The following is a 71,757-nucleotide window of genomic DNA, read 5'->3' as shown; positions in this document are numbered from 1 at the left end:
TCCCTGGAAGACTCAGACGAGGATTCAGGGTTCAGGCAAAAGTACAGGATGAGTACTACACTGCAGCGCGCCCTACACAGCCGCCCATAGCTGGTCACAGACCATGCTGAAAGAGAAGCAGACTCCAGATGAAAAGGTGAAGACTTGGAACCGGTAACATGTTGAAGATTCAGGAGAGGCCTGCACCAAGGCGCGCCCTACACAGCCATGGTTGGTCACGGACCATGCTGAAGTGGAGCAGGTTCTGACTTGAGTCTTGGGTATGGACGAGAGCAGGCCCAAGGTACTCCAAAGACCAGGAACAGGATTCAAGACTCAGAATTCGGATTCAGGAACAGACCTCAGAATTAAACAAGGGGCCTTCTGGAGACTTGCGTTGCAGACATGAAGACAGGCCTTGTGCCAAGAAGTGCCTTACACAGCCCCACCATGACGGTGGCATGCCAGGAAAGGTGGACAAGCAGGGAACCTGGAAGCAGGATGAAGAGTCGGAGACGAGGACATCAGTACCAGGACTGGAACACGAAACATCAGGAACTTCAGGACTTGGAACATCGGAACTTCAGAACATCAGCACACCGAAGAGACAACGAAGGAGCTCCAACGAAGAACAGGACCAGGAACAACAGGATGTGAAGGAGAGCAGGAACATCTAGGGCATCCAATGAAGAGCCATCTAGACAAGAGAAGACCACGGAGAACCTTGACTAGAACAAGAGCACAGACAACTGTGAGACCCAATTCGAAGGCCCCGAGGAAGTGGAAGAGAGCCCTTTTATAGAGCTGGTGAAGGAGCAGGCTGATGATGTCATTGTTGGGACCATGGGGCTTTTTCCACCGCTGGCCCTTTAAATAATGTGGAGAGGCGCACGTCTGTGCCTGGAGGAGCCCGGGAGGTGGAAGCGTCGGCTGCATTCCTGCCACATAAAGGACAGTGGCGGCAGCATCAGGGCTGCGAAGAAAGGACCGATGGCGGTGGCTTCCATGCTGCAAAGATGAGGCATCCCGGTGGCAGCACTAGGGTTGCGAGGAATGGCGGCGACACTAGGGTCGTGAGGAATGGCGGCGGCCCCTCCTGCCGCATACAGTGGCATCGGGTCGCACAGGAGCAGCAACGGTGGCCTGGGCTGCAAGAAGGCAGCGGTGCAGGCCAAGGTTGAGAGGCTGCTCATGGGATGGGCTCTGCGAGCAGCCTCGTAACAGCAGTCCTGTGGTTTTTTTTTGTCTGTGCATCAATATCCTTATACTGTAAAAAAAAGTCATGGCTCGTGTCCCTGAATCCAAACTCCTCTTTCCTTCCACTTCCCACCCTCCTTTGAAACAGAGAGCGATGTTGCAGTTGCATCAAAAGCATCAAGGCTTATTGGTTAATGATAATAATGCCATGCTTTCTGTTAAGGGTATTAACTGCTGCTTTATGCAGGTTACCCCCATGCTTATCAGTTACCCATACCGTAAAAGTCAGTGCCCTCGTTGGTTGCTATCTGAATCCAAAAGAATGGACTGAATGTGGTCCTTTGTGTCTGGCTCCTAGGATATTCCTATATTCAGAAATTACTCATCCTTTGAAGATTTATTTGCATATTTTGTTGAGATTTCTGTAATTTACTTAGGTATGTGTTTAAATTTAAATACATTTTTTTATTGAATTTAAATTGTTACATTAGTGCTTCATGGGTATATTTGCTTATGATTTTTATTTATTTATTTATTTGATTTAAGCCTTTTATATACCGTCGTTCCAAAAGTAGAACAGAATGGTTTACAAAGATAGCACTGAAATACAATGTAGAAAGATAATAAATTTCAAATTGCAATAATATAAAAGTAGGAACAAGATATAAGATTAAGTAAGTTATTAATTATTACAACAATGGAAAATAATTCAAGGAATTATTAATGTAGAAGATTTAAAATTAAAGCAATATAAAGAAAATAATCTTCTACATTATATATATATCACATACACACATTTCTCTTGGCATACAGCTGCAGTGAAAAGGTTGCTGAACTTTCCAAAAATTGGATACTCTTGCCTTTCAGATGTTTGCTTTTATCTTAACTTAGTTTAAACCTGTCTGTAAGACATAAGATATTTTTCCTCCAAAGAGGAATTGGAACTTCAGGATCAAGCAAGGCACAGGAACACTAGAACTGGAACCTGGCAGGGAGCTGAAGTAAGGCAAGGCACTGGAATTTGGAACTCAAAGCCAGGTTTCAGGATAATACATTGCAATCAAAGTTCTGAGTCAAGGCAAGGGGGTTTACTAGCGTTCAAGACAGGTAATCAGCAAATATATCCCGCTGCAAAGCCTTCTCATTAGAGCTGCCATTTGATTGTTCTGAACCTCCTAATTGGACCTTGCCTGCCTGTTGCTGTGACACTCTCAATGGAATTTATAACAACTATGACAACTCCTGAACTTGTGTTGCCAAATACTAAGTCCATCTGATTACCTGAATAAGATAAAAATGTGCGCACGATTCAGTATTATAATTTATTTTAATTAGGGCGGCGGTAAAAAGAGGCGCTAGGGACACTAGCACGTCCCTAGTGCCTCTTTTTTGACAGGAGCGGCGGCTGTCAGCGGGTTTGACAGCCAACGCTCAATTTTGACGGCATCGGTTCTCGAGCCCGCTGCCAGCCATAGGCTCGGAAACCGGACGCCAGCTAAATTGAGCGTCCGGTTTTCAACCAAACAGCCGTGGGCCCATTAAAAAAATTTTTTTTTAATTTTTTACTTTTTTAAACTGACCTCCGACTTAATATCGCCATCATATAAAGTCGGAGAGTGCACAGAAAAGCAGTTTTTACTGTGCTGTGGAAGCACCAAGTTTACCCACATGAAAGATATTGCCCTAACAATTGGCCTTTACCTGTGAATCATTTAAAAAGGTCAACGTTTGTTGCGGTTCTGGCTGCGAGCGCCGCGACCAGACCCTTACCTCCGTGTTCCTGGACCCGTTCCCGCTTTCGTTGGCCTAGTTCCTGGCCTGTTCGGCGGCATCCCTGCGAGGGCCGCGCCGCCGGAAAGCCTTCCATGGACACCCTGTCTCTAGGAGCGTGCGCGCGCCACTTGGGCGCTTTTCTAGGCCATTTCCCGCCACTGCTGACTCCGCCCCGTTCCTGATATCAGACACCGCGGCCTTGATAAGCAGGCCGCGGCCACCTAGTCTTTGCCTTGCAACGGGCTTACCTACCAGATCCCTGTTGCGCTGTGCCCCGGAGCGACCTGCCTTGCTACTCGCTCCGTTCCTGCTTGCCTGCTACAGTACCTGCTTGGTTCCTGCTTGCCTGCTACAGTACCTGCCTGGTTCCTGTTTACCTCCTACAGTTCCTGCCTTGCTGCAGTACCTGCCTGGTTCCTGTTTACCTGCTACAGTTCCTGCCTTGCTGCAGTACCTGCCTGGTTCCTGTTACCCTGCTACAGTTCCTGCCTTGCTGTAGTACCTGCCTGGTTCCTGTTACCCTGCTACAGTTCCTGTCCTGCTACAGTTTCTGCCTGGTTCCAGTTCCCGAGTCTTGCTACAGTTCCTGTCGGGTTCCAGAACCCGAGCCCCATTACAGTATTGACCTACTGTTCTAGTCTGGTTCCAGTTCCCGTTCCTGATCCACTACTGCCTAAGTCCCAGCGGCCGGGCCCCTACGGGCTCCTCCCGGGGGGGCTTCGGCTTCCAAGGGTGAAGCCACCTAAGTCCCAGCAGTTGGGCTCCTCGGGCTCCTCCCGGGGGAGTACCAGCTTCCAGGGTGAAGAGCACCTCTACGTCCAGCCTGAACATTTGCCTCCCGGCCTGCCATTTATCAGAGACATTGACCATCTTCTCCCAGTCTCCTGCAGGTCGGCCCAAGGGTCCACTAAACTGAGACTCCCATAACAGATTGCAAGGCCATGGACTCGGCAGATGTGTCCGCTCCCTCGGATCTGCCCGGGATGGCCTGACAGATGCTTCAGCACCAGAGCTGCATTGATACACTGGCAGCCACGGTGGAACGGCTATCCTCGCGCCTGGAGTCCCTGCCTCCTGCTGGCGGGGTCCCCGAGGGACACAGCTCTTCTGTGACTCAGCTACCGGTACCCTCCCGCTACGCTGGAGATTTAAGGACCTGCCATGGCTTTCTGAACCAACGTTTTATACGGTTCTCTCTGTTGCCTCGGCAGTTCCCCTCGGATGCGGTAAAAGTGGCGTACATCCTGTCCCTGCTTGATGGGAAAGCCTTAATATGGGCTTCTCCCCTTTGGGAAAACAATGATCCTTCACTAACGAACTTACAACAGTTCATCTCGAACTTTCATCAGGCCTTTGATGAGCCCGCCCGAGTAGCCACGTCTGATCTGCTGCAACTCCGACAGGGGGCTCGCTCCTTGGCGGATTATGCTATGGAGTTTCGGACTTTAGCCCAAGAAGTGGGTTGGCAGGATGGTAGTCTTAAGGCCATCTTCTTGGAAGGTCTTTCTGGACGCATAAAGGATGAGATTGCCACTCGAAATCTGCCAGAGGACCTCAATGCCAGGATAGAGATGGCTGCTCGCATTGACCGCCGCCTACAACAACGGGCCAAGGGGCACCGCTACTCTCGCCATAGTCCTGCCCATGGACCAGTGAGACCTGTATCTTCTCCAAAGATTTCTCGTCCAGATGCTCCCACCTGCGAACCTATGCAGCTGGGACGGGCCCCGCTTTCTGCTGAAGAAAGGCAATGTCGCCGTACGTTGAACTTGTGTTTATATTGTGGTCAGAAGGGCCACCTCTTGGCACACTGCCAGGAGCGTGCGGAAAATGCCAAAGCCTAGGAGGTCGGGAGGAGCTCCTCCTAGGCTGTGCTACAGCTCCTCAATGTACTGTCCCTGTTACCCTGGAATATCCTGGAGGTTCGTTTGAGACGATGGCGTTCCTGGATTCTGGAGCCAGAAGTAATTTCATCCTGCAGGACCTAGTCTCCTAATTGCGTATCCCTATGCAAAGACGGGAGGTCCCATTACGAATTACCTCTATCCAGGGGACGCTCCTTCCAGGCCCTGTCCTGATATCCACAGCACCCATTACTGTCCGCACCGGGGCGATCCATTCGGAGGAGATAGCCTTCCTAGTGTTGGATAAGGCTGTCCACCCTGTGGTGCTAGGGTTGCCGTGGTTACAGAAGCACTCACCCACGATTCAGTGGGATACGTTACAGATTGTTAAGTGGAGTCCTTTCTGCTTAGCTAATTGCATGAAAGTGCCCAGGAGTCCCGCACTTCCATTGATGCACTCTGCCTTAGGTCCTCCTGCACCTTATGAGGACTTTACGGACGTATTCTCCAAGACCAAGGCGGAGATCCTTCCGCAGCATCGTCTGTATGACTGTGCTATGGACTTGTTACCTGATACTATGCCTCCCCGAGGAAGGGTTTATCCCTTATCACTACCTGAGACCCGGGCTATGTCAGAGTACGTTTCAGAGAATTTGGCCAAGGGCTTCATCCGCCCGTCCAAGTCGCCTGCAGGGGCAGGCTTCTTCTTTGTCAGCAAGAAGGACGGCTCGCTGAGACCATGCATAGACCATCGAGGCCTAAATTCCATTACTAAGCGAGACTGTTACCCGCTCCTGCTAATTCCAGAGCTCCTCGATCGGCTCCAAGGAGCGAAGATTTTCACAAAGTTGGATTTACGAGGAGCGTACAACTTAGTCAGAATCCGTCCCGGAGACGAGTGGAAGACCGCGTTTAATACCAGAGACGGGCATTACGAGTATCTCGTGATGCCTTTTGGGTTATGTAATGCCCCGGCAGTGTTCCAGCACCTTATGAATGAGGTGTTACGGGACCTTCTGAACACCTGCGTAATCATTTACCTCGACGATGTGTGACTACTCCCAGGCAGGTCCTGGGAGTAGTCCCAGGACCTGCCTTCACACCAGCAGCATGTCCGTCAAGTGCTCCAAATACTTAGGGAGCATGGTCTGTACGCGAAATTGGAAAAATGCAGCTTTGAGAAGACATCCCTGCCGATCCTAGGCTACATAGGCTCTGCAACAGGCTTTCAACTACTCCCGCATCGTGGCCCCGTTGACTGCTCTCACCTGAAAGGGGGCCAATGCGGTGGATTGGCCTGTTCCCGCCTGTCAAGCTTTTGAGGCCCTTAAGGAAGTCTTCTTGTTAGACACCTGCCTTCGTCATCTGGATCCCAGCCGGCCCTTTGTGGTGGAAGTTGATGCCTCCAATGTGGCCGTGGGGGCCGTGCTGAGCCAGTACTCAGATTCTGGACAATTGCTACCCTGTTCATATTTCTCGAAGAAATTCTCTCCGGCAGAGAGCAACTACTGTGTTGGAGATAAAGAGTTGCTAGCCGTGAAACTTGCCCTGGAGGAATGGAGACAGTGGTTGGAAGGAGCCAACCATCCGGTTACGATTTACACCGATCACAAAAACCTAGCATTCTTGAAGCAAGCCCAACGCCTGAACCCAAGGCAAGCTCGGTGGTCGCTGTTTTTTGACCGGTTCGACTTTACCTTACGAATGTTCGAGCCGATGCGCTCTCGCGCACTTCTGAGGTCAAAGAGACCCCTGACACGCCTCAGTTTATTTTGGATCCTATGAAAGTCAGTCTGGCAACAACCTTGGTGTCCTCCCAAGGGAAGACCATCGTTCCACGTCGCTCTCGGAGAGCAGTTCTCACTTGGGCCCATGACTCCCTCACAGGGGGTCATGCTGGCTGTAAAGGGACCTTAGACTTATTGAACAGATTCTACTGGTGGCCGACGGTGAGACAAGACGTCCAAGCTTTTGTGAGCTCGTGCCCGACCTGTGCCGTGCAAAAGCCGCACATCGGGAAGCCCAGGGGCCTGTTGCAACCATTGCCCATCCCGGTGGAGCCTTGTACACACATCTCCACCAACTTCGTCGTGGACCTCCCCGTCTCAGGAGGTAATTCGGTCGTTTGGGTAACCGTAGACCGATTCTCCAAGATGGCACATTTTGTCCCCCTGCCAAAGCTGCCTTCTGCACCTGACCTAGCTAACCTTTTCGCCCAGCATATCTTTAGACTTCACGGTCTCCCGCAGGATATCGTCTCCGATCGAGGACCACAGTTTACTGCTCGTTATTGGAAGGCACTTTGCAAATGCTTCAATATACAACTTAGTCTTTTGTCTGCGTTCCATCCTCAAAGTAATGGGCAAACGGAACAAACTAACCGAACCTTGAAGACTTTCCTCCGTTCCTTCGTGAACGAACACCAAGATAATTGGGCCAAGCTACTCCCGTGGGCGGAATTCTCGTATAATAATCACATGCATGCTGCTACTGGAAGTTCGCCTTTCCTGGTCGTCTATGGGAAGCAACTTCGACTGCCCTTGCCTTCACCTGAACCTAGTGCACTCCCAGCAGTGCAACTTTCAGCCCGCCAGCTTCTTTCCTTGTGGATGTCTATCCAGGGAAAGATCTGTAAAGCCGCCCAGTCCGCCAAGAAATGGGCGGATAGCCATCGTCAGCCAGCACCTATCTTCCTCCCAGTAGACCGTGTCTGGCTCAGTACCAAAAATCTACAGCTACGTATTCCCTCTCGAAGACTAGCTCCAAGATTCTGTGGGCCTTTCCGAGTCTCTGAACGAGTGGGAGCAGTCTCGTATTGACTACACCTACCCTCCTCCATGCGCATATATGATGTGTTCCATGTGTCATTGCTGAAGCCTCTTGTCCTGTCTAGATACCACTCCCGAGCTCCTGAACTATCGGACCCTTCAGTACCAGACGAGGTCACGTATCAAGTACGTGAGGTCTTGGATGTCCGGTTTCACCAACGCCGATGGGAGTACCTGCTTGCCTGGGAGGGTTACGGACCTGAGGATAATTCTTGGGAACCAGCCCGTAACATCCTTGACAAAGACTTATTACGGCAGTTCCATCTGGACCACCTGAGTAAACCCGGACCCGCTAAGAGGGGGCGTAAGAGGGGAGGTACTGTTGCGGTTCTGGCCGTGAGCACTGCGACCAGACCCTTACCTCCATGTTCCTGGACCCGTTCCCGCTTTCGTTGGCCTAGTTCCTGGCCTGTTCGGCGGCGTCCCTGCGAGGGCCGGGCCGGGCCGCAGGGAAGCCTTCCATGGATGCCCTGTCTCTAGGCACGCATGCCACCAGCCCCTGCGACCCGGGCGACCTTCCAGGAAACATCGCAGATTGATGACATCACCTATCCGAAGGGAGGGGGACGCCGAGATGAGGACTCTGCGATGTTACCGCGACTTTCCTCCAGACTTTAGGGCGCTGGAAGTTTTGGAACCATCATTATCCCCAGTCGACCCAGAAGAGGAAGAATGAAGGATCCTGGAGGTTCAAGCAGCGGAGATTCCAGGGTTGTCGTCATCCAGGAAGGGGATGAGTCTTTCCAATTACCCCCTAAACCGGCTATTGTTGCCTTGGACACTTTATGGGACCTTGTGGCTAGCTTAGGAGGGCTAGTCAAGGACTGTGAAAATAAATGCAAAAAAGTTGATAAGGAATTACAAGCCCTGGATTTAAAGCTGGAAGGACAAATTAAAGAGTTAGGAAATAAAATGACTGAGATGGAGCATAAAACTGCTCAAGTATATATGGTGAATGTTAATTTAATAAAGGATATAGGGGTACAGTCCAAATGACTGGAATCACTGGAGAATTTTTCCAGACACTTAAATTTGAGACTCCTTAATTTTCCACGTGCTTGGGAGAGGATACCCAAACCACTTTACAAAAATATATGATAAGAGTGTCTGAAATTTGATGAGTCCTGCTTGCCCTTAATAAATAAAGCTTATTTTCTAACGAAATCAATGAAGAAAAATATGGGAAATCAAATGGAAGCATTAAAAAATCTAACACAGTTTATTGAGAGTTCTGCTGTAGAGGTCTTGGATAGAGGAACTCTTTTGATGTCATTAGTGACAGAAATAGATGTTAGTAATATAATGAGATGTTACTTCCAAAACAACACAGTAGAATTTTATGGTCAAGTTGTTAAGATCTTCCCGGATTTGGCCAGACCCACCCAAAATAGGAGGAGGGAGTTTATTAATCTAAGACCACAAGTGTTAGCCTTGGGGTATACATTTTTATTAAGATACCGTGTAGGTGTCGGATAAGAAATAAAGATGAAAGCTTTGTATTTACTTTGGTAGAACAACTGAAGTCCTTTTCTGAATGCCAGAAGTATTAATACTGTGCCTGGGCAAGGAAACCCATGACAATCATGAAAATATACTCCAACTTCATCGTTAAGCCAGTTCTATAATATGTTATTTCTTTTTTCTTAATATGTAACTCCCTTTATTTCGGGCCTGTATCTTTGTTTACTTAGTAATATGATTCTTCACTGAAAAGTACTTATAAAAATATATTGATCCTGAAATATTAAGATGTATAATTGCTTTATAAACCTTTTCTTTTGCCTGTCAATGTATGATGTGTAAATACTTTGTGAAAAATCAATAAATATGAAATGAAAAAAATAAATTGAAGGGTGGATGGAGCAACATACAGAGAGATACTGCAAGGTAACCAACTTCAGTCTGCTGAAAAAACTAAAACTTGGGAGAAAGTTCACCTTTCAGCAGGACAATGATCTCAAACACAAGGCAAAGCAACACAGGAATAGTTAAACAATAAAAAAGTGAATGTTCTACAATGACCAAGTCAAAGTCTAGATCTCAATCCAATTGAGAATCTGTGGCAATATTTGAAAATGGTAGTCTATAATTATCATTTAAGCAACCTGGAGCAAATCTGTCACAAACATGGGCAAAAGTTATTCCAAAACAGTGTGCAAAGCTGGTAGAAACTTATCCCAACAGACTTAAAGCTGTTATTGCAGCAAAAGGTGCTTTGTCTGAATGGGTTGAATACTTATGCAAGCAACATTTTTAATGCAGAGAAATAATGAATTGTGACTTTGAAAATTTACCTTAAGAGCATTCTGGTTTGTAATAAACATGATCTCTGGAATAAACTGTCAGGCCGATTCAGTACGGTGCGCTCAGGTCAAGCGCACTGTTAGCCCCCGTTTGGACGCGCGTTTTCCATGCGCTATTATTAACCCTTATACAGTAAGCATGTTGATGAGCCTATTAGTTAATCCCGCGCAATACAGAAAGTAAAATGTGCAGCCAAGCCACACATTTTACTCTCAGAAATTAATGCCTGCTCAAAGGCAGGAGTTAATTTCGGCCAGCACCGGGCAAGTGTACAGAAAAGCAGAAAAAACTGCTTTTCTGTACACCCTCCGACTTAATATCATAGCGATATTAAGTTGGAGGCCCCAAAAAGTAAAAAAAATAAAAATAAAAATCTTATTAAAAAAAAAAAATCTGCCCGCGGGTTGGAAGACGGACACTCAATTTTGCCGGTATCCATTTTCCGAACCCGTGGTTGTCAGCAGGTTCGACAACCGATGCTGGTAAAATTAAGCGTCGACTGTCAAACCCGCTGACAGCCGCCACTTCTGCCAATAAGGAGGTGCTAGGGACGCACTAGTGTCCCTAACGCCTCCTTTTTACCGCGGGCCCTCATTTGCATACAGAATCGCGTGCCCTGGAGAGTGGCCTGGGCGCGTGTCGGGAAAGCCGGCTCTCCCACACATTTTACTGAATTGGCCCATGTGTAAATGTCATTTGTAACCCACATGAATTTGCTGACTTTTAGGGGGTTGAAAACTTTTGCAAGCCACTGTGCATATGTTTTTATCCTACACTGAGAATTTTAGATCACGCAGTATATATTTATAAATAAAATAATCAAGTTACCTAGTACTTTACTTAAAATATTCGAGGCATTGTGCCTTAAGAGAAATGACAAGAAATTAATATTACTAGCCTGCTTAGTTTATGTAATGATTTAAGTGCAGACTTTCTAAAGTTAAAATACCAATTTCCCCTACTCTTTCAATCTGTTCTCATTTTTAGAAAGGGTACATCATCAGAAATTGTGTGTAAGTTACACTTTTACTTACATAGACAAAAAATATAATCAGTTGAATTTTTTATACAAATATAATTTACACATTTGTAAAAACGACAGAGAAGCTGTTGGATGTCGGCACATTTGTAAGGATAAAACCAGGCTAAAGTGAGTATACACCATATTTATGTAGGCCAAATCTACACTTAAAAAGCAGTTTAGGATTTTGAATATCTAATAATTATAACTATTTAATCTTTGGTACCTCCAAAGTGTTGACCGTTATTAACAGACACCAAATATTCAAAGCCTGACTACAGAAAAGTCTTTCTTCCTTGCCTCTCAAGTCAATAAACCTTTTCCCACACTTTTCTCCTCTTTAGTTCGACTGCTCCCTCCTACCTAAAGTCTCCTTTTCTGCTGCTTTTTTTCACTCGCTCTTTTCTCTCCTCGCCCCCTCCCTCCTAAATGTTCTCTCAGGCGCAGGTGTTCACGTCGCGCAGTGATGGCGTCACTTCCGCAGCGGCTTGGACGCCGCGGGTGTGATGCGAGTACTCGGCGCGGCCCAGGGAGCCGCCATGGGAGCTAACAGGGAACCGGAGAAGCAGCAGCTGCAAGGCGGCCGAGAGGCGGAGGACGACGAGGAGGAAGAAGAAGGAGGCGCCGGAAGATCCGGGGAGGTCGAGCAATTGGTGCCCACGGTGAGAGGAAGAGGCAGGCAGATAGACAGACAACACCTACACCCAGCCACACACGCCCAGGCCGAATAGCTGGTGCCCAGTGAGAGACGGGTAGGCAGGTACACCTATGCTCGGTCGCACACAGGTTGAACAGCTGGTGAAAGAGAGAGATGCATCTACACCCGGAGGCACACACAAGCAGAGCCGCTCTTTAACATCCAAGAAGAGGGAGACGGGCAGATACACCTGCTCCTAGACACACACACATATAGGCCAAATAGCTGATGTCCACTGTGAGGGTGAGTGACAGACAGACAGGTACACCTACATCCAGATCCACACACAGGCCAAACAGCAGGTGCCAATGCTGAGGGAGAGAGGCAGGCAGATACACTTAACCACACAGGCCGAATAGCTGGTGCCCACAGTGAGTGATTAGATGGGTAGGCAGGTACACCTATGCTCGGTTGCACACAGGTTGAACAGCTGGTGAGGGAGAGATATAGGGAGGTACATCTAATCCATAAGAAAGACACAAGCAGAGCAGCTCTCTAACATCCAAGATAAGTGAGACAGGTAAGTATACATACACACATAGGCCAACACCTGGTGCTCACTGTGAGGTCAAGGTAGTGAGACAGGTAGGCAGATACACCTATATCCAGACCCACACGCACAGGCCGAATAACTGGTGCCACTGGTGAGCGAGCAAAATAGGCAGGGAGATACACCTAGCTACAATTAGGCCGAACAGTTGATGCTCACTCTGAAAGTAATGCCAAGTACTAGGTAGGCAGGTACACCTATGTCCAGAGAAATACACTGGCCAACTAGGGCTTATGGTGAGGGAGAGGTAAGGCAGGTACATATACACCTACCTAGATTTATTTATTTATAAAATATTACCCATTTACATAGGCATGCTGAGTGAGTCAAAGCAATGCAACAAAACAGCCATAAAATAAAGCAACAAATAAAACAGATGGAAAGTATGTAAAGAAACAACAGAATAAAATACTAATAAATGAGAATTAAGGTAAAGCCTATTGAAAAAGTTTGTGACAAGCTTTTGGAATGCCAGATAGTCAGTAATAATATGGTCCACAGTAGGTAGCTGGTTCTAGAGATAAGAATTGATACAACTGAAAGTCCTTCATGCAGTGCTAAGCAGTTCTGTGGTTCTCAAAGTTGGAATAAACTGCTTTTTTAAATACTTGGTACTGCTTTTCTCAAAGACTTTAACAAATTTTTGAACAAGACCATTTTATTATTTCCCTTTTTGCTATGGTTTGTTTAATGATTGTGCTATTCTATAATGCATAATAGTTTAATTTGAAACACATTAAAAATAACATGTTTTGTCTGATCATGTTTTCTTAAAATGCTGCACATCTTACAAATTCTGCTGGGGGTATGTAAACTTATGAGCACAACTGTATCTGGCTAACTTTAAGATAGCTGGTTTAGTGGTTTATTGGGTTTTATATACCGATACATCAGACAAGCCTTCACATCGGTTTACAAAAATTAGACCAGAATCAGAAATACAATATTCATAAAATAGTAACAGCTAAAAACTACACAGAGTAAAAGAATAAATTAGCTGTTAAGAAAAGATAAAGCTCATAAAAAACATAAGTCAAAACATAAGTCAAATAAGTAAAATAGGCATAATTATAAAACACTAAGGTTAAAACATATAATAAAATGATGACATATATAAATAAGAGAAAAGGTTGCTCATCAGGATGGTTAAGAACAAAATGCATACTCATTATGTGCTGCTCATTTCTAACATTGCTGATTTATAGTTTCGTGCTCTGCAAAGGCACATTTAAAGTGACAAAGTCAGAATACTGCTGAGGTGACATTTGTGCTCAAGAAGCAAAATTTCTGTTTTATTCGTATTTAAAATGAGACGTAAATGAAGTAATTTTTTTAATGATGAAATATAGATTTTGATTAACGCCAACGTATCTTCTATGGAGGTTTCTATAGGTACTAAAAATTGAATATCATCTGTGGATATTCAGCGGTGCGGCTGCACCATTGAATATATATAACACAAATTAGCCAGATAAATAGTTTATCTGACTAATTAGCAGAGCTGCACAGCTGCTTAAGCAGATTTTTTAATACAGTACTAATACTGGCTGTACATGTACAGCCAATAACCAAGCGGACAGCTGTGTTCTGCATGCACAGATAGATGAAACAACTGGTACCCATAGTGAAGGAAAATGCATCAGCAAGCCAGGAAAGGGAAACACAGTGAGGGGGGAGCTTCAGTAACTGGGGAGGGAGAAGGAGCGAAAGAGACTTAAACTCAGACATGCTGAATATCTGATACACTCAATATATGAGAGCATTAACATTTGGAAGGGTGAACAGATAAACTCATGAGAAAGATGCACACCCCCAGGCACAAACTTATACAGGCTGAACAGCTAGTGTCCATGGTGTGTGAGAGAGAAAGAATTAGCAGTTGGGGGTAGGCTTAAAAAGATGCCAACTGCTACACTCAAGCACCCAGGGGCAGATGCAATAAGCATTTATCCAAAAGGCACAAAAATGGGAGAAACCCTTAGTAAATCTGGCCCACAGAGAGAGAGAGAGGAAAAGACATACAGGCCAAACAGGTGCTTACAGGGAGTAGAAATATCAACTGAAGAGAATGAGAGAGGCCACATGTAGACCATGACTGCAAATGCCCATCCAGTAGGACAGAATGGAAGAATTGCACACAGGCTGCTAGTAATCCACTACCCAGGGCAGCAAGAGCAGGTGAAGGCTGGGCTGCTGATCTCAAACCGCAGAAGGAGGAGGAGAAGACTGGGCCATTAGTTTTCACTCTTGAGCAGACTGTTTGGAAACAGGAATGAGGGCGCACAGGATTGTGATGCCCAACTGGTAAGCTGAGAGAACCCTTCTCCCTTGCTGATTCCTGTTTCCTTTTTGGATTTTTAACATAAAATATGATCTTCCTGTGCGCTCTCATCTCTCATACATATCAGTTTACTCATCCTTTAGTCTTTTGCCTACGTAAACTTGTCACTATTAAAATTGAAATTTCGGATTAGAAAATATGTAGGAAGGTGTGAGTGTGGGAAACTGCTGATAGCTTTGCTGCCCTTTCTCTATGCAGAATCCTTGGAACATCATGATCAAACACCGTCAGGTTCAGCGAAGAGGGCGGCGATCCCAGATGGCAGTGAGGTAAGGCCTACATAATATAGCACAACATTGTCAGGCAGTTTGGCTGCTCTTGTAGATCTGGCTCCTGTAAATGCAGCATTGTCATTGTAGCTCACCAAAAATCATCCAGAATGAAATGCGTATGCAAATGTATTTAGCAATGTTCTATCATGATATCCATTCCTTGCAAGTAAACAGAGTTTGTAAGTTAAGTTGCTGGTCCCCCATGTTAGTAGGCTTTCCTGTAGATGCTGCACTGTTGGAGGTCACCCCTTGACCTCGGATCACATGGACCACATATGTCAATCATGCTTTTTCATCTCCTGGCACCAAGTATCCTGAATGTTTTCCAGTATGAAAAATCTTGAAACAGGAACTGCAAAAAACAAGTAGGACTTTCCCCATTCTTTATACCTCAAAGCCAATTGGTCACCTTTATTTTTTTAACAACTTTTTCCTGAGCTTGTTAGATAGCTGCTCAAGAAGTTTGAAGTTCTTGACAAGAATGAACAGGTGAATAGAGAGCTACAAGGTGGGAACAAAAGAGCTCCTGGTGTGTGCTGGACCCAAAACATGGGGAGAAATTAGGCTTTATATCTGTGATGGATCATTTCAGCAGTCAGCTTTGAAACTGTGTGTGTGTATCTCTCTCTCTCCATCTATCTATAGTTCTAAAATATCTCATCATTGATTTTTCTCATGCTCTTCTAGCAGAATCGTTCAAAGCATGTTACAGTATGTGGAGGTCTGTAATAGATGTAGTGTGTATTAAAACTGAAAACAAATACAAGAATGTAGAGAGAGGATCTTGTTGAGCAAAGAGTACAATCATGAAGCAGAGATAGACAGGTCAGAGTAGGTGAAGGGTGTGTTAATAATATAGGAGTCTACTATGATCCTAATAGGTTGGTTAAAAACTAAAATAGGGTTAAGTGAGGCAATCTGGACTTACGTAAATAAAGTGGCTGAGTGCTTAATTGATAGTGCAGTGAGGTAGATTACCACTGCAGTATGGTGGAGCTCCTGTAGCAAAGAGTTAATCTGAGTTGGGAAAAACTTGGAGCAGCAATAGGATGGAGCTGAAGTGGTAAGCTGTAAGGCTTCAGTTGAGGAAGGTGCGAAGGGTTTCAGCTATGGGCCAAATGCTTCAAGAAATAGCCAGCCAGGCAGGTGAGGAGATGGAGTGCAAGCCTGTGCTCCAGAGGGTGGGGGCCGAACCTGAGGAGGACCTCTCTTGTTCTAAAGAGTCGCATTTCCTGGGGGTGCTGATGCTATAAAACATGAGAGATGCTATGCTGGGTCAGACCAATGGTCCATTGAGCCCAGCATCTTGTCTGTGCAAGTGGCCAGTAAAGCCAGAGGTAGCATCTGGCAAATCCCAGTATGAAGGTCTTTCATTTAAAAGGTGGAAAAAACAGTTTGTCTAGCTAGTAATTATTTATGGAACTGTCCTCCGGAAACTTGTCCAGAGATCTATTTTAAATTCCATTATACTACTCGCATTAACTGCATTTTCTGACAAGTTCCATAGCTTAATTGTGCTTTGATTGAAAAAAATTCTTTCTTAAAATTTTGTTTTAAATCCTGCTATCTGTTAGTTTCAGGGCATGTCCCCTAGTCCTAGTACTATTTGGTAATGTAAGTAACTATTAGTTACTACACACAATGTGTTAAATCTCTGTCACATCCTTCTAAATCATCTCTTCTTCCAGCTGAAGATTCCTAACTCGTAAGCCTTTTTTCATAAGGAAGCTGAGCCATCCCCCTGATCATTTTTGTTTACCTTTATCATTTTTGTAGTCCTATATCTTTTATTTTAGATGTGTTGACCAGAATTGCATACAGTACTCAAGGTACAGCCACACCATGGATCAATATGGAGGCGTTATTATTGTCCCAGTTTTGTCTTCTGTTCCTTTCCCAATATTTCCCTCTGCACACAGAACTGAAAATTTTAATGTGTTGTCCACAATGATTCCAAGGGCCTTTTCCTGGGTGGTGACTCCTAGTATGGAATCCAGCAATGTGTTTATATAGTTAAGATTGTGTTTTTTACCAAGTCTACCCTTCTTTCCCCTACTGTCACCAGCATTGACTTTAGTGCACTGCACGTGTGTGCTATAGCCAATACACCACATAACTGTCAACCTTGTCATATGTAATTTGTACTGGACTACATTATAAATTGTACTAGCAAAAAATGCCTGGTGGTGTTCAGGTAGTCTGATCTATAACAGATTGTTTGTGTGTATGCCTGTGGGCCTGTGCCTGTGTGTGTACATATCTCTGCCTGTGCCAGACTCTGTGCATGTGTGCGAGCCAATACGTGCACCTGTGCGAGCTTGTGTGTGCCTATACCTGCCTTTCACTGTGTGTGGGAGCTTGAGAGACAGGGCTTCGCAGACAGAGCATATTAGCGAACAGTACCTGGCATTGCTTGGGTTGTCTGGTCAATCAATAACAGCCTGAGTGTGTGTGTGCCTGGGAGGTTGGGGGATTCTGCCCGTGTGCGTGCCTGTGTGTATTTTTGTGTGCATGTGCATGGGAGCCTGATAGACAGGGCTTTCCAGAAGGAGCAGATTCTTTGCATCATGCACTGTTCCGAGCACCACTTGGTGGCCAAACAGACACAACAGTGAGACTGGCATGATACAAGCCTTTTATTGGTGGGGAGGGGGGTGGGGCAATTTTGATCTTTTTAGAAGGATGGTATATAAAATTTGTAAATAAATTCTGGGAAATTTCCGCAGGTGTCAGCTAGTCTATATACATATATTTTATTTATTATTTTTTTTTATATACCGACATTCAGTCTCAATCGAGATATCACATCAGTTTACATTCAGGTACTGTAGGTATTTCCCTATCCCCAGAGGGCTTACAATCTAAGTTTTTTGTACCTGAGGCAATGGAGGGTAAAGTGACTTGCCCAAGGTCACAAGAAGCGACAGCAGGACTCGATAAAATATATACATGTGTGTGTGTGTGTGTGTGTGTGTGTGTGTGTGTATATATATATTAGAGATGTGAATCGGAACTGAAATCCGAACCGATTCTGGTTCCGATTCACATCTCTAATATATATGTGTGTGTGTATGTATAGCCTGCCCTCACCTCCCAGCAGCCTCAGCACAGCCAGCCCTTCCCAGGGTGAGTCCCTCCCCCCAGCCATAATGCAGCCTGCCCCACCCTCCACTAGCCTGAGGGTGGGGGGGTAAGGCTTGTTGTCTGAGGACTAGGTACTTGTTACACCGAGTGCACTCATACAACTTCACCGACTGATAGATAATCATACATGTGGCACTCTGTACAAAAGCCTGGATAAACCCCTTCGCACTGTCTGACTACTGTTTGCATCTTAATTTTCTTTAGTTGTTAATGTTTTAACATTTATAAGGGAGTTGGTATATTCAAACTACTTTTAATCAATTGGTTATTTTGTATTTATCTGTCAGTGATCCTCCAGAGATTAGAATTCATTTACTTATAACCACCCAGTTACACATCTTATTAACCCTTGTTTTGAATTAATTCCTTGTTTTATCAAATAAATCTGCTGAAAATGTATAGGAAAGTAGTGTTTTGGAACATGCCTCCTGAATTTCTGCTGCTGAAAAGAAGGGATGATATGGAAGCTGAAACCTGGACAGCTCACAGTGTCCTCTGTAAGACTCTGCTAGGGCTACTGAGACAAGTGTGGAAATGAGCCTTCTAGTTCTCTGCTGTTGGAGTGTAGGGGCTGTGAAAGCTGAAATCTGGAGAGCTTGCAGTGTCCTCTTGAGTCCACTGCTGGGGCTGCTGTTAAAAGTTTTCAAATGAGCCTTTAGTTCTCTGCTGCTGAAAACAGTGTGGGGGCCATAAAAGCTGGAACCTAGATAGCTCACAGTAGTCTCTGCTGTGGCTGCTGGGAAAAATATGCAAATGGACCTTCTGGTTCTCTGCTGAGGCTGTGAAAAGCCAAAACCTAGATAGCTCACAGTGTTCTCTGGAGCAGTGGTTCTCAACAGGTGTGTCGGGACACACTAGTGTGTCACAAGGTCCCAGGAGGTGTCAGAACCAGCAGAAAACTGATCTTTCCTCATCAGTCTGGGCAGGAGTTGGCTGACTTCTCTTTTATAGGGTATGACTGGAAGCTGCTCTTGCTTCCTTCTTCTCTTCCTGGCCAGTGGGAGGTTGTTCCCTCCTCCTTCACCCAGATCAGAGCAGGATATCGCCAATTCCTGTTCATATGGGCCTGGCAAGACACCAACTTTATCTTCCTCTGCCTGGCCTGGCAGTGAGGCTGCTGATGCTCTCTTCACCCCATGGGGCCTGCATGTGAAAGCAGGAGCATAAGGGAGAAAGGTGCGTACTCTATAGATCCGCTGCTGCTGCCTCCTTATCTTCCTCTCCTCCTCAGTGCTTCTTGCCCTCATCTACTTCTGATAAAGAGAGGAGGCTCTGGATTGGTCTGAAGGCTTTTCTGCTGGCTGAGTGCCAGGAGGAGGGGGAAATGTGGTAAGATAGTTTCAGTCTGGGCAGGAAAGCATGGGGAGATAAGGGGTGGGGGAAAGGAGGTTGGGTTGCTGGGTAGGGAGAGGTGAGGAGGTGTGCGACTGCTGGGTTGGAGAGTGGGGGATGCTGAGCAGGAAGGGGTAGGGAAGAGGTGGTCAGAGGTATTTTGGATAGGGAAGGGCAGAAAGAGTTGAGTTGGGGAGAGAGGGGGCACTGGGAGGAGGATGTGGGGGTGGGGATGTCGAATGTTGGACAGGGATATGAGCATGTGAAAAGATGATTGAATAGTTGTGAGGGGTGATGGGGCATGGAGGGGAGTGACTGGGTACAAGGGCCATACTATGTCAATTTTGAAAATATGCATTTCTTCTCTATTTGCTTAGTGGAGGAGGAAATATATTTTTGTTTCTAGTTCTCCTGTTTTGCACTGCATGCAGAAGGTGGTTTTGGCATTTCTATTCCAGTTTTTGTTGCCAGGAGGCAATTGGTTCAGGAACTGACGAGAGAGGGAGCAATTTTAGATCTAATTCTCAGTGGAGCACAGGATTTGGTGAGAGAGGTAATGGTGGTGGGGCCGCTTGGTAATAGTGATCATAATATGATCAAATTTGAATTAATGACTGGAAGAGGAACAGTATGCAAATCCATGGCTCTCATACTAAACTTTCAAAAGGGAAACTTTGATAAAATGAGAAAAATTGTTAGAAAAAAATTGAAAGGAGCAGCTACAAAAGTAAAAAGTGTGCAAGAGGCATGGTCATTGTTAAAAAAATACCATTCTAGAAGCACAGTCCAGATGTATTCCACACATTAGGAAAGGTGGAAAGAAGGCAAAATGATTACCGGCATGGTTAAAAGGGGAGGTGAAAGAAGCTATTTTAGCCAAAAGATTTTCATTCAAAAATTGGAAGAAGGATCCAACAGAAGAAAATAGGATAATGCATAAACGTTGGCAAGTTAAATGTAAGACATTGATAAGACAGGCTAAGAGAGAATTTGAAAAGAAGTTGGCCGTAGAGACAAAAACTCACAGTAAAAACTTTTTTAAATATATCCGAAGCAGAAAGCCTGTGAGGGAGTCAGTTGGACCATTAGATGATCGAGGGGTTAAAGGGGCACTTAGAGAAGGTAAGGTCATCGCGGAAAGATTAAATGATTTCTTTGCTTCGGTGTTTACTGAAGAGGATGTTGGGGAGGTACCCGTACTGGAGAAGGTTTTCATGGGTAATGATTCAGATGGACTGAATCAAATCACGGTGAACCTAGAAGATGTGGAAGACCTGATTGACAAACTGAAGAGTAGTAAATCTTCTGGACCGGATGGTATACACCCCAGAGTTCTGAAGGAACTAAAAAAAATGAAATTTCAGACCTATTGGTAAAAATTTGTAACCTATCATTAAAATCATCCATTGTACCTGAAGACTGGAGGATAGCAAATGTAACCCCAATATTTAAAAAGGGCTCCAGGGGCGATCCGGGAAACTATAGACCGGTTAGCCTGACTTCAGTGCCAGGAAAAATAGTGGAAAGTGTTCTAAACATCAAAATCACAGAACATATAGAAAGACATGGTTTAATGGAACAAAGTCAGCATGGCTTTACCCAAGGCAAGTCTTGCCTCACAAATCTGCTTCACTTTTTTGAAGGAGTTAATAAACATGTGGATAAAGGTGAACCGGTAGATGTAGTATACTTGGATTTTCAGAAGGCGTTTGACAAAGTTCCTCATGAGAGGCTTCTAGGAAAAGTAAAAAGTCATGGGATAGGTGGTGATGTCCTTTCGTGGATTGCAAACTGGCTAAAAGACAGGAAACAGAGAGTAGGATTAAATGGACAATTTTCTCAGTGGAAGGGAGTGGGCAGTGGAGTGCCTCAGGGATCTGTATTGGGACCCTTACTTTTCAATATATTTATAAATGATTTGGAAAAAAAATACGAGTGAGATAATCAAATTTGCAGATGACACAAAATTGTTCAGAGTAGTTAAATTACAAGCAGATTGTGATAAATTGCAGGAAGACCTTGTGAGACTGGAAAATTGGGCATCAAAATGGCAGATGAAATTTAATGTGGATAAGTGCAAGGTGATGCATATAGGGAAAAATAACCCATGCTATAGTTACACAATGTTAGGTTCCATATTAGGTGCTACAACCCAAGAAAGAGATCTAGGCGTCATAGTGGATAACACATTGAAATCGTCGGCTCAGTGTGCTGCGGCAGTCAAAAAAGCAAACAGAATGTTGGGAATTATTAGAAAGAGAATGGTGAATAAAACAGAAAATGTCATAATGCCTCTGTATCGCTCCATGGTGAGACCGCACCTTGAATACTGTGTACAATTCGATCTTCTTAGTGTTTCGGTAATTGCCAGGTCCTTGTGGCCTGGTTTTGGCCTCTGTTGGAAACAGGATGCTGGGCTTGATGGACCCTTGGTCTGACCCAGCATGGCAATTTGTTATGTTCTTAATTCTGGTCGCCGCATCTCAAAAAAATATAATTGCGATGGAGAAGGTACAGAGAAGGGCTACCAAAATAAGGGGAATGGAACAGCTCCCCTATGAGGAAAGACTAAAGAGGTTAGGACTTTTCAGCTTGGAGAAGAGACGGCTGAGGGGGGATATGATAGAGGTGTTTAAAAATCATGAGAGGTCTAGAATGGTTAGATGTGAATCGGTTATTTACTCTTTCGGATAGTAGACTAGGGAGCACTCCATGAAGTTAGCATGTGGCACATTTAAAACTAATCGGAGAAAGTTCTTTTTTACTCAACGCACAATTAAACTCTGGAATTTGTTGCCAGAGGATGTGGTTAGTGCAGTTAGTATAGCTGTGTTTAAAAAAGGATTGGATATGTTCTTGGAGGAGAATTCCATTACCTGCTATTAATTAAGTTGACTTAGAAAATAGCCACTGCTATTACTAGCAACGGAAACATGGAATAGACTTAGTTTTTGGGTACTTGCCAGGTTCTTATGGCCTGGATTGGCCACTGTTGGAAACAGGATGCTGGGCTTGATGGAACCTTGGTCTGACTCAGTATGGCATGTTCTTATGTTCACAAGCTGATTGTAAGGATCTCTGAGGGAGAAGGAAAGGAAATGTGATTGGGAAGACTGGGTGGGCCATATGGTCTTTATCTGCCATCATGTTCTATATTACTTGGAATTGCAGGCAGACCTTACAAGATTGGGGAACTGTTCATCTAAATGGTAAATGAAATTGAACATGGAGAAGTGTAAAGCGATGAACTAGGAAAAGTCAGGTTTTAACTTTGCAATGGAATATTAGTTTCCTTATCCTGCCACACCAGTCCAGATGCATAGTTTACCAGTATTAGCAGATGGAGATAGAGAACACATTTTTTCAGTGACATCACCAGTTAGTATGTATTTATTTATTTGATATACTGCATTTCAGTAAAAACTGTCAAATCGATTCACATCAGCCGGTGCTGCACCAGCTATTACTAGTATGTGCTGGACTGGAGCAGTAGGATTCTTTGGCTCTTAGGCCCATGGCCTTCAGGCTGGTCCCTCGTGGAGCTTGCTCCCAAGGCAACAGCTTGCATGCTGTTTTCCCCTGAAAGAGCAGGTTCTTGCTGCTAAGTCAACTATTTTTGTGATTGTTTACCTAGTGGAGCATACCCAGGCTCGCAACTTCCAGGCTCCTTTGGGTTCTGGTTGAGCAGGGCTTGGTAAGTGGCTCCTGGGTTTTCTTTTGGAGCCTGGTTGCGCAGCTCCCAGGCTTTCTTTCGAGGCCTCATTGAGCAGCATCTGGTAAGTGGCTCCTGGGTTCTCTTTGAGGCATAGTTGAACCGGCCCTGATAGATGGTTCCCAGGATTCCAGCAGAGCCTGGTTGAGATCTGAGAGGTCCAGTAAGCATAAGATGGGGATCTTTTGGCAAGTCCCTCTCTACCTGAAGCTGGCGGGTGTGGACCCTTTCCCCACTCCTCTTCTTATCCTCCCTTCTTTGAGTCCTAACCACCCTCCTCCCCACTCACGCTTGAGTTTTATTCCCTTACCCTGAACTGACAGGGCTAGGCAGCAACAGTAATGCTGCTTTATCGAAAAAAAAAATAGTATAGCCAGCTGTGGTCCTAGAGCGGCTGCTGTGGCAGAGGGTTTACCGAGTGCAAGCAGCACGGAAGGGGTTGGGGATCCTCTGAGCAGATACAAGTATTGTGGTGGGATCGTGGCCTTGTATGGTCAGACACCTCTGGCATTTCCCTTCCCAGAGGTATGTTTCGGTGGAGGCTGCTGTTATTGAGGAAACCACCAGCCCATATGTGTGTGTGTGTGGGGGGGGGGGGGGGGGGGTCGGGTCCTCAGTCTGCCAGGAGCAAACTTTGCTGCCATTCAAAGGAAATCAGCACTTTTCAGTTATTGTTTTCCATCAATAACCAAGCTGAACCAGCTATTAGATGTGGGGTTACATCATCTGGTGGCTTCGAATAGACTTGTCTCTCTTTGAGCGTGTGTGGGAATTGCCTCATGAGCCTTCTCAGTCTTTTTTTTTTTTTTTTTGTCCAGGCTGAAGCATGGATATGTTCTTGGTCTCCACGAGGTGAAGGGATGCAGACGGCCCCCTTTATATTAGCAGTCCATGTATGATGGCAATTCTAACCACCAGTTTGGGATGTTCCATGTGGCCACATATTTGCCACTTGTACTGATACTAGATGAAGACCCTTGGGGCTGAGCAGAAAAGCTCGTTTATGTTTGTATGTGCCCTGGTGAGACTGTGTGTTCAACAGGGGGCTCATTTTCAGAGGGCATCATGTTAATGGTATTATGAAGGCCTGCAGTTTAAGGCATGCATGGAGGGCCTATTTTCCTTCACATTCCTCTATGTGCTTATGGGAAAGTTCCTGTTCCTAAGTAAAAAGTGCCACTTTGCTCCTTCCTTGGACTCCCTTCAGTCCTGGTCCTTCTCGGTCTGGAATCTTAAAACACTTTGTGGTGGGGTGGAAAAGCTAGAGAGTCCTGAGAGTGACAGTCCAGAAGCTTAGTTGGGACCCTTATTCCCTCTCCCTGGGGACCTTCTGCTCTCTGCTGAAACCTGGATGGGGAGGGGGGCTGGGGAGCTTCTTGGCTGGGTCCTTCCTAACCCTTTTTCCACATCGGGGTTTAGTGCTCTTCTGCCCTAGGCTGGCTAGTGGAACTTCTAAGAGGCCTTCTCCACCAAATTCCCCTTGGAGCCAACAGGGGGGAGATAAGCAGGCTTCTTGATAGTCTCTTGGAAAGGGGGGGGCTCCTCCAGTCTTTGGATTACTCTGGAAAGAAGGGCTTATTCTCGCTTGGCCTCCTGGTAGATGCCCAGGCATTTGCTGTAAGCCTGTAAGACAATGTGGCAGATACTAAGATGGGCTTTAGACTTTGTAAGTATTCCTTTCCTAGCGTGTAGCAGATGGACTCAGGACCAATGGGTATAGTGTACTTCTGTTAGCAGTTGGAGATGGATCAGATTTCAATCTGATGTCAGCCCCCAGTACATATACCCCTGCAGAAAGTGCAGCTCTTCAGTATTTTCCGTCTCCATAGCAGTTAGGGACTATCTGCACGCTCTCGCAGCGTTTGAACCAAATTACAAGAAGAAAACCGAAATTTAAGAAGAAAATTTACCTGAAGAAGAGCCCCGCTCTCCTGCGGTGATACCCTCGGGTCCCTCCCCCAGTTGAGATTCCCGAGGTGATTTTCGTGGTCCCTCAGAGGTGAGCCTCGGTCCAGCGGCCGAATTGCGGCAAGGACTTAGCCCCCGATCTCGGGCGCGGCTGAGAGGCAGCGGGTGCATTCCTTGAGCATGGCGGTGAAGGTATTTGCCCTCTCCCCCCGCAGCCGGAGACCACCCGGGACGAAACCGGGAAGCGCCGAAGACAAGGTAAGGTGGAAATCTTCTATTTGAATCCGGTCTCCGAGGATAGAGGAAGAGCACAGGCCGCCGATCGGAGCCAGTACCGCCGGGTTGATCCGCCCTAGCAGGGCTAGGCCCCGGCTGTTCCCGAGGGTCTACCTACATGGAGACCCTCTGAGGAGGTCGCCATATTACATGCTCGCCGTCACCATCTTGGCCCTATTTGCTGCGCCGCCCACCGTTCGATCCGAGCGCACAAATTGAGCTAAGCGCCCAAATTTCCTTGTGTGCATAAACTTAGGCGCACATAAAACCTTATGCGCAAAGTTGCGCGCACAGAGCAAGGCGCATATCTACGGCTAGGCGCACATCTGCGCGCACATCTCAGGTGCACTGGAGCGCACAAGAGCTCACGCGTCCACAGTCATGGCACCTCCAGAGGCAGGAATAAAAGCTCAAGGCCTCTGCCCAGCATGCCACATCAGAGCCGCACAGATAAAGGAGGCCAACGCCCTGTGCGCACACTGTGAGGAGGCCCTGGGAGATCCAGGTCAGGGCCAGTCCCACTCAGGGCCCAATGCCAGCTCCTCAGGGGGCACCCCGGACCTTGCAGGCCCCAGTGAGCCCAACCCACAATCGGGGACCCCCAGAGAACCGGCGCCCCTCAACTTAGACCCAGCATCGATATCTTGGGTGGAACTCTTCAAGGGGATTCACACCTTTGTCAAGATGCAAACTGAACCCCGGGCGATCCAGCCACATGCGCCACCGGAGGACCCTCATGCCCCAGGACCCTTGAGGCCTAGGCACAGCTTCACACCGTCCAGAAGCCCCACCTACGGGGACATGGATCTCTCCGAAGAAGTCGTCGAGCCCCTGGAGAAGGGGGAACTCCCCCCCCCCCCCCCCCCCCCCCGGGGACAGAGCCACACCGAACCATGAGACGCTTCTTCAAAAAGGATGAGCTCCCGGACCTGGTATCCCAAATTCTAACGGAGCTCGCTATCCCGGGCCAAGGCCCCTTGGGGGAACCTAGAAAACCTCCAGCTGGAGGGCCTTCGTCGGATGTCTCGCCATTTTCCTCTCTTACAGGCGGCACAACAGCTAATTGACCTAGAGTGGAATGCTCCGGAGTCCTCATTCAAAGGGGGTCGAGCCTTGTCAGCCATGTACCCCCTGGACCCAGAGACCAAGGAGCTCCTGGCATGCCCTAGAGTGGACGCCATAGTCTGCGCGGTCGCTAAGCGCACTACCATCCCAGTGGAGGGAGGATCAGCGCTCAAAGACGCACATGACGGCGCCTGGAAGCCATACTAAAGCAGGCATTCGAGGTTGCAGCCCTGCCCCTGCAGATTGCGACCTGCTGCACCGTGGTGACACGTACCTGCTTATCACAAGCCAGGAACAACACCCCGGGAGAAGACATGGAATCAGCACTATCTTTTCTCACCGATGCAGTTTCCGATCTAGTGCACACAACAGCCAGAGGAGTCTTGTCCACAGTGGCAGCCAGAAGACAGCTCTGGCTTTGAAATTGGTCGGCTGACGCCTCTTCCAAGACTACCCTCACGAGGATGCCCTTCAAAGGATCCCTCCTGTTCGGCAGCGAACTAGAGAAACTGGCCAACAAATGGGGCGACTCCCCATTACCACACCTGCCAGAAGACAAGACGAAGAGAAACCAGCATCCCTTCCCCAGATCCGCCAGGGGCAGAAGCTCACAGCGCTTCAACCCTTACAAGAGCAACTATCAAGCATCCCGCCCTACGGGCAGGAACCAGTCCTTTCGGAACAGGCACACCAAGAGGCGAACCAGCTCGGGTAAAGGCCCCGGCCGCATCCCACAATGAGAATCAGCCGATCCAAGGGAAGATGCCATAGGGGGCAGATTAGCCCTATTCTACCACAGATGGATTGAGATAACTTCGGACAAATGGGTCCTAGCCATCATCCGAGAGGGGTACTACCTGCACTTCTTTCGAACTCCCCCGGACAAGTTCGTGGAATCTCCCTGCCACGACCCCCTCAAGAGGGCGGCAGTGGAAGCTACTCTGAACAGGCTTCTGGCTTCGAGGCCATAACCCTGGTACCTATACGGGAAATGAATACTGGGCATTACTCCATTTACTTCATCGTACCCAAAAAAGGGTACATTCAGGCCCATCCTAGACCTCAAGTCAGTCCACCACCACCTAAGGATCCCCCGCTTCCACATGGAAACCCTACGATCCCTCATACGGGCAAAACAACCAGGAGAGTTCCTCACATCCCTGGATCTGTCTGAGGCCTATTTACACATCCCAATTCACCAGGAACACCAGCGGTTCCTACGCTTCAAGGTCCTGAATCGTCACTATCCGTTCCGGGCACTGCCCTTCGGGTTAGCCACTGCACCCCAGAAGTTCACCAAGGTAATAGTAGTGGTGGCGGCAACACTCAGGAAGGAAGGAATTCTCATTCATCCCTACCTGGACGATTGGCTCATCAGGGCAAAGTCACCGGAGGAAAGCCACCAATCAACCAGCAGAGTCATAACACTACTGGAAAGCCTAGGATGGGTGGTTAACACAAACAAAAGCTCCCTACAGCCCTCACAGTCACTGGAATATTTAGGAGTCCGATTCGACACCAAGGAAGACAAGGTCAGCCTGACCCCCGCGAGGAGATCAAAGCTGCAGAACCGCCTTCAGACGTTACTGAGCGTTCCTCGTCCCACAGCATGGGATTACCTGCAAGTCCTCGGGCTGATGGCATCCACGCTGGAAGTGGTGCCATGGGCGCGAGCCCACATGAGACCTCTACAACGCTCACTTCTATTGCGGGGGAGTCCACGGTCCCAGAACTACACCATACGTCTACCACTTCCGGGCAGAGTCCGGACCCAGCTACGGTGGTGGCTGCAGAACAGCCACATGAGCCGGGGATCAAGCCTATCCTCCCCAACCTGGACCCTGCTCACCACAGATGCCAGTCTACAAGGGTGGGGAGCACACTGCGAAGAGATAACCGCCCAAGGGCAGTGGAACTCAGAAGAGGCAGGATGGAACATCAACCGCCTAGAAGCGCGGGCAGTCAGATTAGCCTGCCTACGGTTCGCCCACAGACTTCGAGACAAAGCGGTCAGAGTGATGTCGGACAACGCCACGACGGTGGCCTACATCAACCGACAGGGCGGAACTAGAAGCCAACAGGTGACCCTAGAAATAGATCTCCTGATGTCGTGGGCGGAAGCAAATCTCCAAGAGATCTCCGCCGTCCACATTGCCAGGAAAGACAACATCACGGCAGACTTCCTCAGCAGGGAAAGTCTAAACCCAGGAGAATGGAAGCAGTCACCCACAGCCTTCAAGATGATAGTGAATCGGTGGGGGACCCCAGACATGGACCTTCTAGCAAGCAGATCCAACACTCAAGTATCCAAATACTTCAGCCGCAGGCGGGATCTGCAGTCCCAGGAGATCGATGCCCTGGTACAGACCTGGCCACCGGGAACCCTGCTATATGCCTTCCCGCCGTGGCCCTTGCTGGGCGCAATCATTCACAAGATACAGCGACACAGGGGACTAGGTCTTCTGGTGGCCCCGTATTGGCCAAGAAGACCCTGGTACGCAGACATGAGAAGACTACTGGCAGGGAATCCACTTCCCCTGCCTCCACAAAGAGACCTGCTCCAACAGGGCCCGATCCTTCACGAGGATCCAGGTCAATTCTCTCTTACGGTCTGGCCCTTGAGAGGGCTCGACTGAGGGAAGAGCGGATACTCAGGGGCAGTAATAGATACTCTCCTCCGGGCACGCACGTTCTCCTCATCTCTAACGTATATAATGATCTGGAGAGTTTTTGAGGCCTGGTGAGAAGACCACCACGTCAAACCACGCCCCTCTAAAGTTCCCGTGATCCTGGAATTCTTACAGAATGGACTACAGAAGGGTCTGTCCCTCAACTCATCAAGGTACAGGTGGCAGCATTGTCATGCTATGGCTCCAGGAGTGAGGGCGACAGCATAGCCTTGCACCCAGATGTATCACGCTTCCTGAAAGGAGTCAAACACATTCGACCACCACTAAAGTGGCCAGTGCCTCTGTGGAACCTCAACCTCGTCTTGGAGTTCCTAGCGGGATCCGCCTTCAGGCCCCTCTGAGGCTTGTCCCTCCATCTGTTAACCTTAAAGACGGTGTTCTTGCTGGCCGTGTGTTCGGCCCGCCGCGTCTCGGAACTACAAGTGCTGTCCTGCCATGAGCCGTTCTTCAGACTCACCCCGGGATCCATCCAACTACGCACGGTCCCCTCCTTCCTCCCCAAAGTGGTCTCACACTTCCACCTCAACCAAACCATCGCACTACCAACGATGGACGGTGTGAAGATTTCGGAAGAAGCCCATAGTTTACACCACCTCGACATCGGCAGACTCCTATCCAGATACCTGGAAAGGTCGGAACCAGTACGAAAGACGGACCACCTTTTCATCCTTCACAGCGGAAAGAGGCAAGGGGAAGCGGCTTTGCGGGCAAACATTGCCAGCTGGATCAAGGAAGTCATCAAGGCGGCCTACGTAGAAGCGGGAAAGCTACCACCTCTGCAGGTCAAGGCCCATTCAACCAGAGCCCTGGCGGTGTCCTGGGCAGAAACTAGAATGCTGTCACCCGCAGACATCTGCAGGGCGGCAATGTGGTCCTCCATCCATACCTTGTCCAGATTCTACCGTCTGGATGTGCAGGCTCAGGAGGACACGGCATTTGCTAGGGCAATTCTAAGTGGGCCACAGGCAGCCTCCCAACCGGTTCGGGAGTAGCTTTTATACATTCCATTGGTCCTGAGTCCATCTGCTACACGCTAGGAAATGGAGAAATTACTTATCTGATAATTTCGTTTTCCTTAGTGTAGACAGATGGACTCAGCATCCCACCCTTGACTGCCGTTATGCATGGTGCCAATGAGTTACGGGTAAGCCATGTTTTCATTTACCTAGGACGTCCACCCAGCCGGGTATCTATGCTTTCCGGTTGAGTACTCTGGCGGTCTCCAGCTATAGTCAACCAACCAGTTCAAGTTAATCAAGTTTAATCAAGTTTTAAACGTTCTAACAAGTTAGTTAAGTTAATCATATTATGAAGTTAATCAATAAGTCAGTCACACATATATCCACAATGCTTTTCAAGGAGAATACTGAAGAGCTGCACTTCCTGCAGGGGTATATGTACTGCAGGCTGACGTCAGATTGAAATCTGATCCGTCTCCAACTGCTAACAGGAGTACACTATACCCATTGGTCCTGAGTCCATCTGTCTACACTAAGGAAAACGAAATTATCAGGTAAGTAATTTCTCCATTTTTAGGGTTCAGACAGGGTCTGGGAGGGCTGAGTCCCAGTGACTCCTTGACTCTCAGAGGATAATGTCTGCTGGCCTTGGGAATGTCAGAAGGGTCAGTCCAGGAGAAACATACTCCTGTTCAGGTATTGATTAGCCAAAAAAAACCAACCTCAGAGTAGAAAAAAATCAAAATACCCATCTGAAATTTCACTCTCAAAGCGCTGACAAAATATATCTGATGTTGTTTCTGGTGACCTTCATGAAAAGATGTACACAGCACTGTGTATTTAAAGCTTGTATGTTGTTGATCACATCTATAATACAATCATCTGACATGGACACCTATTATGTTGAGGAAATACAAAAAAATAACTTCAGTCACTTATCTTCATCTACATGAAGATCCAATTCAACAACTGATATCTTAAAATCACTTTTCTTAACATGGATTCCTTGACCTAGATGGGTCAAGGAACCCATATTCTTGGCCTACTTTCTGTCTGGCAGCGCACTGTGTGCACCCCACAAGAGCAGAACCATGATCCTCCCTGAAGGAAATCTGTAAAGCAACCAACTGGTTATGCCTACACTCTTATGCAATGTGTTTAGGCTGTAGGTCAGTGCATGCAAGGCCTTTGGGGCAGGAAGACAGCCCTGGCATCCTCCCACCCAGGTGATGTACAACTTAAGTAACTCCCATATATAAGGACTGATCTAGCAAGAAGATGAGGAAGGTGAAATTATAATTGCCTGATTTTCTTGTGTCCTGCTAGAGCAGTCTAAGACCCACCCAGGAGCAGGACTGGTAGACAATGTCTCTATAACATGTCCTCTCTCACTCTCTCTCCTCCTCTTCTCTCCCTCTCTCTCCTCTCATCTCTTCCATCACTTAGAATATGGCCTTGTGGACTTTGGACCAAATTGTTCATTGTAGAGGGTGTTTTGTCTTTTTACAGTGCTCTGGCAGAAGGCTACTAGCAATTGCCTAGGGCCACACCACCTTATAGCCCAGGATAAGGTCATAAAAGAGATGTCTTCTGTCTCCATCAACTGAGGAGAAGGGAGATCCTATATGAAAGGACTGGTCTAGTAGGACTCGAGGAGAAAATTATCATGTAATTGTAATCCTACATGTGATCTTGGGCCTCCATTGCCACATAAACAAACTTGGGGCATGATTTACTAATCCATTTTTCCCATAGACAGAGTGGGAGAAAAGCCTTAGTAAACCAGGCCCTTCGAGTGCAAGCTCTTTGGGGCCGGGAAATTTCTGCACCTGAAATGTAACTTGCCATGAGCTCGGGTCTGTAAAGCTGTGTAATCAAATCCAACATTGAAATCCTAATGTGTTTAACAACGATTCTAAACTATAGCTGGTACATAAACAAAACAAACGCTGGAGAGTCAGAATTACATTTTTATTATTCGTGGGTTTTTTGGTTTTTTTGTTTCTCTTATCAGTAGTATCTTTAGTCATCCTTTATAATATCCAATATTTTCAAAAGAGTGAAACAAATGTGGGTGAAAGCTGGTCATGGAATACTGACAGAGGAATAACTTGTGAGATGTCTGTCCCAGCTGCTTATTCATTGTATCATCAATGACGGGGATCTTGGAATTCCTTGCTGGATAAAAGTTGGCATGATGTGTATGGAATCGGTGTCTTGTGGGTGATTTCTTTCTGGTCTCTGTCTGGGTACTGAGAACTTCTTTCATTTAGCTTCACAGATCCTGTCATCTCAATGGATTTACTTCGAACTGTCCTGCAGCCCAGCATTAATGAAGATATCCAGTCCGTGTTCAACAAATACATGAAAGTAAGAACCTGTGATGTGTGTGGCAGAGAAGTATCTTTAAGAGAATGCTACACCCTTGACGATGATACGCAAAACCTTTTGTGTTCGTGAGTTTTTCCTTGCTACTGTGCTGAAATGTTTGTCATAATGCACCATTCAGCAAATAATTTTTTCTAATTTCATTAGAAATTCTAACAGTCTGCAATATCAGCACGCATTAAAGGGGCGCTCATGATTGAGTGCTCACTCCCTTAATGTTTGCTGATCCACTTCTCCCAGGTGCCCGATTTTAATATTTAAATCTGGTGCTGCAGTAAAAAGGAAGTGCTAGGGGAAATTGCATGCCCCTAGCACCTCCTCAGCAGTGGGCACCCAGGAGAGGTGGCTGTCAGCTAGTTAGGAAAAGAAACGCTCAATTTTAGAGCGTCCCTTTTCCTAACCTGACTGCCGGCACCCTTTTAAATTTTTTTTTTTTTTTTTAGGACATTTCTAATTTTTTAGTTCCTCCGACTTAATATCGCCACAATATTAAGTCAAAGGAAGTACAGAAAAGCAGTATTTTCTGCTTTTCTATACGCTTTTTGGGCTCCAAAATTAATGCCTGCTCGGGGCAGGCATTAATTTTGGCGAGTAAAAATGTGCGCATTGGGCGCACTTTTTTTTTTTTTTTTGCATTGGGGGAATAGATAATAGCCTTATCAACATGAGCGCTATTACCTATGTGCACGATTGGATGCGCTAACCCCCATTTCCCCGTACGTACCCGGATCAGTCCAGACCATGGGCTGAGTCTCCTTTCCAGCAGGTGGAGACAGACTAAAACTGAAAGGGTATCCTATATGAGGACAGAGCCTACCCTGCAGCCCTTCAGTATTTGTCTGTCTCCAGCAGGTGGAACAGCTCACCCTGTGGTTCCCTGGTTTCCTTATTATCTGTCCCTTTGGGGATTCTTTATATCTTTTCTTCTCACGGTGACTGGAACAAGCAAGTATTTCCTCTTCATTCTGTTAAAAAAAAAAAAAATAATAATAATAATAATAATAATTTCAACTCTTTGAACTTTGTGTTCTGTTGTACAGGAGACAGTTCCTGTCTCCTCGCTCTTGCGGGGGCTTAGGGGGGCTTTGACCCTTGTGTTCTATAGCCTAGGCTCCCTATGCCCGGTGGTCCTCAGCTGCAGGGGTGGATATTGGTGATGCCAGTCACTCCCCCCCCCTGTTCAGCAGCTCTCTCCCTCTCCCTCCATAATTTTCTCCCCTCACGGGGTTTGAATTTCTTTAAAACTGCCTGCTGGGAGCTTTTCCCTGCTTTCTTTACAAAACAAAACAGAAAAAAAAGGGGGTTTGAGTTCTATACAGGAGAAAAGTTTCTAACTTACTTTTGGCAGTCTCTGAGAGACTTTAGGAGCGTGCAGACTTCACTCTCTGCCTCCGCTCCTGCAGCCCAGCTGATTTTAATTGCTGCCCCTCCTTCCCCCCCCCCCCCCCCTTGCAGCCATGCCGAGATCCCCACTGTGCCTGGCTTGTGGAGTCTCCTCTCTGCGTCTCGAGAGAGAGGGACTTTGCTCTCAATGTTTGCCAGGGGGGGAGGGTTCCTCAGATGTCCCGATGCCCTCGGGACCCCCTTCCAGACCTCCCAAGCGTTCTGCCCCGCCGTTCCCGGGCCATTCAAAGGCGGGAACAGCAGCCATTTTAGGTTTCTCTGATTCTTCTTTTTCTGAGCAGCCTGAGCCACAGGACCCGATTTTTTTTTTTTTTTTTTTTTTTTTTTTTTTTTAACACCCCCCCGTCCCCCGGGGGTGTTAGAACCCGTTTTTCCACAGAATTTGTGCTTCTATTGCACAAATCCTATCTGGCTAGATTACAGGAGGAAACAGATCCCCCCCCCCCGCCCCTCCCCTGGCTAAGGTCCCTCGGCTCTCAGTTCCTTCTCCTGCGCCTCAGGGTGGGCAGGGAGCAATGCGGGACTGGGTGGTCCCAGGAGCCCCCCAGCCTTCCCAGGACCCGGATGCGGTTGATGTCCCTCCCCCCCTAGAGGGGGACAACCCCCGGGTTCTCCATCTTTTTCGTAGGGAGGAACTGGAACCTCTCCTTCCCTTTATTTCCCAAGAGTTAGGGATTGACTGTCCCCCTGTGGACGAGTTTTCTGCAGCAATGCGGCATCCTCAGACCCGGTCATAGCAGGGCTCAGGGACCTACCGTCCTCCTTCCCTTTTCACCCTATGCATAAGCTTATGCTCCTATGGGAATGGCAGGCCCCCGAGACGAGTCTTCGGGTCGGAAGGGCCATTGAAAAACTTTATCCCCTCCCGGAGGAGTGTTTAGATTTGTTGAAGCTGCCTAAGGTGGACTCTTCTGTGACGGCGGTCACTAAACATGCAACCAATCCCGGTGGTTGGGGCTACAGCCTTGAGAGATATATAAGATCGTAAGTTTGAATCCCATCTCAAGTGCATTTTTTAAATCCTGGCCCTGGGTGTTAGGGCGTCGAATTGCAGCAGTCTCATGCAGCGGGCAAGTCTTAGGTGGGTCCAACAATTGCTCAGCACCCAGGACCTCCCGCCTGCAGAGGCAGAGCAGGCTGACTGGTTAGAAGGTGCTATAGCTTATGGGGCGGATGCCCTATATGAATTTTTCCACGTACAGGCGAAGGCAATGGCCTCCGTGGTCTCGGCTAGAGGGCTCCTCTGGCTACGCCACTGGGCGGCTGATTCGTCTTCCAAGGCGCAGCTGGATACTCTCCCTTTCAAAGGTAAGTTACTCTTTAGGGAGGACCTGGACCAGCTTATTAAGTCTTTGGGGGAAAACAAGGTCCATAAGTTGCCTGAGGACCGCCCAAAACAGGCTAGATCCTTCTTCCCTACTCACACCCGCTTCCGGGGTCAACACCGCTATAACCCTAGGGCTAGGGGCGCCTTCCCCAGGGGGAATTCTTCTCGGGCCCATTCTTGGCCCCAGTCCTTTCGAGGCCGGCGACCTTTTTGAGATGCCGCTTCCCACCGTCCAGCATCCAAGCCCGCCTCGCAATGAGAATCCGCTGGCCCATCCCTCCGTTCCCAACTTAGGTGGTCGTTTGTCTCTGTTTGTGGAGGAATGGGCCAAGATCACGTCAGACCAGTGGGTCCTCGAAACCATCGCCAAAGGCTACGCTTTAGAGTTTGCTTGCGACATCCCGGACTTGTACATGGTTTCCCCGTGCGGCCACCGGAAGCGGGCTGCGGTCACCCAGACCCTTCTCAGACTTCAAGGGCTGGGGGCCATCTGCCCGGTTCCGGGGGCGAAGCGCGGCACCGGCCAATACTCCATCTACTTCGTGGTCCCGAAGAAGGATGACTCCTTCCGTTCATCCTGGATCTCAAGAGGGTCAACCGGGCCCTCAAAGTGCCTCATTTCTGGATGGAAACCCTCCGGGCGGTGATTGCGGCAGTACACCCCGGAGAATTCTTGTCCTCCCTCGATCTGACGGAGGCCTATTTGCATATTCTGATCCGTTCCGAGCATCAGAGATTCCTTCGGTTCCACATTCTGGGACAACACTTCCAGTTCAGGGCTCTGCCCTTCGGCCTCGCCATGGCTCCCCGCACATTTACCAAGGTGATGGTTGTGGTGACGGCAGCCCTTCAGAGGGACGGTGTCCTGGTCCATCCGTACTTGGACGATTGGTTAATCCAAGCCAAGTTGGCGACCCTCTGCCGCCAGGCGGTGGACCGCATCCTCACTCTCCTCTCGTCCCTCGGTTGGATACTATTTCTCCAAGAGCAATCTACAGCCATCTCAGGTCTTGGAGTTCCTGGGGGCTTGCTTTGATACCCGCGTCGGCAAGGTCTTTCTACCGGACTCCAGAGCTTTCAAGCTGAGGGATCAGCTCCAGGGCTTCTTCTCCATGCCTCTTCCCATGGCGTGGGATTATCTACAGGTCCTGGGGACCATGGTGTCCACGATCGAACTGGTCCCCTGGGCGTTTGCACATATGCGTCCGTTACAGAGAGCCTTGTTGGCTCATTGGAAGCCAGTATCTGAGCAGTTTCAGATGCAGCTCCCTCTCTCACCATCTACCATCAGCGAATTACAATGGTGGCTTTCGCTCAAGAACCTTCTCCATGGAATGTCCCTTCAGACCCCGCAGTGGATGGTAGTCACGACGGATGCCAGCCTGTCCGGTTGGGGAGCGGTTTGCCTGTCTCAGGTCACGCAGGGGCACTGGTCTCCAGCCCAGTCTCGCTGGCATATCAACCGCCTGGAGACCTGGGCGGTTCGTCTGGCACTCAAGGCTTTTCTTCCTCTACTCCGGCGCCGGGCGGTCCGGGTGCTCTCGGACAATTCTACCACTGTGGCATACATAATCGACAAGGGGGCACCAGGAGTCTCCTGGTGGCCCTTGAAGCAAGTCACCTTCTCGCATGGGTGGAGTGGCACCTGGACTGCCTCGCGGCCTCCTACATTGCAGGCAACGAGAATGTCCAAGCCGACTTCTTGAGTCGCCAGTGCCTCGACCCAGGCGAGTGGGAGCTGTCCGAAGATGCCATGGCCCTCATAATCAACAGATGGGTTGCCCGCATCTGGACTTGATGGCGACCCTGCACAACGCCAAGGCTCCCCGGTTCTTCAGCCGCTGGCAAGAACACTGCGCGGAAGGGGTAGATGCCCTAGCCCTTCCATGGCCGAGCAGCGTTCTTCTGTATGTGTTCCCTCTGTGGCCCCTTGTCGGGAAAGTGCTCAAACGGATAGAGCTTCACAGAGGCCCGGTCATTCTCGTGGCTCCTGAGTGGCCTCGCAGGCCATGGTTCGCAGATCTGGTCAATCTAGTGTCTGACGCTCCTCTTCGCCTGGGTCATCTTCCACACCTTCTCAGCCAAGATCCTGTGTTTTTCGACCAGGCGGATCACTTCTGTCTTGCGGCTTGGCTTTTGAACGGCGACGGCTAAGGCAGAGGGGATATGCCGAGGACATGATTTCCACTATCTTGCGGGCCCGTAAAACTTCTACCTGCATTACCTATGTCCGGGTTTGGAAGGTCTTCGAGCTGGCCTGTGTGGAAGCGGGCGTTTCGATTCGATTGGCCCCCGTCTCGCTCGTTCTCTCCTTCCTTCAGCGAGGTCTCTCTCAGGGTCTCTTTTGGTTTGCTCCGTGTTCAGGTGTCGGCCCTCGGTTCTCTCTTGAGAAGCCTCGAGGGCCATGAGGTTGCGTCCCATCCGGATATTGTCTGCTTTCTCAAGGGGGTCAAATATTTGAAGCCCCCGTTGCGTCCCTCGTGGAGTTTGAACTTGGTTCTTTGGGCGCTCTGTCAGGCTCCCTTTGAGCCTCTTCGCCGTTCCACTCTCAAGGACTTGATGCTCAAGACGGTATTTCTAGTTGCCATTTGCTCCGCTAGGCGGGTGTCCGAGATCAAAGCGCTGTCTTGCCGCGAGCCTTTCTTATGCTTTTCGGATTCTGGGGTCTCTCTCAAGACGGTTCCATCTTTCTTGCCGAAGGTCGTCTCTTCTTTTCATGTCAGTCAGTCGGTCGAGCTCCCCGCGTTCTCTCTGGCGGACATTGCGAGCCCTGGCAGGGATGACTTGCGCCGTCTGGATGTCAAGTGCGTCCTCATGCGTTATCTGGAGGTCACCAACGACTTTCGGGTATCTGATCATCTTCTTGTCTTATGGGGTGGCCCCAACCGGGGCAAACAAGCCTCTAAGACTACGATATCTCGCTGGTTGAAGGAAGCAATCTCATCGGCTTACCTCTGTCAGGGGCGTCCGGTTCCGGAGGGCCTTAAGGCCCATTCCTTGTATTCTCAGGCGGCATCCTGGGCGGAGAGCCAGTCGGTCTCTCCGCAGGAGATATGCAGGGCGGCTAATTGGAAGTCCCTGCATACTTTTGCTCGACATTACCGCCTTGATGTTCAGACGCCCGTCTTTGGTTCCTTTGGGCGGCAGGTGCTTCAAGCGGGACTGTTTAGGTCCCACCCTGTCTAGGGAAGCTTTGGTACATCCCATGGTCTGGACTGATCCGGGTATGTACAGGAAAAGGAAAATTAGGTCTTACCTGATAATTTTCGTTCCTGTAGTACCACGGATCAGTCCAGACGCCCTTCCCGTTCCTTCCCATTCTTTGTCTTCCTGTCCGCTCGAAGATCCTTATTCTGTTCTTACCATGCTATCCTACATTGTTCTATGTGTTGCTTTATATGAGGCATCGGAAGCATCCATGTGATGATTGTGGGCATTTATGCAAGAGTGTCTACGCGCAGAGTTCATTCACTGTTTTATCTCATTCATATACTCTTTCAGAGTTCTCTCGTTGTGAGTTCTGCTGTTACTTGCTTGTTCCATGATGTTTTTTCATCCTCTGCTTTGACAATAGTTATACTGAAGGGCTACAGGGTAGGCTCTGTCCTCATATAGGATATCCTTTCAGTTTTAGTCTGTCTCCACCTGCTGGAAAGGAGGCTCAGCCCATGGTCTGGACTGATCCGTGGTACTACAGGAACGAAAATTATCAGGTAAGACCTAATTTTCCTTTTGCATCAGGGCTTATGGACGCTTGTCCAATCACAGGTTGAACCGTGTGCTGCAGCCAGCGCACAGTATTGCATCAGCCTGTAAATGCAGTTGAATGAGACTGGCCAAGTCTCAGCCAGAGGATTGCTAGTTCAGTGCCTGAGCTACAGATAAGGGGATTTAAAGGAGCCAATATATAGCAGCAGTAAATGGCTCTTAAGTCTTGTGCGCCCTCAGCAGTACTCTGGGAACGAGGGTGTGGTGTGTTCTGACTGGGCTGGAAGCCCTGCAATTGGAAATGGCCAACCTGGAAAACTAAAATCAGACTGAGGAAGGGAGGCGAGGTCGTGGAAAGGATAAGCCTGATGACTTGGTGGTGTGTGTTGCCATGCAAAGAAAACTATGTTTAAATCTTGGCTCGGATACCTACTAATGGAGTCTGTCATGAGTTAGGCGTGTCTGCAGGGTGTACTTGGCAATCCACTGACGACACCTGTTCAAAATTAGAAGGGCGAGTGAACTTTAAAAGATCTTTTTTTGCCTTCAAGGACTTTCTTCTATGGCACCAATGGTATGTGATGGTTAGGACAGGATAAACATCCCAAAGTTCACTATGGCTCTGCAATACTAAGTATAGGCTGCCCATTCACACATGTATCCCCAGTGAGTTACTGTCCGGCCAGCCAGTTACAATAGACACCATTCCTATGGTAATCAGGAGTGCTGGTGTTCAAACCTGAGATTTGTGAGGTTGTGCATCCTGTCACATATCCCATAGAGTATCCAGAGTCCCAGTTGCAGCATATCTGCAACTGTTTGTAATGTACAATTGTGTGTGACATTTTGTGAAATTGTTAGGGTCTTATAGATCTCGCTCCCTGATGGCATGATGTACAGAGAACAGTTGAAGGTTGGACTCGAAGGATCTCTAAGGCTCCAAGCTAGTGGTCAGAAGAAAGCACAGTGCTTTCACTCAAACAAAAATAAATCTTATAAATGGTAAGGATGAAAAAATGGGAAATCTTGCAGTAAGGTCTGTTAGCACAGCAGTGTTTGAAGGAGACTTATGACAAAATCATATCTCCATCCCTCCTCCCCACCCAAAAATACTCAGCACATTTTCAAAATTTCATAGATCTTGGCTAATTAAAAAAAACATGACCCCTATGGTTTTAGATGCGTACAAAACGTTGCCTGTTCCAAGGCTAGAAATTCACTTTGTAAAATGATGAAAATGTCTCATTTCTTGTTATCTTGGAAGTTGGGTCCTACTGCTATGGCTGCTTAGCTCCTGCTGTTGACCAGGGAGGAACAAGGTGAGGTTGAAGGCATGTAAGAGAGAGCAATAGGGAGAGGGGTACATCTCAGACAAGTTACAAAAAAAAAAAAAGTTGGTAAATCCCTTCCCCCTTGTCTTTGCACAGTTTTTCAAGAAGGCTGCAGGGAATGTGAGAGATAACATTGGCGAAGAAGTTGATCCAGAACAACTCATTCAAGAAGCTTGTCGCAGCTGTCTAGAGCAGGTAACAGGAGCTCTCTGGACAGGCATGGGTGGCGGCAGATCTGGAGCAGTTCACTAGTGAGGCTGGCAGCAGAGAAGAGATTCACTCCACCTCATGCTTGGTTGAAGGTGCTCCAGAAAGCTTAATATGGGACAAATAATGGATGTGGATTAGTTTGCTTATTGAAAGATCATTTTTCAGCATGCCTGACTTGAACATCAGCTAGGCTGAAATTCTCCTCTCTTAACTGTCTGGTGATGTAGACAGGATAAAGGTATTCTGCATCCTGTGGGGGACAGCCCGCTTTACTCTCCCCTCTGGGGAGGAGGGGGAGCGCTACTGAAGTATACCCCTTATCTCCCTTATATGAAATATGAACGGCCCAGGAAAGGACTCCTGTTTGTCTCAGAATCAGACTGATTTATTTTCATACATTTCAGATTTACCACTTAGAACAAAATAACATCTTATGCTAGGCAAGAAACTTAAATAAATCCTTAGCATAGAATACACTTCTGATAATTAGCTTAGCAGATATGAATAAATAAGAAGTATAGCACATCGCCTTGGCTGCAACTTGCTCATACTTTAAAACACACCTAACTTGCTAGCCCATAGAGAGTAGGCCAGGAATTAACCCCTTCTCACCACTTTGAAGATCCCAGGTCTCTGAGCAGTGAGGGGAGTGACAGTACAGGATGTGGCCTCTTAGTTCCTTGGGAGAACCCAGGCATGTGAGACTGGATAGAATAGCAGGGCTGGAGAGCTCTTCCCTACAGCACTTCAGGACACTGAATTTGCTCAGTCAGCAGAGTTGTAGGGCAGGGAGCAACATCTTCCCGCTGGTGAGTGGAATGTGGGAGCTGCTGCTCTGAACCCAGTTTCCCCAGGGATTTTAAAAACTAGTGTATGCATATTTAGAAGCTTAATGCATACTAATTTAGTGATATGAGTCCAGTTCTGATTGGGCCCTTCTTCATGTGGACTTTTTGATACCCCACCCCCGCAGACCTGACCAGGTCTTGTAACAGGCCTGACCTGTGTGACAAAGCACCTTTGTCATTGGAGGGTCCCGTTTCCAGGCAGAACTGAGCCATTCTGACAGGTTTGCATCTGTTTTTTACACATACAGACTTAAACGCACCCCCGCCTTGGGTGAATTTCTTACTCAAAAAGTTGAGTAAATAAAATTTATTACTGCAGCTCAGTGAACCTTTTCCTACAGAGAGCCCATGAAAGACTGCACTATGGTTCTCCAGTGACTGCTACTGCTTCACCTAATACTTCTCTGATTAAAAGCATTTTTACCACCTTTCTGTGAAGCGCTGGTTATGTTCTGCCAGTGAAATCACTGGATTGGTGCATGGGCCTTGATGCCTCCTCTTTCTTTTTTTTGTACTGTGCTGGCACATGCAGTGGGATAGCAGTAAGAATGTTGGCTTGCAGGCAATGGGGAAACTGCCCCGTGGAACAGATTTAAGCGCCATGAAGCCATATTTCATATAAAGCTTCTGTGAATATGAAATTGGAATGCACGTTGCCTTGTAAAATTCTTGACTTTTGTGTACACTTCACATTTCTGCTGTGTAAAAAATATAAATCAGAAGTTTGTTTCACAGGTCTACACAACATACTCTACGCTTTTGCTGTGAAAGAACAATTCTAGAAATATTCCAAAAAGTAATTAAGACTAAAAAAACAAAAACTCTTGCTTGCATAGGTCTTCGCACCCTCTTGTCTCGGTGCTTGGTGGAAGCCCCTTTTGCAGCAGTAAGAGCTTTGAGTTGCTTAGCATAAGGGGCTACCATCTTTGCACAGTGGGATGGCGCAGTTGCCCATTCTTCTTGCAGAAGCGCTCAGGCTCTTTCAGGTTGGCAGGGGATCATCTGTGGGCTGTAGTCTTCAAGTTTTGCCACAGATTTTCTATTGGATTCACATTTGGGCTTTGACTGGGCCGCCAAAGGACCTCCTTACTTTCTTCTTGTTGAGCCCTTTTAGCTTTTACTTTCTGCCTAGGGTCTGTGTCCCGCTGAAAGGTGGATCTTCTCCACAGTCCCAGCTTTCCTCCAGGATCTGCCTGCACTTGGCCCCAACCATCTTTACCTCGATCTTCACAAGCTTCCCTGTCTCCACTGCTGCAAAACATCCCCACAATATAACGCTGCCATGTAGGGATGGTGCTAGCAGGATGATGTGCTGTGTTGGTTTTATGCCACACACATCACTCAGCATTGAGATCAATAAGTTCCACTTTGGTCTCATCAGACCACAAAACCACCTCCCACATGCATGCAGTGCCCCCTCTGTGTTTCTTTGCCAATGCTATGCAGCCCACCATATGGGGCTTTTTCTGCAGTGGCTTCCTTCTTTGCCACCCTTCCATACAGGCCATGCTTGTGGCGAAATCTTCAGATTGTTACAGGTCAGCTTTTTCTCCGGTCTCAGCCAGAGAACCCTGGAGTTCTTTTAAAGTAATCTTAGGGCTTCGGAGGGACCTCCTGATCACGGCAGTATCTTGCTGGTGCCAAACTTTTCCCACTTCACAATGATGGACCTGACAGTGCCCCAAGGGATATTCAAACACAATAAAATTTTCTTATAGCCTTCCCGCGATCTGTATTTCAGATTGAAGTTATCCTGGAGTTCTTTTGGCAGCTCCATGTTCTTGGTGTTTTGACCTTTGCTTTAGATTCAGTTTACACTTGATTCTTCATCCAGGAGTTATTCAAATCAGCTCAACTACTGTAATTAAACACAGGTGGACTCGAATACTTATTTTAGACCTTGTTAAAGCAATTTTTAGAACTGCAGCTAATTTTTTTTTATTCTTAATTACTTCTGAAATATTTCTATAATTGTTCTCTCCGTGAAAATGTAGAGTATATTGTATTAAAGTAGGAGTTTGTTTCTCTGATCTATACTTTTGGTTTATTTTTGGACAGCAGAATGTGAAAAATGTATAAGCAGGTAAACTTTTTTTGCAAGGCAACAAACTTTATAAGCACTACGCATGTACTGTTTGATAATAGTATTTCCATAAACGTGCATACCTCTTGATTTATTTATATATAATTTTGACTTGATTTCCCGCTACTTGTCCAACCCAGGTTACAAAACAATATGAACACAAAAATACAATTTCATTCTTTTTATCAAGCATGCAAGAGGTACCCTTCCCAGCATATATTAACTTCGATAATGTTACCTGGTGATGGAGCCTTCTAGTGTGGGACCTATCACTTTCCTATATTAAAGTATTTTTACTTATGGAATTATTTTCCTCTGTTGCAAGCCACCTTGTACACACCCTGCAGTTCCATCTCATCTAGGAGTTCAGATATATTTTTAAGAGTTAATTTTATTGTTCGGTTGTGGGGGTTTTTTAAATTGTAATTTGTTTTGCTGTGATCCATGAAAAGCTTATAATCCAGAAGGTCTAAATAAATGTACTCTGCATCCTTACACTGCTAGGGAGCTGTCCTCTATTATTCGCCGGGGATAGTATCATTTGGATTTGTTGTAACTAGCAGATTCCATTGGAATGTTGCTTTCATAGTGTTATATGCCACCACTATCTCATTTTAAATATTTGTAGACCACTATTCTTTACTTAGGTTATATGAATAAGCTAGAAATCCATTTTAACAATCTACAAAAAACTTTTTAGAATATACAGTACAAAAAGCCTTTTTTTTTTTGTGTGTGTGTTCATAACTTCTGGAAAGGTTCTCGCATCTAGCACCACATATTGCTGTGCACTATATATGTGAATCGCCAGAAAAAATGTAATCGTAAACCATTATGTTCAGTAAAAGCCAAAATATTCATTTTTACCATTACCTCTTTACAAATTTTTTCTTCTTTTTTCAGAATGAACTTTTTTCCAATGAAGTTGTCCACTTATCTTAGGAAAAGCTGCTCAGCTTATGAAACAGCGCTATTCCTATTTCCCAGAGCAACCTTAGGTTCTGGTTTACTAAGGCTTTTCTCCAATTCTTTGACTGTGGGGGGGGGGAATGCTTAGTAAATGAGGCCTTTGGTTTTCAAAAAAGTTTTTTGTATACATAACCTAGAAAGACTGCTCCAGTCTAGAAGCTGCTTTTGTTCTGACATAAAATATGAATTACTAGAAAAGATATAATCCTAAAACACTTTTTAATTTCTTTCATGCCTACATCTTAATGTTCAGTAGAAACTAAAAAGTTCATTTATACCATCACTTTTTTAAAAAACATTTTCTTGTTCTTCCAATTTCCAAAACAAACTTCCCTGTAAGTACCAGGATCAGTCCAGACTGCTGGGTTATGCCTCCCCTCCAGCAGATGGAGTCAGAGGAATTTGTGAACACACAAAAAAAAGGATCTTTTATGTATTATTGAAAGGTTATATGAATAAAATGGAAAACCAAATAAAAGAATGGTGGTAGTTTTAAATATTTTTTTAAATGATGGCATTTAGTGATATATATAAGGATATTATAATACCTCACTAATTTCACCTTTTGTGGATTGTTTTTGCTTTCATAATATTACCATTTCTTTATATTATCACTTTTGGGGTTAATGTACCTTCCATGCAGAGGATAAATCTCTTTATTCTACCTCTAAGAAATTATCTGTAATGTCTGTTACCAAAAGGTTTTAGTGCATCAGTTAATGCTGGAATTGAAAACAAAAGTGCATTAGTTTAAGAAAACTCCCAAAAATGCTTTGAAGTCATTTTAAGAGCTGGGGTTATCTGTACAATCTGTTAAGAGAGAGAGAATCTAGCTGGTCTGCCAAAGTCATCTCTTCAGCTGGTCATTGGCATTCATGGCTGAGCTTTTGTAAGCTGTTACTGACCGTATTCTATTTTTTAAATTTTTTCTTTTGATAAGCAGAGTGAATTTGCCATGGCATGTGGGGGTGACGCCATCTGGTGGCACCAAATGGACTTGTCTCTCCTATCTAGTAGAGCTTTTAGCTTCACTGAGCATGTATGGAAATTCCCTCATGAGCCACCTCAGTCATTTTTTTGTCGGAGCATAGCACAGACGTGTACTCTGTCTCTGTATATTTTCACAGAATTCTTAGATTTTTTTCTTTTATTTACTTCAGTTATATCTCTTTCAGTTGCCTCACTGCCTCGGCAGCATCCACATTTCAGTGCTTCATTAAAAAAAAAAAAGGAGAGAAACTTGCCGCCTCATGATGTCTAGCAAGAAGAAGCCCACAATGAGCAGTTTTTAAAATTGCATTTTCAATAAGGTGATAACCCTCACGGATGGGCATGAAATATGCTACCAGTGCCTAGGTCAGGATCACAACCAGGCTAATTGTTATGCTTGTGGGTGGATGTCCTCATGCACTCAATGTTCCAGGGCCTATAAAATGGAAGAACTGCATAAGTCTCTTAGAAGTCAGTCCTCCTCCTGCAATTCAGCATCTACTGCTTTGTAAGGAAAAGAGTTGAGCAGGAGCGCCCCAAAAGCTCCCCCTTCAGTGAAGCAGGCCAAAGCTTTGGGTTCAAGTAGTACTCTCTGCCCTGCATCAAGAAAGAAGCAGCATCATTCTTCGGGGTATTGGAGCAACCAACACTGAAGTCTTCAAAACATAGTGCAACAGCACCATTGCCTTTCGATACATCACCGTGGTCCCACAGGCATCGACAGTGCTGACACACTTCCCATTGATCCACAGCACTTGGGTTTATGATGTCAGTGTGCCTTTGATGTAAATAATACCATCCATGCACTCCCATCCGCACTGACTGCATCAATGCATTTGAAGCAAAGCCACTCTGCAATTGAAGCATGCTTCTTTTAAGACTTCAAAGCACACTGCACTGACAAAGCATGTCTCCTACACTGCCAAAACTGAAAGCATCCATTCCATTAGTGCATCATTTGAAGCATAGAGCCCTGGATCAGGGGCATCATACAGAATTACCAACACAACTTTCTTCCGGTTGGCCATGATCAGATGCAGAGGGCAATATGCTGCCTCTCCCCCCTCCTATTACAAGAGCCCTTACCCCCTTCAAGGTTTATAGCAGAGGTTTTATGATTGGAAACACAAGATCCAATATATTCTAGAGTGCCACTTACCTCCAACAGTCCTCCTTTTTGGGAACAGGAGCCCATTCTTGTCTCCTAAGCAGATGGTTCCACCACCCATACTAGGTCAGAGAACACGTCAGTCGCTTGAATGGATAGCAGATCTGATAAAGAATGTCTTTACTTCTTTAGCTAAGGAGATGGAAGGTGCTTACTATCCTCTCCTCTCCATCCTATGATACTGCCTTAGCAATACTGGAGTCCTAGTTTCCCCTATTAAGGTAAACACATCATCAGAGCCCCTACTGAGAGGTTCTTCATCTTACCTATTTCAGTGGAGTCGAGCCATTTAGAGGTTGCAGACCAGGGCTATTCCCCCTCAGAGACAATAGGGAGAAACCCCTCCTGATTTACTATCTTCTTCATTGGAGTCTTGTATTAGTGTTCCCATGCCCTTGGGTTCCGCAGAAGGTTCAACAGGAATACTTAATGACCCACTTCCAGATCCTCCAGAATCTCCTCCAGAACACCTCACTTATTCAAACTTCATAGCAAAAATTAGGAAAAACATTCAAGGTTATGGTACATAAGGATAAAGACCCCTGGACTGAGGTCTTTTCTCTTTCAAATTCTGGATACTCCATAGAACCAGAGGCTTTTCCTGGTCACAACATTCTCCATCAACTACAGATGAGAATGTGGGAAAATGCTATCTCTTGCATTCTTACAGCAAGGATATTTGGATCTAAAGTATAGAGTACAGAAATCACCTTGATTTGATCTAGTCCAATTACCTCATCAATCTGTTGTAGAATCTACCTAAAAAAGTTTATTCAAATTCACCACTGGGAAAAGATCCCAGGCTTCTTGACAACTTTGGAAAGAAAGCATTTCAGAGCTCAATGCTAACTGCTCATATAGCAGGTCACCAACTTTATATAATGCAATATCTGTGTGACTGTATACAAAAACTAAAACCCTACCTTCAACCAACTGAAGGCGGAAATTATCCTTAACTGCTTCTAGATGTGGAAGAGTGCATAAGACATCTCCTTTGCTCTGCTTATAAATCTGGTTGCTAAATCACATACCTCAACTGTCTCCATCAGAGCTCGACACACGGCCTGGTTTAAAAACAGCATTCATGATGTTCATGAAAAGTTGGTGGATGTGTCTTGTCTTAGGGCGAACTTCTTTGGAGAGAAGCTCAAATAAAAGAACAGAATGTAGCTGTCTAATCTCTCTCAATGGGGCCCATGTAACTCTCTTCTTTAAGACATTCCTTCTACTTGTACAAAAAGCTGTACTTCCAGAGACACTATTCCGACCTTTTCAAAAATACTGGTTCCCGCTTCTTCCAGCTTAGCAACAGCAGCAACTTCTGGCACAAGCTCATCAACGTGAATGCCGTCAACCTAAGCGCAACCAAAACCTGGGCATAGTTTTTGATCCTTAAAAATGTTCAATAGTTGCCTTTTTCCATTGGGAAGAAGGGTGCCAGATAACCAAGGACCACTAGGTTGACAAGATTGTGGAATCTGGATACTATTTGCATTTCTCCTGGCTATCATTGCTTCCTTATGGTTTAGCTGTCATTCCAGATCAGTTTTACTTAACACATCTCCATCTGGAAGTGGAATCACTCCTTCAGCAGCAAGAGATAGAGCCAGTCCTTGTGCTCCATTATGGACAGGGATTCTACTCCTGGTATTTTCTCATCCCCAAAAGATCGGGGGGATTGAGACCCATTCTGCACTTGAAAAGACCGAATAAACATTTTCTCTGAGAGAAATTCAGTTCTTCCCAGAAGGGGGAATGGATGTGTGATCTCGATCTGAAGAAGGCATATGTTCACATGCCCATCTATTGGCACTACCTTCACTTCACGGTGGATTCTTCCCCTTATCAATACAGAATGCTTTTCTTTGACCTGTTGGCAACTCTGAGAGTCATCACCAAATTCCTAGCTGTAGTAGTGGCACACCTACTATGTCAAGGAGTCCAAATCTTCCCATAGCTGGATGATTTGCTAGTTACAACCAGTTTCCAAGAGGGCATGTTCATTTCCCTGCAAAAGAATATTCAGCTTCTGCAGAAGTTGGATTTTTTGGTGAATTTTAAAAAGTCAAATCTAGTCCCAACCCAGAGAATAAAATTTCAAGGCATGGATAGATTCACTGCAGGAGAGAGCTTTCCTATTATCAGAATGGGTGAGCATTATGAGAATTGCTCATTCACAAGCTACTGACCTTGCAGCGCTAGACAGCCAGAGCGATTCTCATTGTTTTGGGCATTTGGTGGCAACCATTCATGTAGTTCCACTAACCCACCTCCATATCGGTCACCTGCAGTAGTGTCTGCATTGTCAATAGGATCAATTGACTCGGCCCTTGACAACCACACTACAAGTCTCCAGAGACATGAAATAGGAATTACGCTGGTGGTTGAACCGCTGCATGAGGGAACTCTGTATCGCACTTTCCCCATCAGATAACCTTAGAAAAGGTTACCTCCATAAAAAGATGGGGTGCCTACTTAGGATCTTTTTGAACCCAAGGGACTTGGTCTCCTGAAGAAAGTCATTTTCAAATCAGTCTACTAGAACTAAGAGCAATTGGAGATGTTCTGACTTTCACATATCTTCTCCAAGAAAAGAGCATTTTAATTCAAACAGACCACCAAGTTGCCATGTTTTATGTCAAACAGGGAAGCACAGCATAATGAATTCTCTGCCAGGAAGCCCTAAAGATCTGGCAGTGAGCAAGCTGTTCTACAAGCCATCTATTTTCCAGTATTCTTGAACATGTTAATGGATCATCTCAGCAGAGTTTTCCATCCACACGAGTAGTCTCTGTGACAATCAACAACCAACATACTATTCAACATGTGGGGGTCTACCAATGGTTGACCTAATTGCAATAGAACAGAAAAGTGGAACAATTTTGCTCAGTTCTGCTCAGCCAACTCAGATTAACTCAGGATACTTTTGTGCTTGATTAGAACCCAAGCCTTTGCCAGTACTGAAATGAACCCTCCACCCAAGCTTTCAAAAAACAACTTAAAACATGGGTATTCTGAAAAGCCTTCCCACCAGATTCTTAACCCCCTCCCTGAGTTCAACTTCTCTCTACCAATGAAACCCTCCCGCCAGATTCCTCACCCCCCCCGGGTTCAACACACACCCCTAAATAAACCTCCCTTCCTGCCTTCTCTCACTACGACACTACCCTTTTCAGCTCACGCCCCACTGATGTAACCCCCCAGCCTCCCTTTATTCGTCTCTCCCCCTGCCCCCCCCCCACCCTCTTTAGAAGCCTCCTCCAGCTAGCCTCCCGAAGCCCCCACCTTATTCCTCATCCAACCCTACTTTCCCAACCAATATTATCTCATCCTATCAGAAATATTTCTCGCCAATCCTAACACAAGTCACCTCGTTGCAATGTAAATTGTTATAAATTACAAAATACCTCATTACGATGTAAGTCCGTATTTATATTAATATATTATAAATGTTACTTTGAATGCTATTACTTTAATATCTTATAAATGTTAAAATATATACTCATCTCTTTATTTCCTAGACAAGTTACCATGTTACAATGTAAAATAAGGCAGAACCTGCCCTATTCACTCAGTTATATGTAAACCGATGTGATATCTCGATCGAATGTCGGTATATAAAAGCAAATAAATAAATAAATACTGCTGATAGCCAGAATAGTGCAGAAAGTGCTATAGAACTGAGCTCTGCTGATCCTCATAGCTCCAGCATGGCCCAGACACATGTGGCTTGCATATCTCCTACTGCTTTCTAGCAGTCCTCCAATCCATCTGGGAACAGAACTTGCCTTGTTAACCCAAGACAAAGGAACTCTGTCCCATCCCAATCTTCCATCTCTCAATCTGACAGCTTGAATGCTCAGTAACTGCCCAGAGAGATTAAAGACATTAATTTCGGTCCAGAAGTCTTCAACTAAGAGAGCCTATGGCTTTAAATGAAAAAGATTTTCCATATAGTGTCAACAAAATGGCTTGGACACAGTTTTCTTGCAAGCCCAAACAATTGCTATCCTACTTGTTTTTTCTTCCTGAATTGGGCCTAGTTACATCCTAGTTACAGTAACTGCTTATGTTACTGTTGGGCCTAGTTACATCCTAGTTACAGTAACTGCTTATGTTACTGTTGACAACAAACCCATATTTACTCGATCAATTGGTATTGAGATTTGTGGAAGGCTTATGGCATGTTAAACCTCAGGTACCATGGACCTAAATGTTGTCCCCTTTCAATTGATGAAGCCACTCTTTGAACCGTTAGAATCAGCTTCTCTTAAATTCTTGACATGGAAATCACCTTTTCTTGTGGCAGTAACATCAGCCAGAAGAGTCAGCTGACTCCAAGCACTTGTTCATTATCCAGCATATATGCAATTATGTATGCATTCACCCAAAGTTTCTCCCAAAATTCATATCAGCTTTCCATATGTTCTTTCTGAGTACACATGCACATGAAGGAGAGAAAATGCTTCATACTTTGGATTGCAAAAGACCCTTTGCCTACTACAAGGAGAGAATTCAGCCACATCGCTAAGTTTCACAACTCTTCATATCTTACGATCCTAATAGACTTGGCATAGTAGATACTAAATGAACATTGTCTAACTGGATAGTGGATTTAATTCAGCATTGCTACACAATCACAGATCTACAAATTACTGTTAGAGCTATGAACTCTTTTGTTGTTCATCTGCGAGGCTGCAACTTGGTCATCAGTTCACACTTTTAATGTACCATTACTGTCTGAATAATCTCTTGAGGACTGACAGTAAATTTTTACATGCAGTTTTGCGTGGTCTGATCTCCCAGTAGTCTACTCTCCATGGTGAGGTCTGGGTCACTTTTTTAGTAAATGCTCTGCTGCAACCCTCAACTTGAGACTTCTCTTATGTCATGGATAATTTAGCCTGATTATTGTTGGATGAAGCAAGTTTGCTTATTATAAACTTTCTGTAAATATCAGGATAAATTAACCATGCTAAATACCTACCTGCCTGCCTCCCTGGAGAGTCTACTATCAGGCTTAGACTAGCTCTGATATTGATTGAGGAGTATCATGAGGCAATGCCCATGTGGGAATTCCCACACATGCTCAGTTAAGCTAAAGGTTTTACTAGCTAGGAGACACGAGTCCATTTGGCACCGCTAGGTGTCACCCACATGTCATGGCTAATTCATCCTGCTATTTATGGAAACATTTACGGCAAGCAAACTTACTGTTTTCTCACCTGCCTTTTACCTGGTTTAAAGGTAGTCCATCTTTTTCCAGTTACAGTAATTCCTGTCCAGCGTTGTTACTTCAGAGGAGTTGAAATAATTGGATACCTGTAACTGTGTTGAATTATTTTATTTCGTGTAAGGTTCTTACCCTCTTTATTCTTTCCTTCCTTTTGCCCACACTTTTCCTCTCAGGCCAAGCTTCTTTTCTCAGCCAGTGAAAAGGCAATCCCCAAGCCTCCCGTTGAGCTGCCTGTCTTGAAGGTAAGAAGCATCTGTCCCCCTTCCAAGGTAAAAATTAGAACTGTTAAGAGATAAGAACTCTTAATTTTACAGTGACAAATACTCTTGACCTTTCCCCTCCATTAGTCCTTAACTTTAAGGAAAACCATGGATTTATTTCATAACCCATAATAGCTTCACTGTTGAATTCATTCAGATTGAATGTCTAATGTTTTCATATACATCAAAGCAAGGAGAGGCTCATTAGTAAGTTTCAGTGAAGCTGCTGTGTACATTTTGAGTACTATAAAAGAAGTTAAGTTGTTTTAAAATTCAGTTTAGAATCCAAACAGCAGCATCCTTCAGCTGCAGAGAATTTAGTAGGGAACAGGACTGCATGAAAGTAGTCGGAAAGCGAGAGAGCTTTGAGCTCCAACCAGTTGATGGAGACAGAGCAATCAGAACCCAAGAATTAGCAAATTGCCATTAAGACCAGAGTAGGTTGGTGAAGATACAGAGCATTAGCTGCACGAAGTACCTGGCTTCTGAAGGGCTGAGGCTCTCACTTTAGTACAATGCAATAAAAACCAATCACTGTGGAAAGACTGAGAGGGTGCAGTTACTACTGCTTACAGGAGCATGTCATACAGGAAGGAAGAAATCCTCCTGTCCTCTAACTGCTTTCATCTATATTCTTAATCCTTTCTTCTCTGACTCCTTTCGAGAACAACCCTCACAAGGAATTTTTGGCTTGCAGATCAGAAATCTTAGGGTAAGAACCCGGATGAAAGCATGTTCTGACCATGAAATGTTAAAGCCAGGTCCTTTTCTCTGTTCACCTTTCCTCTCCTCTTCCTTCTTTTTGCTGATAGAGAGCCCGACAAGTGGATGAGGAGTCCAGTCAGAGGGGAAGTCCCGTTCCCAAGAAGGTAAAATGAAAGCCCTGAATATGGAGGTGGGGGGGGGGGGATAGTGTGTCAGGAACAAGAGTGAAAGATTGCTGTCACTAAGTGAAAGTGCGTTTAGAGCTAAGAGTGGTGGGTGGATGCAAATGAGCATCAGGAATTGTAGTTAAGGAACGACAGTGCTTTAGAGACATTCATAGGGAGACTCCTCATAAATCAGCCCATTGCATGGGATATGCAAGTGCTACCTTTAGACCTCCCCCTACTTCTGCATATCTGCTTTTTAATATCTTTAAGTTTGAACTGCTTCATTAGCAGATTAATAAATATTTCTCACCATATACAGCCAGGCTTTGTCCAAGATGGATTGAAAAGAGGCACTGTGTATTCATCAAGATCAAATTGAAATAATCTATTTAAAAATCTGCCAACCTTCCTGTCCAAGCTGTGGGGCACAAAGAATTTCACCCTGCAGAACTGTTTGAGCATTTCATTAAACGAGTATCATCTCTAACTTAAAAGGCTCATCAAAAATGATGGACTGAGAATGCTGCCACACCTGCACCTTCCCACTTGCCTACTGCTGCACCTGCCAGCCCACACGGACCACTTTCCCCCGCAGTGGTAGCCACACAGGCTGCTCTCTGCCCTGCCACCTTGGTGAAATGGGAGGCACAGCACTTGTGCTTTTAGCTTGAGTTCCCCGCCAGCCATACATACCACTCACTGGGGCCGGCACCATACTGCAGACCTGCCATGCAGCTAAATGGTAGGGAAGTGAAGAACACGTAGTGCCCAGACCACTGGTCAAAACACATACGACACAAGCACGCCTGTCTGTATCTAGTGGAAGATGAAGGAAAACCATTTTAAGAGAGCAATGTATACCATCCAAGGTTAACTTTGGTCACATCTCAAGAGGTGATCTCAAAAGCTCATGTACATCATTCTCTTTGGGTAATTCATGTGTTGATCCAAAGAAGTGTCACAACCTGCAAAGAATCCAGGGTCAGTGAGTGAGGAAATCTGTACTCTTGCTCTATAAACTAAATAGACAATGTCTTTCAGCTATTTTGGTCCAGATCTGTGCTTTCCTTTGGCCAGTTCTCAGCACTGATTCCCAAGGTAACTTTGAGACACCTGGGTTTGGCACTAAGCTATCCACCCAAAAGATTTAATAGTGCGTTTCATTTGGTAAGGGTGTGGGTACTCATGGAAAGCTTTATATACAAGAATGTGCTCTCTCTGCTTTCCTCCTCATTAGCTCATTACCATGCCAAACCTCTCATTGAAGGTATTAGAACTGGGATTTTGGCCAAACACTTTATCTTGGTGTTTTGAGTCAGCAAATTTCCCCTTGCCATGCCAGATGCTGATCAGCCAATTTACCCAAATGAAGCTTTAGCAACTCATATTTTAGGGTCATGATGAGGATCATTTTGAGCTCAGGTGCCATAAAGTGCAAAACATCTACATTGTATGAAGTTGGTGGGTACCAATGTTGGTGGGACTTAAAATTAATTTTAAGTTGGGAGTTTTGCCTGTTTGAACTGGCCATGAATGTGACGGGCCATCACGGTTTTAAAGATCAGTAGCCTTCAATATCTTAGTTAAAATGCAGTTGCAACATGGGGGAAAACTGCAAGAAAAACTTTCAGGGAGCCATGAAGTAGGTGACTAAGCTAGAATAAGGTAATTGAATATATTCAGTTGAGGTCTGTCAGCATAAGACTTCTGTTTCTGTTGCAGAGGAAAGGTCGGCCTCCTGGACATCTTCATTTAAATGATCGCACAACCCAGGGGATATCTGTGTGAGTAGGAATATAAGTAAAAGAAGAGTGAGCCCTGCTGCAGATCTTAGATTAAGTAGGCTACCTCTATTGACAGGTTTTTGCCCGTCTCTTCCTCAGGACAAAGCTCCTTCGACCAGCCCAGAACCTTGCCTGTTTAGTATTTCTCTGGCTATGGGGAGGGGGGGGGGGGGGAGTAATTAAGCTTCCAGTGTGATGAAATTTGCAATTTAAACTCTGTTTTTCTCCTTGCCAGATGGAAAACAAAATCCTCTGAGCCAATCCGACGAGAGGGACCAAAGGTACAGTATGTGTGGCCAATGCATGTGCATAGAAATAGACTGTAAACTCTAGAAGGTAGTCTGTATATGGGTTATAGGTCACTGTTATGTGTGCTCATCCCAAGCTAAGGATGAGTGACTGCGCTCTGCACAGAAAGTGTGTGTATGCCTCTGCTGTGGAGTCGATGTGCGTCTCCTGTTTGGAGAAGTTAAAACATTTTGTTAGACTTATTTCTGATGAACTTCATTTGAGCCAGAGAAGAAAATAGGTTTGCCTGAGCGCTTTAAAATGAGGGTTCCAATATTTATTCCTTGCATGAAACTTGGGTTTTTAGAAACCATTAGAAAATGATTTCTAATCTTTTGCCTCCTGTTGTCTCACTGCAGTGGGATCCAGCCAGGTTAAACGAATCGACCACATTCGTGCTGGGATCTCGTGCAAACAAGTAAGCCCCATCCATCTTGTCTTTCCTCCATCTTGACTTATTTATGGTATCATGTGGCCCATTTCTGTCTGAAGGTCATCTTGCATGATGGACTGCTAAAATCCTAGGGAGAAAGGGGAAAGTGCCACTGCTGGTGTGGTGGTAAGAGATCTCAAGGAAGTCGGGAACCATCAGACTTCAGTTGTCTCCTAAACCAGTCTTGCGTGTGTTCTAGCAATGGCATTCCCACAATCCAGTGGGAGCACTGAGAGGAGAGGATCACCTTGCTGATGGCTGAAAGGAATCAGTAACTTTTGCTTGAGACTTTTTTTTTTTTTAATTTAAATTTTTTATTAATTATTAAATCGAATACATCGAAATAACATAAGAAATCCAAAGAAAATACAACATAACATTCCATTTAAACAATTCATCAACAATTGTTTAGGATACCTCAATTCAGAACAATCCTAAACAGGATTTTTTTTTTTTTTTTTAAGAGTATTGGGGAGAAGTAAAGTATTGGGATATATAATTTAGTGTGTTTGTGCTTTTAATAGTCAGAAGTAAGGTAGCTATAAGCAGACGTTAGTATGTTTGTATTTCCCAGCCCTAGCTCATCCTTTAATTTATAGGCAGGTGCCACTTTCACATTAAAAAAATAAATAAAATCAGCCTTTTAACTTCACTTCACAAATTCTCCACACCTTATTGAGAGTTTGATCATTCCCCTGTAGGCCACTACCAGACATATAGTGAATTCATTAATACATTGAAATGTAGCTAATTAAACACATTCCTACTCCCATAGCAACTTAAAACCTAACTAGGAACTGAACAAATTTGAGATGAAGGCAGCAGTCCAACAGCAAGAGGGAGACCTCCCAGTCTTTTGCATCGAGTGTCACATGTATGATTTTTTACTCGCCGGTGAGATGTTGTACATGTGCATCCGATGCAAAGAGCTCCTGTCATAGTGGATAATACATTGAAATCGTCAGCTCAGTGTGCTGCGGCAGTCAAAAAAGCAAACAGGATGTTGGGAGTTATTAGAAAGGGAATGGTGAATAAAACAGAAAATGTGATAATGCCTCTGTATCGCTCCATGGTGAGACCGCACCTTGAATACTGCATACAATTCTGGTCGCCGCATCTCAAAAAAGATATAGTTGCGATAGAGAAGGTACAGAGAAGGGCGACCAAAATGATAAAGGGGATGGAACAGCTCTCCTATGAGAAAAGACTAAAGAGGTTAGGACTGTTCAGCTTGGAGAAGAGACGGCTGGGGGGGGGGGGGGGGATATGATAGAGGTGTTTTAAAATCATGAGAGGTCTAGAACGGTTAAATGTGAATCGGTTATTTATTCTTTCGGATAATAGAAGGACTAGGGGGCACTCCATGAAGTTAGCATGTAGCACATTTAAAACTAATCTGAGAAAGTTCTTTTTCACTCAGCGTACAATTAAAATCTGGAATTTGTTGCCAGGGGATGTGGTTAGTGCAGTTAGTATAGCTGTGTTTAAAAAAGGATTGGATAAGTTCTTGGAGGAGTAGTCCATTACCTGCTATTAATTAAGTTGACTTAGAAAATAGCTACTGCTATTACTAGCAGCAGTAGCATGGGATAGACTTAGTTTTTGGGTACTTGCCAGGTTCTTATGGCCACTGTTAGAAACAGGATGCTGGGCTTGATGGACCCTTGTTCTGACCCAGTATGGCATGTTCTTATGTTCCCTCAGAGCCAATTTTACAAGTGCTGCATTATGATGCCTCCTCCTTTGACAATCCTTAACTGTCTAGTATAATTGTCTTCCAACACTGTCCTATCTGTGGGCCCAAAGGAGTGGAGGAGTAGCCTAGTGGTTAGAGCAGTGGGCTACAGATCGGTGAGACCAGGATTCAAATCCCACTGTTGCTCCTTGGGCAAGTCACTTTACCCTCCATTGCCTAAGGTACAAACTTATGGGCTTATTTACTAAAGGCTTTCTCCTATTTTTTGTCTATAGGAAAATTGCTTAGTAAACGACCCCCTTAGATTGTGAGCCCTTAGGGAACAGGGAAATACCTACAGTACCTGAATGTAATCTGCTTTGAAGTGCCAAAAAGCAGAATATAAATCAAAGTAAAAAAACAAGAAAGTGGTTGAAGAGGACAATCTAGGATTGACCGACCGCTCTAATTTAGGCATGGGTTTCCGAGTGGGATGGTTGCCTCTGGTCCTTGGTCCACTGTTTCTACTTTTCCCACTTTTGGACCTCATGTTGGCAGTCCTGGGAAATAATTTTGTTCGAATTAGTGTGAATGTTAAACCTCTTTATGTTGGCCTTGAGGATGTGGTTCTTGAAGCACTTTCTCTACTGCCCTCTTGAGTGCATGCCTTGACTGAGCTGGGAGAATAGAATTTCTGGCATTGGACATCTGGATGACTTGCTAGCAGTCTGATCTGAGCTGCATTGTAGCCTTTTTTTTTTTTTTTTTTTTAAATAACCTTTATTTCTGTGGAAAATTTAAAATAAGTGTAACACAAAAACAAAAAAAACAAAAAAAAAATATATATAAGGTGGTACCTTTTTATTGGATTATCTTAATTTCTTGACGAGCTTTCAAGAGCAAATATGCTCTTCTCCAGGTCAGAATTCATATGAGCAAAACAGGATGTTACCAGGAAATACAGTGCAGTGTAGCTGCTGTAAATGAATCATAAAAGGCATTCCGATGGTAAGGCGATGGGGAAGGAGTGGGTGATCAGAAGGCGGCAGGCAGTATTATTTTATGGCTCACAGTGTGATAGGAATTCTAGGGCTTTGAGTCCTTTTTTTGTCAGTTTCAAAGTGTCTGATCTTTTTGACTTAAACTTGTTTTAAATTTCCTTTGATTATCCTGATCATAAGATCATTGATACAGTGGTCTGGTTTGGAAAAGTGCCTCCCTTCACAGGTTTTGCCCTGGTCCTCCCTGTGGTGTTTGACCTTGTGTTTGTGAATTGACTCTTGCCCTTAATGTCTTGCTGTCTCACACCAATGTAACATGCTTCTACATATTTTCTGTATTCAATACTATACACTGCAATAGAGGAGGAGCATGAAATTTTGCATAATAGTTTTCAGCAATTGCCTTGCAGTGAACAGCTCTCCGTTCGGACTGTAAGTTGTTGTATGCTCCTTACCGATACAGATGTTTAAATCCCTCACTTGTGCAGCTGCTGTGCCTTGCTAGGCACAGTTCTACATTCAGTTATACGGTTTTCTTTCAGAGCTCTTGGTATGGGAGGGACTAGAGGACGAATCTATATCAAGCACTCCGATCTTTTCAAGGTGAGAAATCCTTTAAATGAATTTGTCATAGCACCATGTTGCATATGTATGGACTTTATAGAAATAAATAATAAGGCCAACTGGTACAGAACACTTTAAATTACCCCCTTCAAATCACCTAAGACCTAATTCTCTAAGACTTTTCTCCGTTTCCGTGATTATGAGGAAAAGTGTGGCAAAGTAGTCCCTTTAACAGTAAAAACTTGATGGGCAAGATGTATGGGAATGCAAAGCACTGGGATGTTCATAATGGAAGAGCAAAGAAGGGAGCAAGATTTATTTATTTATTTATTTGTGATTTTTCTATACCGGCATTCACGGAGTTCGTATCATGTCGGTTTACATAAAACAAGGGGTGAGCAATACATAACTATAACTTGAAAGTATACATTACAAATTATAACAAATTATAACAAGTGCTCAGAAGAAGAAGTTATGTTGCATGATGGGCTGCTCAGTCCACTTATGGAGACTGATTTCCAGAAGCAAATTGCAGCAAGAGTGCATATGGAGTTGGAGTGCTGAGAAAGCAGAAGAGACCATTGTGGAACATGGAGGGAGACATTAAAGCTGAATAATGTACATCTGAACAAGTGTCAATATGCTTCCCTGTATTATGCCATTTGTGTACTTGTCATGTTCCTGAATTGTGCTGTAAGCACGCCTGCTTGCCATATATTTTGTGTGTGTGTGTGTGTAGCTGTGTGCTTGCAGCATTCTCCCAGAAAGCTTGTAAGTTCTGTAATCTGTGCCAGTAATGTTTACTGCTATATGTTCTTGTTCCCAGTATGCTGCGGATTCTCAGGATAAGCAGTGGCTAGCGGATAATCAGCACATGAGAGCTACAGGAGGAAAGATGGTGAGTGGGTAGTGCTGTGCGCCGTATGAATCAGTGCATGTGGATTTTTAGGTAGGTCTGTGCCTCACAGTGGTTTAGTGCACAATCAGTTTGCATATTTCCTGACCCTAACCATTCACAAAACTTCTTTCTTAGATCTTGAGGCCATCACAAAACAGTAATACATTAGGTCAGTTAGCAATATTATAGGTCAGCTTAATCATTTAAAAATGACTTATTTATAGCGCTTGCCTTGCATCTCTACATTTTATTATATTGATCTGGTCTCTCTTACCGTACACCTGATGTGTTTAAGACACTGTACTCAAGTAGGTACACACTTCATACACCTGTCTACTTGCAGCTTTACAATTGTCTTGCCCCTTTTAGCTGCCAGAATGAGCAGAGTCAGTTTCTTGCTTATTGCTTCAAAAGTGTATCCTTTGTTTCAGAGAAGATTCTATTCAGTTTTGTGTCTATAAGAGCAAGGAGGGAATGGTGCAGGCAGAAATGCCCCCAACTTTGTTCATTGTTTCAGGCATATCTCCTCCTAGAAGAGGATATTCAGGATCTGGCTGCCAGTGACGATTACAGGTAAATTTGAGAGGGAAAGACTGAGATCTGAGCCTCTCATATCCCTCTTCTACACCATGATAGAACATTAACATTCTGCAGTTGTGATTATCCATCACTTTTTTGTTTGTTGCTTGGCATTTCCAAAACTACCTCAGAACATGCTGGTTGATTTTTCATGGATCACATTTACTTTACGTATGCCTGTCATGATTGCCTTGCATTACCGTGTTATGTAAGTACACCCACAGGCTGTTAGATCTTGTTGTTGTTGTTGTTGTCACACCCACCTCACTTCAATTTTAATTGCTATTCTTTGCTGACTGGCTCTCTAGGGACTCTCCAGAACTGAAGATGGAAGAACTGAAGCCTTTCACTGCTCCCCCCTGGATGATTGAAAAGATGCGGAAATATATGGAGAGCATGCGCACAGAAAACAACTAATCGTCTCCAAGAGCCATGACCGCAAGGAAAGGGGGAGGAGGAAGAGGTGGAAAGCAGGCCCTCTGCTTTTTTTCGGCGAGTGTAAGGCTCACCAGCGGTGGCTGAAACAGTGCATGGAGATTAGCAGCAGTTTCCGTGTCTAAAGGCAGCATCCGAGTATCACCTTTCGTTACCACCCCACCTCTCTCCTCTCCTCGCTTCATGCTGAACCGTATTACATCGAACTCTTTGGGACGTGGGAATCTCCTGTTGTCTGATCTGTGACATTATACTTAGCCCGCTCTGGGAATGCATGAAATAATTGTGCACACAAGGGGAAGAAAAGCAAGGTAATACTGCAACGCTGCTCAGGAGCAAATAACCATGAAATATGAGAAGCAAAGACCATGGCCAAACATACCCCACCTTAAAAATCTGAGAACTTTTTTTCTGCTGAAGTAATGCATTATATTTTATTGTTTTAAAGCGCACTGCCTTTTTACTGGGGCTATTTTCATTTGCTGCATGGAAAATCTCAGAATTTGCTCATGAAAATAACTTCTACTTTTTACTATAGCATGTTTGATGCATACGTAGAAAAAAACTTAAAGGTGATGACAACCTAAGTAGGTTTATACTGAAGCAAGACAATGTGTCGGCCATGCTTTCACTATTAAATCAAATGACAATAAAAGCAAACCTTGGCCAACGAAATATAATTTGACAGCATAATCCAGTTTGTCTTTAAAATACCCTATAGGGCATACTGTTGTGTGCAATTGTACACACACTTCCAGCAAGACAAGGAACCACAGCAACTGTTTAAAGGTGTAAACAAGTTTGAATGTTAAGTCCTGGGTCTGAGCTGCATGGCCACTCCTTTGTTCTTTTGAAGGTAATCTTTAACACAAGCGCACTATAATATTCTACACAAGATTAGAGAGAGAAGTTTTCATTTTAAAAAAATGCATTACTGCTGTATGCTGGGCTATAGTAAGAAAAATAGACTTGGGCTGGGCTATTATTTTAGTTTATTTCACAGCAAACTGGGGTTCTGTCTATATAAATTTCAGGTTTTAGGAAGGGCTGGTGAATGCATGGAACAGCTTCCTACGGGAGGTGATGGAGGCAAAACAGCATCTGAATTTAAGATGGCATATGAAAAGCACAGGAGTTCTTAGTTGTGAGGAAGCGAGGGGAGAACATGCATGGGGTATGTGTGGAAGGGAAGATGGGGATTGTGGTCTTTATATACCACTATCTTCTGTGTTTGTGTAAAATAAATGCTAACTTTAGAATTCAGTGGCAGGCTGCCGATCTTCCTTGAAAAACTGATACAGCAAAGATTCTTTAATTTTTTGCAATTTAGAATTCCCTGTACGTACCAGGATCAGTCCAGACGGTGGGTTATGTCCCCCGTCCAGCAGATGGAGTCAGACAAGAACTTCTGAGGGCGCTGCCATATAAGACAGCATACCAAGCGTCCCTCTTCAGTATCTTTCTGACTCCAGCAGATAGGAGCAGGGGAACAGTGGTTCCCCAGTACACTGATCTTAGTGTAATTTTCTTTCAGTCTCTTCATTTCTTGTTTTGCGCTTGTTTTAGTGAGGAATCAAGTTTGAAAAAAAAAAAGACTGTTCTCATTGCTGAGGGAGAGCATACAGCCACACTCTCCACAGAGCCTTGCCAGCAGAGCTTGCTGCCTTCTCTGTTTCTCTCTTTCTCTCTTCCTGCTTCTTGTAGAAGATCAGGGTAAGTGAGCTGTTTGCTTTTATTTTGCAGGGCTCTCTGTCTTTTTCATCGCGCCAGGCCACAGGGGGGGTGCACGTTGGAGGGTTCCATCCTCTCCCCCCCTCGCACATGATCCGACCCGAGGCCCCACGACATTCATTCCCCGGGGCTGCTGCCAGCCAGGAGGCCGCATTCCCCGGCGGGGCTTTTGGGCATCGGGTCGGTAGGGTGATAGCGGCAGTCTCTCCGTTTGTCGGAGCACCTCGGCGCAAGACTCGGATTTCCCGCGCTCTCCCTCCTCCTCCTTCCCCCCCCCCCCCCCCCCCTCGGCGTCATGCCGAGAGCAGCGGCATGTACCGCATGTGGCGGCCCGGGTCCCGGTTATCCCGGGATGGCGTTTGTACTGCCTTCCTCCCCAGCAGGGAGGGCAGCTCTAAGGGGACGACCGCTTCAGCGTCGCGAGGTCAGGCCCGAGTTGAGGGACAGCAACAGGCCCCGATCCCGCGGAACGCAGGAACAGCGGCCATTTTGTTACAGCATGCTATGGATTCCAAATCCTCTGAGGACGAGCCACCTTTTCCAGTTTTCCCGCCGTCCCTGGTCCCTGCACAGCCCCTGGAGGAGGAACCCCTAACAGGGGATGCTGCACCTCGGGACCCTCCAGGGCCACCGCCGTTTTCTTCGGATTTTATTTTATTGATGCATAATGCATACCTGGCCAGGATGTCCAACCCTCCGGATCTCTCTCCCCCGGACCACCACCCCCCACCCCCCCCAAGCTGGCCAGAGTGGATCTGCTTCCTGGGGAGACCCCTCGGGAACCAGGGGGAAGCAGGGGGCGCAGCTCCCGTTTCGGAAGGCCAGCATGTTGCGGATCCCCCCAGGGACGTGGGGGACCAGAGGCCAGACTCGCCCACGGCCAATCCTTTCCTAGCAGCTCAGTTGGAGGGGGATGACCCCAGGGTCCTCCGCATTTTTCAACAGTAAGGAGCTGGAGCATCTGATCCCTCATATTTTGCAGGAACTTGATATCGATCCTCCTCCAGATCCCCAGGAGCCCGCATCCCTGGCGAAGAAGGGGGATCCCTTGCTGGCTGGGCTTCGGCAGCCGGCTAAGGCTTTTCCCACCCATCCATCCTTTCTCCAGTTGTTATCCAGGGAATGAGATTCGCCGGAGGCAACCCTTAAGGTCACTAGAGCCATGGAGAAGCTGTATCCGCTCCCTGAGGACTTCTTGGAGACACTCCGGGTGCCGACAGTCGATTCCGCTGTCTCGGCGGTCACCAAATGCACCAGCATACCAGTTACAGGAGGTACGGCGCTACGGGATCTTCAGGACAGGAAATTGGAGGTGTACCTCAAGCGAGTTTTCGAAGTCTCGGCACTAGGCATTCGGGCCGCCATCTGCAGTTTGCTAGCACAACGCACGGGTCTCCCTGGGTGCAACAACTCCTTACCTCTCAGGATCTGCCCCCCGAGGAGACTTGTCAGGCGGACCGCTTGGAGGCTGTCATTGCATATGGGGCGGATGCCCTGTATGATCTCCTGAGAATCCTAGCCAGGTCAATGGTGGCGGCGGTCGGCCCGACGACTACTCTGACTCCGTAACTGGGCGGCAGACTCCTCCTCCAAGACTCGTCTGGGATCCCTTCCCTTCAAGGGCAAATTCCTATTTGGTGTGAGGATCTGGATCAGGTCATTAAGTTGCTCGGGGGAAATGTGGTCCACAGGCTACCGGAGGACCGCGCATGTTCCACCAGATCCTTCAATTCATCCAGAAGTCGTTTTCGCAACCAACGCTATTTTCGGACTACGAGGCAACAGACACCACGGCCACCCTCGTCCCGCTCGCATTCCTGGACTCGGCCTTTTCGTAGCCGCAGATCCACCAAGGAAGGGATGCCCCTGGGGACGTCCTCTAAGTCTTCCCAATAATGCCAGGCTGACCCACTCTCCGATCTCCAGGATCGGGGGCCGGATCTCCCTCTTCTACGAGCAGTGAGTCTGGATCACATTGGATCAGTGGGTCCTAGATGTTCTAAAGCACGGCTACATATTGGATTTTGCTCGGGTTCCAAGAGACAGGTTTCTCTTCTCCCCCTGTGGTTCCCCACAAAAACAGGTCATTGTTCGCCAGACTCTGGACCGTCTCCTCGCGCTGGGGGCGATTGTTCCAGTACCCCCCTCGGAAGTAGGCCGGGGCCACTATTCAATCTACTTCGTGGTACCCAAGAAGGACGGCACCTTCCGGCCAATTCTGGACCTCAAATTGGTCAACCAGGCTCTCAAGGTCCCGCGCTTCCGGATGGAGACCCTGCGTTAAGTCATCGCGGCTGTTCACCGAGGAGAGTTCCTGGCTTCCCTGGATCTCACGGAGGCATACCTTCACATCCCTATTTTCAAGGCCCACCAACGCTTTCTCCAGTTCAAGATCTTGGGACAGCACTTTCAGTTCCAGGCGACCGCCCCACGAGTCTTCACAAAGGTCTTGGTGGTCGTGGCGGCTGCCCTACGTCGGGAGGGAATTTTGGTCCACCCCTACCTGGATGACAGGCTCATTCGAGCGAAATCCTTGAGCCAAGGCTATCAGACTGTCGACAGAGTGGTGCAGCTACTTCAGTCACTTGGCTGGGTTGTCAACTATACAAGCTTACTCCATCCCAATCGTTGGATTTCTTGGGAGCGCGCTTCGACACGGAGGAAGGCAAAGTCTTTCTGCGGCCGAATCAGGCCCAGGCGTTACAGGACCAAATCCTGAACTTCTCTGGCCTCCCCTTGCCAACAGCCTGGGATTATCTCCAAGTCCTGGGCTCCATGGCGTTCACTATCTATCTCGTACCATGGGCTTTCGCGCACATGCACCCATTCCAGAGAGCATTGCTATCCCGCTGGAAACTAGTGTCGCAGGACTACCAGGCCATCCTCCCGCTACCGCACTCAGCAGAGACCAGCTTCCTTTGGTGGTTGAACCCTACCTACCTGGCCCAGGGTATGCCTTTGGATGTTCCGGACTGGATAATAGTCACCACCGATGCCAGTCTCTTCGGATGGAGTGCAGTATGCAAGACGAGGTCCCTGCAGGGGCAGTGGACGAAATCTCAAGCGCAGTGGCCGATCAACTGCCTGGAGAACAGAGCGGTCCGTCTAGCGCTGAATGCTTTCCTCCCTCTGGTTCGCCATCGGGAGGTCAAGATACTCTCGGACAACGCGACCACGGTGGCATACATAAATTGTCAGGGGGGGTACAAGAAGTCGACATGTCTCGCTAGAGACGGACAAGCTCATGCAGTGGTCGGAACTCCTCCTAGCTCGCCTGGCGGCATCACACATCGCAGGAGTGGACAACGTTCAAGTGGACTTCTTAAGCCGGCAACATCTAGATCCTGGAGAGTAGGAGCTCTCCGAAGATGCGATGCGCCTCCTGATTCAACGTTGAAGGACTCCCCACTTAGACCTCATGGCGACAGCTCTCAATGCAAAGGCTCCTCGATTCTTCAGCCACAGAAGGGAAAGGGGTCCGGAGGGCGTAGATGCCCTAGTGCTACCGTGGCCCCACCAGATTCTACTTTACGCATTTCCACCATGGCCACTGGTGGGAAGGTTCTATGAAGAATCGAGCATCATCAGGGCACAGTCATTCTGGTGGCGCCGGAGTGGCCCCGAAGACCATGGTTCGTGGATCTACTCAATCTAGCAGTGAACGGACCCCTACGCCTCGGTCACCTACCCAACTTGCTTCGGCAGGCCCAATATTTTTCGACCAGGCAGATCGCTTCTGTCTCACGGCTTGGCTTTTGAGAGGCGCAAACTGAGGCACCGTGGTTATCCGGAGGCGGTGATCTCGACCCTCCTCCAGACGTGCAAGACTTCTACTTCAGTTGCCTACGTTCGGGTCTGGAAGGTCTTCGAGTCCTGGTGTTCGACACATGCAGTGCTACCCGGACATGCTTCCGTAGCTCAGATTCTCTCTTTCCTACAGGCGGGCCTAGAGAAGGGCCTAGCCTATAACTCTCTCAGGTTACAGTTAACGGCGCTGGGAGCTCTGCTCCAATAAGAGAAGATTCTGCTTTCTTCCCATCCGGATGTTATCAGTTTCCTCAGGGGAGTAAAGCACTTGAAACCACCACTTCAAGCGCCTTGTCCACCTTGGAGGCTCAACTTGGTTCTTCGGATCCTGGGGGGACCGCCCTTCGAATCATTGCGTACCACCTCGCTCAAAGATCTGACTCTCAAGACAGTGTTTCTGGTGGCCATCTGTTCAGCCCGGCGTGTTTCCGAGCACTAGGCACTCTCCTGCAGGGAACCTTATCTACGGTTCACGGACTCAGGGGTTACCTTGCACACGGTTCCCTCCTTCCTTCCCAAGGTGGTCTCCGCTTTCCATTTGAATCAGACGGTAGAGCTTCCTTCTTTTGCCGCAAGCGACCCTTTGGAGTTACGCAAGCGTTGTCTGAAGTACTTGGAGGTCACCAGTGACTTTCGGCTCTCGAACCACCTGTTTGTACTCTAGTCGGGGCCCAAGAAGGGGTCTAAGGCTTCCAAGACAACGATTGCCCGCTGGTTGAAGGTGGCAATTGAAACGGCGTACATCAGCGCAGGACAGATACCGCCGGTGGGATCAAGGCCCACTCTCTTCGCTCTCAAGTGACCTTCTGGGCAGAGAGTCACTCCGTTTCCTCCCAGGAGATATGCAGAGCGGCCATCCGGAAGACGCTACATAGTTTTGCACATCACTATCGCCTGGACGTGCAGTCTCCGACTTTCGGGTCCTTTGGTCAAAATGTCATTCGAGCAGGGCTATCTAAGGCCCACCCTCAGTAGGGAAGCTTTGGTACATCCCACCGTCTGGACTGATCCTGGTACGTGTAGGGAAAAGAAAATTATTCCTCACCTACTAATTTTCGTTCCTGTAGTACCAAGGATCAGTCAAGACGCCCTCCCACTGTTTCGTTGGTATTTACATTGGGGGTTGCTCCTGCTCAAGGTACTGTCATTTATCCTCTCTGTGTCTGCAGTTTCTAGTTCTCTTGACGAGTTTTTGGCTTCTTTAGATCTGACGGAGGCTTACCTACACATAGGAATCCAGGAGCATCATCAGGGATTCCTAAGGTTCATGATTCTGGGAAAGCATTATCAGTTTTGTGCCCTGCCTTTCGGTTTTTGACGGCCCCCCAGAGTATTTACCAAGGTGATGGTAGTAGTCGCGGCTTCTCTCCGGCGGCAAGGAATTTTAGTTCACCCCTATCCTGATGATTGACTCATCCGTGCAAAGTCGGAGGCACTTTGCAAAATAGCGGTTCAGTCGGTGTTGGACCGACTGCGATCGTTAGGTTGGGTAGTCAATTTCGCCAAGAGCCAGCTGGTTCCGTCCCAGGAATTGGAATTTCTGGGAGCTCGATTCGACACTTATGCGGACAAGGTTTTCCTCCCCCACCAGCGGATGGAAAATTTACTGTCTCAAGTTCGTCGCCTGTTGGTCCTACCTTTGCCTACGGCATGGGACTATTTGCAAGTTCTTGGACATGTGGCGTCTACTCTGGAACTGGTTCCTTGGGCCTTTGCTTATATGCGACCTTTGCAGAGAGTGCTGCTTTCCTGCTGGGGATCCCAAGTCAGAAGACTTATCATCTGCCCTTACCATTACTGGAACAAGCCAGGACCAGTCTCAGTTGGTGGTTGGTACCACGGCACCTTCTTCAGGGGGTGAACTTGGAACCTCCATCTTGGATCATCGTTATGACGGATGCCAGTCTGACAGGTTGGGGAGCAGTCTGTCAATCCAGGTCAACACAGGGACGGTGGTCCCCTCGGCAGGCCAAATGGTCGATCAATCGGTTGAAAACCAAGGCAGTTCGCCTGGCTCTACGACAATTTCTTCCCTTAATACATGCAAGGTTTGCAGTAGAGGAGGACCGGAAGCGCGCGCCGCTCTTTTGAATGAGTGAAGATTAATTCAACCGTGGTTTAAGAGGATTGGTAAGTATAGTTTTCAGAAATCTTTGGGTTTATAAAAGTTTGGTGAACGGTGAAATTAAGGGATATATTCTTTAGAGTTTTTGTGTGTCTGAAGTAATAAGCAAGCCAGAGATAGTTAATTCTAGTGTCTGTCTTTCCCACCCACTCAACCCCTGATTTTTAGGCACAAGACACTTTCTCATTAAAAATCAATCAGGGTCTTATCTAAAACATAATATTGTACCAGCCCTTATTGAAAGTTTAATTATCCCCTTGTAGGACACTAGCTGATTAATTACTAAATTCACCTGTAAATTTAAAGTACTCTCATTCCAACTCCCTTATTATCCTAAACTTAACTAGGAACTCAATAATACTAAGATGAAGGCAGCAGTCCAGCAGCAAGAGGGGGGCTTTCCAGTCTTTTGCATTGAGTGTCACATGTATGATTTTTTACCCGCCGATGAGAGATTGTATGTGTGCACTCGGTGCAAAGAGCTCCTGGCTCTCAGGGAACGAGTCCGATCTCTGGAGGCTAGAGTAGCAGACTTGGAAGAGCTGAGGGAGACAGAGAGGTACATTGACGAGACCTTCAGGGACATAGTAGCCAAGTCCCAAATCCATTCTGGCAGCCCCAGTGCTGCCTTGGATCAGAAAGGTCTCCCAGTAGGAGAACATCATCCTGGTGTAGCAGGAAGTGATCCTGTAGCAAGGACCTGCTCTCCAGGTGATGTATTGTCCTCTCGCACTGAGGACAAATCTCCCAGGGCTACTGCCCAGGAGGGAAGGGTTAGGCCAGCCATCATAGTTGGTGATTCAATTATTAGAAATGTAGATAGCAGGGTGGCTGGTGGACGTGAGGACCGCCTGGTAACTTGCCTGCCTGGTGCGAAGGTGGCAGACCTCACGCGTCACCTAGATAGGATTATAGACAGTGCTGGGGAGGAGCCGGCTGTCGTGGTACATGGGGGCACCAACGACATAGGAAAATGTGGGAGAGAGGTTCTGGAAGCCAAATTTAGGATTTTAGGTAGGAAGCTGAAATCCAGAACCTCCAGGGTGGCATTCTCTGAAATGCTTCCTGTTCCACGTGCAGGTCCCCAAAGGCAGGCAGAGCTCCAGAGTTTCAATGCGTGGATGAGACGATGGTGCAGGGAAGAGGGATTCAGCTTTGTAAGGAACTGGGGAAACTTTTGGGGAAAGGGGAGACTTTTCCGAAAGGACGGACTCCACCTTAACCAGAGTGGAACCAAGCTGCTGGCACTAACTTTCAAAAAAGAGATAGAGCAGCTTTTAAACTAGAACAAGGGGGAAACCGACAGTCACTCAGCAGTGCATGGTTCGGAGAAATATATCTTTGAAGGATACTAATGAAACAGGAGAGTTAGGGCATCCCAACAGAGAGGTTCCATCAAAAGCAAACATAGTTCATATGCCTATATGTAAAAAATCACCAAAGCTAATGATTACCGAATTATCCCAAACAACTGAAAAGCAGGTTGTTAAAACAAGCAAAAACCACACTTTGAAATGTCTGTATGCCAATGCCAGAAGTCTAAGAAGTAAGATGGGATAGTTAGAGTGTTTAGCAGCAAATGATGAGATTGACATAATTGGCATCTCAGAGACTTGGTGGAAGGAGGATAACCAATGGGACAGTGCTATATCAGGGTACAAATTATATCGCAGTGATAGGGAGGATCAACTTGGTGGGGGAGTGGCACTTTATGTCTGGGAGGGTATAGAGTCCAACAGGATAAAGATCATACAAGAGAGTAAATGCTCAGTAGAATCTATATGGGTAGAAATCCCATGTGTGTTGGGTAAGAGTATAGTGATAGGAGTATACTACCGTCCACCTGGACAAAATGGTCAGACAGATGATGAAATACTAAGAGAAATCAGGGAAGCAAACCAATTTGGCAGTGCAATAATAATGGGAGATTTCAATTACCCCAATATTGACTGGGTAAATGTAACATCAGGACTTGCTAGAGACATAAAGTTCCTGGATGTAATAAATGACTGCTTCATGGAGCAATTGGTTCAGGAACCTACAAGAGAGGGAGCTATTTTAGATTTAATTCTTAGTGGAACGCAAGATTTGATGAAAGAAGTAACGGTGGTGGGGCCACTTGGCAACAGTGATCATAACATGATCAAATTTAAACTAATAACTGGAAGGGGGACAATAAGTAAATCTGCAGCTCTAACACTAAATTTTAAAAAGGGAAACTTTGATAAAATGAGGAAAATAGTTAGAAAAAAACTGAAAGGTGCAGCTGCAAAGGTTAAAAGTGTTCAACAGGCTTGAACATTGTTTAAAAATACAATCCTAGAGGCGCAGTCCATATGTATTCCGCGCATTAAGAAAGGTGGAAGGAAGGCAAAACGATTACCGTCATTTATTTATTTATTTATTTTTAATTTTTATAGACCGAAGTTCTTGTAGGAACTACAAATCAATCCGGTTTACATACAACTTTTAAATGCCCAAAAAGAGTAGTGGGCTTTACATAGAACAGTTGAACAATAAAACAGGTCACAATAGAACTAACAATAATGCTGGAACAAATAGAATATTTGTCATGGTTAAAAGGTGAGGTGAAAGAGGCTATTTTAGCCAAAAAAACATCCTTCAAAAATTGGAAGAAGGATCCATCTGAAGAAAATAGGATAAAACATAAGCATTGTCAAGGTAAGTGTAAAACATTGATAAGACAGGCAAAGAGAGAATTTGAAATGAAGTTGGCCATAGAGGCAAAAACTCATAATAAAAACTTTTTTAAATATATCCAAAGCAAGAAACCTGTGAGGGAGTCGGTTGGACCATTAGATGACAGAGGGGTTAAAGGGGCTCTTAGGGAAGATAAGGCCATTGCAGAAAGACTAAATGAATTCTTTGCCTCCGTGTTTACTAATGAGGATGTTGGGGAGACACCAGTTCCGGAGATGGTTTTCAGGGGTGATGACTCAGACGAACTGAACGAAATCACTGTGAACCTGGAAGATGTAGTAGGCCAGATTGACAAACTAAAGAGTAGCAAATCACCTGGACCGGATGGTATGCATCCTAGGGTTCTGAAGGAACTCAAAAATGAAATTTCTGATCTATTAGTTAAAATTTGTAACCTATCATTAAAATCATCCATTGTACCTGAAGACTGGAGGGTGGCCAATGTAACCCCAATATTTAAAAAAGGCTCCAGGGGCGATCCGGGTAATTATAGACCAGTGAGCCTGACTTCAGTGCCGGGAAAAATAGTGGAAACTATTCTCAAGATCAAAATTGTAGAGCATATAGAAAGACATGATTTAATGGGACACAGTCAACATGGATTTACCCAAGGGAAGTCTTGCCTAACAAATCTGCTTCATTTTTTTGAAGGGGTTAATAAACATGTGGATAAAGGTGAACCGGTAGATGTAGTGTATTTGGATTTTCAGAAGGCGTTTGACAAAGTCCCTCATGAGAGGCTTCTACGAAAACTGAAAAGTCATGGGATAGGAGGCGATGTCCTTTCGTGGATTACAAACTGGTTAAAAGACAGGAAACAGAGAGTAGGATTAAATGGTCAATATTCTCAGTGGAAAAGGGTAAACAGTGGAGTACCTCAGGGATCTGTATTGGGACCGGTGCTTTTCAATATATATATAAATGATCTGGAAAGGAATACGACAAGTGAGGTTATCAAATTTGCGGATGATACAAAATTATTCAGAGTAGTTAAATCACAGGCAGACTGTGATACATTACAGGAGGACCT

At 46.1% G+C, this 71,757-nt stretch overlaps 1 protein-coding gene across 2 annotated transcripts; it reads left to right on the top strand.

Annotated features, from left to right (window-relative positions):
* The first annotated feature begins 11,373 nt into the window (after positions 1–11,373).
* Positions 11,374–61,023, top strand: DNTTIP1 (deoxynucleotidyltransferase terminal interacting protein 1). Of its 2 annotated transcripts, XM_029611604.1 has the most exons (14): positions 11,374–11,608; positions 14,733–14,803; positions 32,166–32,262; positions 40,147–40,245; positions 51,728–51,796; positions 52,512–52,526; positions 52,627–52,683; positions 54,409–54,470; positions 54,706–54,751; positions 55,118–55,176; positions 58,410–58,470; positions 59,258–59,329; positions 59,847–59,902; positions 60,217–61,023. In XM_029611604.1, the coding sequence occupies exons 1-14, from the start codon at positions 11,453–11,455 to the stop codon at positions 60,323–60,325; spliced, it is 1,029 nt and encodes a 342-aa protein (XP_029467464.1). In that variant the 5' UTR covers positions 11,374–11,452; the 3' UTR covers positions 60,326–61,023. The 2 variants fall into 2 exon arrangements, with proteins under 2 accessions (XP_029467464.1, XP_029467465.1); XM_029611605.1 differs by lacking the exon at positions 52,512–52,526 and having other exon boundaries at positions 11,380–11,608.
* The last annotated feature ends 10,734 nt before the right edge of the window (positions 61,024–71,757 follow it).

This window comes from Rhinatrema bivittatum, chromosome 8 (assembly GCF_901001135.1).
Source record: "Rhinatrema bivittatum chromosome 8, aRhiBiv1.1, whole genome shotgun sequence".
NCBI classification, from domain to species: Eukaryota; Metazoa; Chordata; class Amphibia; order Gymnophiona; family Rhinatrematidae; genus Rhinatrema; species Rhinatrema bivittatum.
The sequence above is the reverse complement of the archived record's forward strand: the minus strand, read 5'-3'. Positions and strand labels throughout refer to the sequence as shown.

What these genes read in the sequence shown, in the direction of transcription:
- DNTTIP1 (XM_029611604.1), top strand. Translation starts at nt 11,453, where the DNA reads ATGCGAGTACTCGGCGCGGCCCAGGGAGCCGCCATGGGAGCTAACAGG. An exon ending in CTGGGATCTCGTGCAAACAA is followed by an intron (nt 55,177 to 58,409) that starts GTAAGCCCCATC and finishes GTTTTCTTTCAG; the next exon opens with AGCTCTTGGTATGGGAGGGA. An exon ending in GCTGCCAGTGACGATTACAG is followed by an intron (nt 59,903 to 60,216) that starts GTAAATTTGAGA and finishes CTGGCTCTCTAG; the next exon opens with GGACTCTCCAGAACTGAAGA.